General features: G+C 31.1%; 1 protein-coding gene across 4 annotated transcripts; it reads right to left on the bottom strand.

Annotated features, from left to right (window-relative positions):
* Positions 1–33,539: 33,539 nt before the first annotated feature.
* On the bottom strand, positions 33,540–62,424 carry LOC132734467 (uncharacterized). Of its 4 annotated transcripts, none has more exons than XM_060721209.1 (18): positions 62,245–62,424; positions 49,529–49,726; positions 47,465–47,614; positions 46,199–46,321; positions 44,822–45,214; positions 44,328–44,457; positions 42,591–43,743; positions 42,046–42,283; positions 41,701–41,811; positions 41,261–41,288; positions 40,740–40,804; positions 39,897–39,927; positions 39,084–39,148; positions 38,765–38,792; positions 37,422–38,283; positions 36,999–37,032; positions 36,686–36,741; positions 33,540–36,346 (listed from the first exon to the last, which is right to left on the bottom strand). In XM_060721209.1, the coding sequence occupies exons 1-15, from the start codon at positions 62,291–62,293 to the stop codon at positions 38,217–38,219; spliced, it is 2,829 nt and encodes a 942-aa protein (XP_060577192.1). In that variant the 5' UTR covers positions 62,294–62,424; the 3' UTR covers positions 33,540–36,346; positions 36,686–36,741; positions 36,999–37,032; positions 37,422–38,216. The 4 variants fall into 4 exon arrangements, with proteins under 4 accessions (XP_060577192.1, XP_060577191.1, XP_060577194.1 ...); XM_060721208.1 differs by lacking the exon at positions 62,245–62,424 and adding an exon at positions 55,645–55,868; XM_060721211.1 differs by lacking the exons at positions 47,465–47,614; positions 49,529–49,726; positions 62,245–62,424 and having other exon boundaries at positions 46,205–46,321.
* Between the last annotated feature and the right edge of the window lie 7,820 nt (positions 62,425–70,244).

Raw genomic sequence — 70,244 nt, 5'->3', positions numbered from 1 at the left:
GTTTTATAAGAAACAGAAAGGTTTTCTATAATTGAAACAATATGTCACATACCTGGTGTATCTTTGCCTTTAATTTTGTATTTATTCTTTGGAACGGTTTCCAAGTTCTCGTAAGATTCCCTGCAGAAGTATGAATATCAAAAAGAAGCATATGCATCATGGTTCGTTCATTAGGAGAAAAACACAAAGTTTTTTACATTTTTTTTCAATTAAGTTTTGAATATTAATAATAATGCATCTGTCATAAGATAAAGGTTTTGGCCCCTGATGAGTCTTAAATAAAGACTTTTCTGTTTTTTATTTTAAAACATATAAATAATATTTAAATAATGACGAAACTCTACTTACAAAATGTATCCGTTATTTTCGACCGATCCTGAAGTTTAAGAAACATATAATAACACACTGTTTGATATTCTGTGCTTTTTAATAATGACTGAATCGATAACGGAATGCTATAAATGTATATTTAATTCAAGTACTGTAGTCTGTGTCTGTTATGACAACCAGATAAATTTCAAGAAACTGCTTTTTAATAACTTAAAAGCTGAATTAAAATAACTACTTCATTTTGTATGCAAACGGAACATTTCGATACCTTGTTTATTCTTTCGCCTTCTTCGTCGTACCACTTGAATGACAAAAGTGATAATACTGGCCAGTAAAATGCTTGAAATGCCACATGATACACCAACAAAGATTAACACATCTGTAAAATGCATCATATTTATAAAATAGGAACATCTGATATAAATATAAGATGCTGAAAAAAGATGTTTTTAAAAGAAATTATGGTAGTTCTTATATATAGGCCATATCTCTAAAATTATATGTTATTAATATCATTTGGAAATACGGAAAATCCACAATTAAAAATTTACTAAACGTTTAGTATTCATAGAAAAGAGGTTAATTAACTTACAATTTGTTGTTTTGCATAACTCATCTAGACTGGTGAAATCAATAGCTACATCAATGTACCGAGTCTCTTCCAACAATGCGAAGTTAGTAGCGGTGATTGAAATGTAGAAGTTTTTATTTGAATGATCTTTCACTTTTTTGTCGCACAAATTTAATGCGTTTACTGGTAGGGTGTAGCTAAATCTTTCACATTGTTTACCATCGAAACAGTCGCACGTTGACGTACCAGTATGGCAAGACTGCATTAAAATAAAACATTGAAGTCTGTATGTATCAGAAAGAATTTTTCAAAGTAGGTGTGTAGAATATCAAAGGTATGCTTAAGATATTCTTAGATGTTAAGACTTCCTTAAAATAAAAACAAAGATTTCATTACTTATACTTAATTTGACTTATTATATTATGTTAATTGTACTCAGAAGATGAATAATAAAACAATAAATGAAATAAATAGGCATAAAATGGTTAAGATAAAACTTTTGTCGAGAAGAAAAACAACAACAACAACAACAAACAAACAAACAACTTACCTTTAAGTGAGTATCGGTATTAACCTTTATGTCACCTGTTGCTATGTTTATGCCTGAATTTTTGATTCCAAATACCCAAACAATACTGTGTATTCCACTATGACGATCTAGCGCTATGAATTTTATATTATGCGAAGACATTGGAAGTTCTATCGCTTCGATTATGCCAAGTTTTGATGATTTATTCATTAATTTAAGTTCCGGTTTAGACTGATCTATAAGGACAGTTGCGTTTTCTTCTTTAGTATTACCAGCAATATCAACAGCTTGTACCATGATTGTGAAAGTATCGCCATCGTTATTACTGATATTTTTACAAAACGACTGCTCTTGTATATTTGTAGCTTCAGTTTCTTCAGTTTGTTTACCGTTAACAAACACTGTCACTGAAAACTTGAGTATACCGTTCACATTTAAAGTACCATGAACCGATAGTAATCCAAACTTGTGCTCATATACACCCGTAAATAATCTATTTTGCTCTGGATGTATAGGGCCGAGTAAATTATCATTTGTATAGAATCTATTGATGAAATGATCTTTCCAAGTCAGACAAATGGCATCACGCGTTTGCCATATATAATTTGTAAGATAAGATGCTGATTCAACAATGATTGGTTTGTCGTCTCTTGTTTCAATAAATGATGTATCATCATATAGCATGAACCTTCTTGCTTGTTGAACGTTGCCCGCAAAATCTTTAACTTCAAGTTTCACTTCATACAATGTTGGTTTATCAGGTTTAAGATACAAAGATGTATCTGTGTGCGAAAAGTTTATTACTTTTATATACATAGTAGAATAGTCAAGTTGCAACCGTCCTTTCTTCGATATTACCTGATGAACACTAATTGTATAATCCTGTATTGTGGAGGCATGCTTTGTTGATCCATTTAAAGGAATTGGATCAGTCCATCCAGTAAATGACACGCGGTTACTCGGAGTCCGCGTTACAGGATGAAGGATATGTAAAGGCTCTGTATTGCAAGATCCAATAGATCTACAATGCCTAGGGGGTGTATGATCAAACGTGTAACATAATGAGCGTTTAATACTGACCTTTCGGTACTGGACATACGGATTCACCTTTTGGGTTATGAGATTTATACTCTCTAAATACCCTCCTCCGAAAGCTTCAAACTCAATACAAAGTCTACAAAATTAAACAAGCAACCATTACAACCCGATACCAGATGCTCAAGTAGATGATAGTATATTTTTTAAGAATTTATATTATTTATGAACTATAAAAAGGTAATAAAACAAGAAAAAAGAAATAGAAATGAAGAAGATGAAATTATACATGTTTGACACATTGTTATCAAAATTTGTCTGTGCAGCTATGTATGGTAAACAGCTGGATTGTAAGCTATGTTGCAAGATTACTTACGACTCGCCTTCCGCGACACTAGACAATGCCTGATCTATCTGAATGCTTCCATTGTCCTGCCTCACGTTATTTATAGTTTTGTTCAGTGTCGCATCTCCAAATTGTTGATGGCTTATTCTTGTTGTTAAACCTGGTTTATTATTAACATGGACTATTATGCTAGAAAGTTTTATAGTATCTTATGGAAGGCAATCTTTAAACAAAACTCATCTTATTTGAATTCTTTATCTATGATATCGAAAAATATCCACTTAAGTGTGGAAATCCAAATAAATCACTTTGAATTTATAGTCAAAGTCAGTATTTATAGCTTCTATGTTGCCAATGCCAATTTGTATGAATATCAATTCGATTAAGATATATTAAAATGTATTTAACGAACGTACTGAATACACAACATGTGTTTTAAATTCCAAGGATATTTTAAGGTATATGATGATTTTAGGTTTTAAATACAGAACTATGTCAAAACAGTAAGGCTTCTTTAAACTCACCATTTGCTGCATTTTTATTGACATTAATTGAAATGTCTGTCACCCCAAATTTATAGTTTCTGATGTAACTAGGCTGGTTATAGCCAGAAGTGAGAATCTTTAATTCTGTTGTCAATTCGTATTGAAGTAATGATAATTGAAAATTGCCATATGTATCTTCAAATGAACTACAATTTTGGATGCCATCTTTATTGGTCTTTGCTTGCTTGCTTTGACCATGAGTTCCAATGAATATTGTATTGCATAACAGGAAAGAAGGTAATTTAGTAGGATGGCATGTCGTCTCCGTAGATGTCTGAATTCTTTTAAAATCAGGTGCACATATACATCCACTTGTGAGATCGTTAGAGCAAGAACCGGGCCAACAGTAATGGCTGTTCCAAGCACACATTCCTTGAAACGAAAAACACCAATAACGTTTTGACAATAAATTGCTGGTTGCATAAAATATTAAAATGACACCGTTCATTTGAAATATATTGACAATGTTTCGTAACTATGGTTTTAGATATTTTCATTTCAAAAAATTACTGAAAATCTTTGTATTAAAGAAGAAAAGAGAAATAATAGATTAGACAGTCTGTTACTTGTTTAAAAGAGTACTAATAACAACATATTTTAGCAATGCAAATCAATTACTATCTCTTGCTATTTTCAAATTTGGATCGCTTTCAAAATCATTTGAACTGATTGCTAAATGATATATATAAAGCTTCATATTTATGAAAAAACAACAAAACACAAAACCAGTCCAGATCCAGATTTCTTAAAAAGACATTGTTTTTCTCTTTTAAGATCATCATTAAAAAAAAGAATTATTTTTTTTAAATCAAATGATTGTTTTTCAACTTTAGGCCGTAGCAAGAAAACGAACGTTTTTTTTTAAAAATGAAGTGTTTTGCTTTGCTGGCTCACAGTTTACCAATCACATGATATTTATTTACTTTTAAGTGCGCATACGTAAAATTAGCAATGAAAACAAAATTGTTTGTGACTTTATAGACTTACATCTAAAGATGACTTTACTAATAATACTAGTGTTTTTATCACATTGCAGCCCTAGATAAAGAATTGAACGATCACATCAATTAACTAAATGACCCATATTAATGTTACAATGGAGAATTTTATCTGAAACAATGATTTTTAATCAGATTTTATTTCTCACTTTGAAGGCCTACATTTAAAATAACAAGAATAAAGATCAACAAGGCAAAGGCGTTCACAGGACACTGCCCCCGGACACCCAATTAGGACACCCAGAAGGCACAAAACAAAACCTGTGGAAAACAGACGAATATATAAATGATAGCATTCATGCAAAGCTTTCTGTAAAGTTTGTGGGCAATATTTTCTCCCTGATGTCTTCCTTATAAATAAGTTTTTCCCAAATGAAGCAATAGAATTGAATCAGTTTGTATTAGTAAAACCATTCTCTGAATAATAACTTATGCTAAGGTATATCACTTTTGCTTTTTAAAAAAGCTCTGGTAGGAAACATGTCAAACTTACTGACTTGCATTATAAACTACTTACTTTCACATTTGGTATCCGAATGCGTTCTTTTGAATAATTTTAGATCGTCAATACATTGTCTACACCTTGTGTTAGAAGAGGAGGAACAAAATCTTTGTTTGCAGTTTTCAATTGTAGGACATGCTGGAAGTTAAATACACTTTTATTGAATCTAAAATGGATGGTCAAAATATCAAATATGTAGATAAGAATTAGTTTGAAATTTGTAATTTAAATGTTTGGATTTTGAGGTAAGATCATTTTGTAACAGTTTTCAATATGAAAATTATGTTATTTTCACAATTTTCTTGAAAGTACGTGATTCACATATATGCATGTTTTCTCGTCCAAATAGTTCACCGTATCGTAAATTGCAATGCTATTTAATCCATTAATATAATGCATACTCAACTCAACTCTCAACTCAACTATATTTAAGTAAATAAAGGCCTCCGGCCCAAAATACACAACAGTATAAATATGATAGTGTATACATGTATTGAATGTAGTTGCATAGCATATAAAATTAGAATAAAATAAGTCAAGAGCTGGTACTTTTCAACAAGTGAAATACAAACAGAGATAGTTCATAAATATTTTCTTCATTTTGTGTATTCATCAGCGAATAAAAATCGTTAATTGTAGTACCATTTGAATACCAATTATAGAGATAATTATTTTGGACGTCATTATACTTAGAACATTGAAAAAAGGCATGAAATTCACAATCAATAGCAGTTACATTATTTTGGTTAAAACAAAATAAACATATTCTTTCATGCAGTGGTATATTATTTTGTCTTCCCATTTCAATCGTTAATTTGTGACAGGAACATCGAAACCTTGCAAGAGCAAGCATATATTTTCTTGGAATATCACAGTAAAGATAACGTTCAGGATTTAATTGACTCTTAAAAAAATTATAATGGTAACAGCGGTACGCAATATTTATATCATTATGCCATTTTTGTTCAAAACAATCTTTCAGCCGTTGACGAAATGTTAAAATAAATATGTCTATATTTCCAATGTCTTGTGCAAGCCATACATATCCAAAACCATAAGTATAAAGTAGTGATTTTACTTTAGATGTCCAACAATTTCGACCGCTCTCATCTAGGGACTTCAACATTTTATAACATTGTCTGGGATATCTATGATCTGGCATAGTCAACAATTTATACCAGTATTTTATACAATTAACAAAATAAGTTATACACAATGGCAAACGTCCACATTCTCCTAAACTATACATGTATTTGTTGTTCATTTTTACACTTAAATGCTTTTTACAAAATTTATTTTGAACTGCCTCGATAGAATCAACAAATTCGTATCCCCATATCTGTGACCCATAGCATAAAATAGGTTTAACCATTCTATCAAACATAATGAAAAGTTCGTTTGTTGGAAAATAACCATATGGTTTCTTATTACTATAAATAGGAAGTATTGCACGTTGTGCTTGTGCACATAATTTATCCTGTGCTGCACTCCAATGATAACCCCGGTGTAAATAAAATATATTTGTAAACGGAAAAGTAACTTTAAGCAGTTTACCCCGAAAATGCAATTTCATATTGTCCTGAGCGGTCCCCCATTTCTAAATACCATAATTTCAGTTTTTTTAAATTTAACTTCCATCCCAGTATTTTTACAAAATTCATCGACAACATTTAATTGTTGGTGTAATCAACTGCCGACGCAAACTTGCAAACATCATCAGCAAACATGAGGCAAACAATACGTGAATTTCTTGGTAATAAAAATCCCAGAGTCCATCATTTATCACGATGCATATGCTGCTAATTCATCAATAAAGAGAGCAAAATTGTCGGAACTGATTTGTCCCCCTGTGGGTTCCTATGTTACATTTGAAAAAAATCAGTTATCAAGGCCTATTTCTAGAACTTTAGTTTTGTGTATCTAAATCACAACAGAAAGTATTTCGAACCTTTTACCACATGAATAGAGGGAATTATACATTTTCTTTAATAAAAACAAAAATCTTCCATTTATTCCTTTTCTTTGTAAGGCTTGAAAAAGTATCTTATAGTTAATCTTATCAAAGGCCTTACGGAAATCAATGTACAAGCAATAAAATCTACCCCCTTTTTGGAAAGATATTTTTGCACCATAGCTTGAAGACAGAAAACATTATCAATTGCCGAATACCCAGTTTGAAAACCTGCCTGAGATTCGTCAAACTTTTTCAGCAAATTCATACAAACGCTTATTAACGATGCTTGAAAATATTTTATATAGTGTATTAATAAGAGCAATTCCTCGATAATTACTCGGGTCACAGATTGATCCAGCTTTATGTATAGGACATATTATGCTAAGATCCCAAGATTGAGGGAATTCACCTGTTTCAAATATTCGATTAAAAATTAATACTAAATAAGGTGCAATACTGTTTAAACTATTCTTATAAAATTCAGATGGTATTCCATCTAAGCCGCAGCTTTTTTCCGTTTTGCAACTTCCGAATAGCTAACTCGACTTCTGTTAACATAAATGCATTCGTTTAAGTTGATATGTCATGTATATTATCATGTATATTATCAACGATGACGTCATCATTATCATTATTATATTCTAAAGGTAATATATCATTATCAAACAATAAACCCACGAAAATATGTATACCAATCATCGGCTCCGATACTTGAATCTATAAATTGCATAAAACGTATAGATTAGTATTCATTGACTTTACATTCAATTTAGAATTTTAGTTTCATATTTTGGAACATATACTTGCAAAATTTAAAGAAAATATCACTTTTCCTAATTGTATAGAGTCAATTCAAATATTAACTTGTAATAAAACGTGTCTCCAAAGGAGAGTCCGCTGTACCTTATTTTTACTCGTGTATAAATTCACACTTAGAAAGTCCATTACCCTCTGTAGTTATATGTTGGAGTTGCACATGACGGAAGACATAAAAATGGTAGTGTTTTCTTATTATGGGAATATTTGACTTGGAGAAATAATGAATTTCAAAGGGAACATTCAAAACGACAAACTTTAAAATGATGTAGGTTCTGTTCATGGACGATACTGGTAAATGCAAGTAAATTTGCATCATAAATATTGAGGAATGTACGTTTACATCTTTTGTTGGTTACTACTCTTACAAAGTTTTATGGCTCATATAGACACAAACCGTTCTTGGTATGGACAGCGGTTGAGAACTTGAGACGGATGAGGGCCATGTCTATATATATTCATCCTCCGTCGAGAATGGTGGCACGCACATTGAAAACATGAAAATACTTTACTATATTGTCAACAAATAAAAGATTTGAAAAAGTACTGAAAAAGAAATCAATAATTCATACTTATAGTATAGCATAACTATACACATGATGAACTGGCGTAGATCATAATATCCTGGTAGAACTAATAAAGCGCTTACATTAATGCGCAGTTATCGCGTCACTATGTTTATTACATGCTAGTGGTGTCCTGTATGTAAGCATCCACAATACTTTGAATATGCACGATTCCAAACAAGAATTGGAGAAAGTGAGAAAACAACTTTTTTTTGACGCCGACATTAACGCTAAAATAAAAATAAGTTGTTTAAAGCCGCTTTCACTTTTCTAAGAGGTTAAATAATGTTATTTCTTTAATAAATCGTTTCAAATAAATCACAAGAATTAAGGCTTAAAATGCAATATGTCGTTGATTAAATGCATAAATGATAAGGTAACCCCACGCTACCTCTTATCTGTCGGTCCGCTCTCTATATGTCAATTAGTAAAGCGGAGTAAAAGTTTGAAAAAGACAAAAGACGCTTATCATGTCGTTTTCTGTAATATCAACGCTTCATATACGTTTCACAATGATTTAAGATAAACTCAAGAAATTAATAGAGTTGATGTGGGCTGTTACTGTTTTTTTACATAAAATACCAGTTAATCAAAATGGATCAATATTTCTCTATTTTGTGTACTACATCATGTATATTGTACGAGGAACAAAATAAGAATGATAATATTGACAAAGCCTTTACACGTATTAAGGCCAGGCAATAGATATTCAGAAGAATATCTATCGGTTTGCACATACTGATGTTTGCATGTATGTCAGGGCGAGTCTTCACTGGTAAATAGACGAAATACAAAATTAAAATGAATACTTCTTCCTAAATTCTTTACTGTGTGACTGTGTGTTATTGTTAACACTCTTTCGGAATTTATAATTTTATGCTAATATCAACATAGTTATCATATGCAACTCTCTTTTTATACCTGTAAGTATTTTATTCGCTTAACGACAACGAGCTTGTAGCGCTTTATACATATAATAAATTTATTTTGTTACAGAATTCTTATACGTGCGAAATTAAAGGTTTATATACATGTTATTACATACCTATTGTGGGTACAATAATAGCATATTATAATATTAATAATTATTGCATGTAAATTTGAAACCATCCGCTCATGATTAGATTATTGTTTTCTCTGTCAGCAAACAATTCTTTTCTAAATGAAACTTTGTATAAGAAAAGAAATTCTAAATAACAGACCGCTACACTAAATGGTCGACTTCCTGCTTAGCTGTATGTAAGCTATAATTCAAAGAAAGAGAAAATTTTTGACGCAATTTTAGAATTCTTGTGAATGAAGTATGAATAGTATGGATGACTTTTATGCTCATATAAGCGAATTATAGGATTTATATATTCATCAAAGTGTTTAACTTTTAATTACATAGTGCTTCGAATAAACATTATATTTCCTCAATCATTTTTGTTTTCACAATAGTGCCAAGCATGCTTACCAATTAAATATTTTCATCTTAAAAAGCTTTATTCTCCAAATAGCAATTAAAATAAACTATACAGCTGTTGTTTAGAACGCCAGTGTTACGTCATTTTTTCTTTAAAGTACCTGAACAGCATTTTCCGCTTCTCCAGGGTGAGCATTGACATTTTCCATTGGTGTATGTTCCTTGATTATAGCAGTGAGTATTACATTGCCGTTGTATTCTTGATCCATATGGTGACCTACAGATTCTAGTCTGTGATCCACCGCCACACGTAACGCTGCAAGAACCCCAATGATTCCAGATAGAGCATGCATAGCATCCTTAAAGTCAAAATAACAATGACACGGATTAGATTTGATAGAAAAAAAAACGATTATGGTTATATAAATTGCTATTTAAGAGTACAGTTGTACTTGTTTATGATATAAATATAGTTTGCAAAAACTTCTTGTAAAGATAAAACGCAGTTTTGTATAGCATATCCCGAAACCTACAAATCTTTTGAAGGTTAACAAAACAAATATGGGAAGTGCGTGTGCACTTAAATGTTTTAACAAATATTTGTGAAATCGTATACTTCAGTAATTCAATCCGTCTTTAAAGATCAAAGATTGATTGATTTTAAAGCCTGATTTCTTTTACCATGTAAAGACATTACCGTTCTACCTAACATGTCTGTGTCATTATACCTTCAATTTCAAGTATATTAACTGTTTGAACGATTCCCATGCATGTTTATATGGTTATTTTCACAAGTTAAAAAACATGCTTGTTCATATATCGGCCGTCAGTCTATCTTACCGACTTTCCTGGATAACTAACCATAAAGTGACGGAGTTATTTCGCCTAAACCGGGAATTTTACAAGCAATCCCTTGATTACGAATAAGGTTATCCTCCTATTGAAATACACGGACATAATTTTACCAAAGTAAATTGACAGCGGGAAAGCAACATCAACGATTCCCTTAATTACACCGGTACAAAATTAAAGGTTAGCTTAGTAATCAAGTTTTCCGAATATGCCTTTTATTCTTTTAAGCATTGCCGTGTCCCGTTTTTATAAGTAAATGGACGAAAAATACATTTTTTTTCATATAGTTTTAAAGCATTATATTCATCTTGTTTCAAATCTTATTTGAATTTTTTTTCAATTTTTATAATTTGCAGATGAAGCGTTTCTCTGATAAAGATAAAATCGCTTATCCCACTGCGTACATAAGATTAAACTGATGAAACAGTAGAAGCAGATTAATATTACCAACAAACAAATGTTTGTATTTTTTCAAATTTTTCACAACGTTTGAAAATAAGATAACGATTTTAAATCAACAAATAAAAGTATATATTTTTTCTGTTTGTGTCATAACGTTAAGAAATTAATCATCGATATTGACTGCTCCCATTGAATTTTACTCTAGATCTAGCGTGGTGTTCTGGAAATTTCACTTTCAAAATAATAAGAGGTTCTGATGAACACACAAAATCACCATTGTTTCATAAATAAAAATTAGCTGACTACATGTGTATTTTAACATCTAACACTTAACGCCACTGAATGGTAAGGGAAAATGAAAATGAATCATTACCTTTAAGTAAACTTGTCACACCAAATAAAATGAAAAATATCAATTTCATTTCGTGTCCATGTATGAAATTAAAAATATTTTTACTGCAAAATGTGCAATGTCAACTTGTACGACTTAAACGATTATGCATTGTGAGTCTAAATAGAAATCGTAGTACTTCCTGGTGTAATACAACCGTCTGTTAGTAGAGACTTTAATGTAAAACGTCAATTAGGTATTATACAAATTCGGAAAGAATTTTATCGGATAGCATCTTTAATAATAATAATAATAATAATAATAACAAGTGCCGGTTGAAACGGGTGATGCTCCCCGAATAGGTTTTGAACACAGGTAGGTATACCTCTTATGTCACAGACAAAGTTCAAAGTGTAAAAACAACCCAAACGTTGCGCGCGACACGTTATATAACTATGGTGATCATTTCTGTGAAATAGTTGTAAACTCCGACTTCAAATAACAACAACAACAACAACAACAACATTTATTCAGCATAAAGCAATATCTAACATCACTTCTAGCCTACATATTAACATCTGTAAAAAAGTATGTTACACATGAAATATAAACACTACCATAAGACAAGAGAAAAGTTCACAAATAACAAGAACAGTAATTAAGAGAGAAACTGTTTTGTTTAGTCAGAATTGGAAATAAATTATTAAGTACAAAATGTAAAAAAGGAAAAATAAAATATATGAAATAAATTTTTTTTTCAAAAAAAACTAGATGAAAAGCTGATAATTAGTTATTCAAAAGTTCTTTTCGAAGTTTATTTGCAAAGTATAAGTATTTCGAGAGATTTGCTATTTCTTTTTTATTTTTTGTCATCATCAAATGATCAAATTTATTTAAAATGGCCATGTATAATAATTACGTCGCAGATATTTCTCTTTCTAAATATTGAGTATAATGGACAAGTTAATAGGAAGTGATATTCGTTTTCAACCACATTTAGATTACAAAATTGACATATTCTTTCACTTCTTATTTACATTATTATACCTTCCTCGTTCAATTTCTAGGGTTATGTGATGACAGACGAAACCTAGTTTAGTGCTATTTTTGATTTTTTTTTGTCTATCGAATAATTATCAAGATATGATTCAAGTTCAAATGAATGTTTAAATCTACTATAAGTTAGAAGTATCTGTGAGTTATTAATTTCACTGTACCAAAACTGGGTGTATTGATCAAAAAATTCTTTGTTTAAAATAGCATTTAATATATATTCCTGATTTCCTTGATTTCGCCATATACCCGATATCTGACATCCCTAAATTATCTAACATTGTTTTTTATTTGAAATGCCCAATTAGAACCGTTATATGTAATATTTCTATCTAAATCAATAACTATCTTGTTATATATGTGTTTAACAGCAGAATTGCCATTCAAGTTTTGTATTCTACACCAATACCTAATCATATTAACCTTTCTTACTATTTTCATTGGACATCTACCGAGTTCACCATATAGTCCGATTAAGTTTGTAGAATTATTTACGACAAGTATTTTTCGACAGAATTTTAGTGTGAATCAGCTCAATATCTTTACCTTTCGTTTCCACCCCATATTTCCGAGCAGTAGTTTAATATAGATGAAATCATTGTATCAAAATAATTTACATTTTTCAGAAACCTAAATTCGAATTGATTAAACACAGAAAATAAACGATATAAAGCTTTTGACGCATGTTTTCTGCAATACATTTTTGCGTTTCTATATCAATTACCGTTTTTAAAAAAATAACACCCAAGTATTTAAGGATGAAACAACCTCTAGTTTTTCGCCATAAAGATAGAAATCGTGATTTTTGTCGGTCTCCCTTTTTCAAAAAATCATGACTTTTCGTTTTACTTGTGTTTATTTTTAAACAAAATGTATTGCAATAATTTTCTACATCGTTTTTAATAAATACTGTAAAGATTCAGGTGTGGTAGTAAATAATACTTGGGTCATCAGCATATAATATTAAGAAAAATTTAAGTTCGTTAAATGAAAATATACCGTCAATGTCCGTATTTAGATGTTCCATTATGTCATTCACGAACATCATGAAACATAAGAGAAGAACTCGGGTCTCCTGTTTTTGACCCCTTGATGTGAGTTGAATGAAACTGGAATGGATTTTCCAATTATGTTTCAATGCAGAGCGAACAACAGAATACATAGATTTTATAGCATTAATATTTTTGTACTTATGTTTTGATTTATCAATTTTTGCCATAGTATAGAGCGGTTAATCTTATCGAAACATTTTTCGTAATCAATAAATATTGTATAAAGTTTTTTTACCGCTATTTAATACTTTTGATAATGATAGAATGTAAATAATATACAGTCTAACCGTACTTTTGCCTTTTTTGAAAACCAAATTGACAATTTGATAATTTTTTTCATACTTTTCACTTCCATGCGGTTAATCTATTTAGGAGTATTTGCGAGTAGATTTTTGACAAGATGTTATTTAGTGTAATACCTCGATAATTCTTCGCTTCCTTCTGATCCCCCTTTAAATATAGGCACAATATAACCTAACCCCCATGATTCAGGATATTCTGCTGTGTCAAATATTTTTATTGAAAAGAAAACCAGGTATTGTGAAATAATATCGTATGACGTTTTTAATAATTTCTGCTGAAATAATTATCCGGACCGGGTGATTTAAAACTATTTTGTTTAAATACAGCCTTTTTTTATCTCCGATTCAGTAATTGGTAAATTTAACTCTTCATCTTCGACATTGTCTGTATATAGATCTTCATCTATTATGTTTTGATAACGAAGGGCCGGACACGATTTTGCTGCAAGGTCAGTTGGCAGTAATTCTACCTATATAAATAACCTTAAAAAGAAAGGAAATGCATTAATACTATATGACATTTAAAGGAGGTTTCTTCAGTGTGCTGTGATGTCATTTGATCATCTAGTCGAAATTACGACAAATTGTGGCATAATTAATATAAGCGTTGCTAAGACTGTTTCCATCGCTTGCTCATTTTAATATGAACATTCAAATTATATCAGTTGCAGTTTCAACGTAAATGACAACAAAAAAGAAGTGTATTTTTATATATATGACAGCAATTTAGACTTCCTTATTTAAGATTTACAAAATGCTATCTTGTCGCATGATAAATATATCTAAAATTTGACGTCTGTCATTTTAATGTGCGTATCGCAGAATCGACGGTGTCAGGTTCAATTTCAATCACAAATGTGCGTTTATATCTGAATGTTTTAATTGTGTTGTTTTTAAATAGTCTGGGTAAGTTAAACTGCAGCGCGTTAAACTGTTAAAAAAAGAGAGATCATTTGTTTTGAGAAAATGATTAAACAAAATGTAAATGAGATACGAAATTTATATTTTTAGATTGTCTTGAACGTTTTTCAGGACAAGGAACCACAATTAAGCCATTATCAATAATATGGCAATATGTTTTTATTCTTGCATGATACAATGTATTTTATTTTACACATAAGTTAATGATATTGGTATTATTATTCTCATAATGAATTCTCTTCTAATTAATCCCATGTAGTATCCATCTTGCAAGTTAATGTAATGTATAAATAGCATATGTTTCTACAAGCATAAAAATACTTATAATTGAATAGAATATTAATATTCACACAAACACTATACCAATGCAGTTCTTCTTAACTAAGTTTTAATATTGAATTAGATGGTTATTTTGTATGTAACATAACATCATGCACATTAACGTTAGTACTTTTAATTATAATTTTTCATCAGAACTACATCGCATGTAATGTTAACAACAAATATTCCTCCTTGCAAACATGATAGAACAAAAATGATTAATTCCTTCAGTAAAGTTCAACGCTTCTGTTCCAAATTAAAAGCATAAATCACGAAGGACAACAGCGATGTTGATTATAACATTGTTATGGTCTAGCTTGCGATCCTATGTAATCAAATGGTATATACTCAGGGAAAATATATCTTAATAAATTATTTTTACATTTTACATAGCCAGCAAGGCGTACATGATAAAGTGATATGGAAAAGCATTCATGTTTTACATTTGAATGTTGAAATATCCTATTTTATTTGTAATGCTATTCCAATTTGTCATATAGGCTATGACTCATCAAACAATTTGCATAAAATTCACCAGTATTCTATCTATGTTTGACGTTCCTTTATATTATGCTGTTTATTCACATATAAGATTAGCCATTGATGATCCCGTTAACATTTTCGAGAGTTAAAAAGAAAAACCTTTCCAATATTTCTATCTGCAAATTATATTTACGTATTTCACCAACGGAAAATACCCTGAACATAGTGAACAAAAAACAAAACAACAACAAAAAAATCCAAAAGAACTAAATGTTCAATTTAAATGACAGCATTTTCTCAAATTAACTATCATTATTCGCTGTTATTCGGTGTTTTTAATCCTTCAGAAGCAAGTTGACATTGTCCTTATACATACCGATTCAAGGCAAACTTTAATCAAATTGGTGTGGTTTGATACTTCTTTTATATTATATAATTTATAAACTAATTTTATATATTGGTTTTGTGATATGATATAATACATACAGTACAATATGTTATTCTTTTAAAATTTTCTTTACCGTTACCACTTGACCATACAGCGATAAGTTTCTTACTCTATAGATTCACTCATCTCCGATGCTGTTTAATTTACAAATGAATCAAATAAATTTCATGTTCTATTTCATTGGCACTTGGATAAAAATAAAATATAGTTTTATTCGCAGCTTTGAAATTATTATTTTTTTTTAATTCTAAGTATGATGTAGCTCGACATTATTACAGAAATGATGAACCATATTGGTTGATTGATTATACCAATGTTGAAAATAGTTCAGTTTATATACTTTAAAAATTGGCCTTTCCTCTCACAAAAATTTGAGATTAAACTAAAAGTAAAAATACATTTCTATCATTATCTGATTTTTCATAAGATTTGGAAATTAAAACACAATTTCAAATCAACAAACAAATATTTATATTTGTTTTGGTTTGGAAAATTATTAACGATTTTAACAGCTCCCGTTTCTCAAGTTCAATCGTGATGTGCTGGAAATGTCTACACTTACAGAATAATAAGGGGTCAAACAGATCTACAGACAAATCATAAATGTTCAATTAACCAAAATAAGCTTATTCTGAATGTATACCTAGAAATTGTGTATTTTATTATTTCAACATTTACTGAAGTAGCTGGATGGTAAACAAAAAAGAAAATTAAACATTACCTTCAAGTAAATTTGTCACACCAAACAAAATAAAATATATCAACTTCATTCCGTGTCCGAATTTATGATTGAAAAAGTATATTTACTGCAAAACGTGCATTGCCAACTTGTATTTTGAAAAAAAAAACAAGACAAAACAAAAACATGTACGATTTAAAAAGCTAATTGCGTTGTATATCTTAATATAAAATGCAGTTCTTCCGGGTTTAAATCACTCCTAATACAGAGGAGATATTCATGTTAAACGTCAAACTTTAATAATGATGATAATAATATGAAACGATACGCCGAAGTCGCAATCTTTAATCGACTTGACTATGTCTGTTCACGTGTGAACACTTTAACTTTGAAAAACGCAAACTTTTTTACGATCGTTCTGATAGTTAAAGTAGTATCACTAGCAGATTTGCAAATTTTGTCGTTTTTTGATAACCATATTTCTTGAACCAGTGTCAAGGGTAGGAAAGTAACAACATCGGGATAAAGAATGGGGTAATTTAATTGAAAACAGCATGCTGAAAGAGTGATAAATATTTTGAAAACTTCATGCAATATATGGTAATAAATCTTGAAAACAAGAGCAAAACATTACAATCAACGTATTTTTTATATAGAATTATAATTCAAACGTGAAGAATGTTCATGTATATATATTTCCTATCATCCATTTATTAGATGCTTTAGACGACAACGTGTTTTACACGTATAAACCGATCTTTCTATTCAATTGAAAATTTTTAAACACTTCTGGGTAAGATTTAAAATACATGAATACACAATAGATAAAAGAATATCCATTAGAAAATGACTAAACCCATCTATTTATAACATATGCCTACATGCATATTGTAAATGATCTTTAAAAACATGAATTAAATGTAAAATCAAACGACACTAAAAAGCTTTAAATAACATGATTTTATAACCACTGAGACCCTTTCAAAATTCAATTTCGTTTAGTTCCGTCCATTGTTTTCTGTTTTAGGAAAAACAGCGTCTATTACTTGGGGACCATATGCCGCTTTTTATGGAATGGCACTACTGTGTCACATTGAAGGTTCCATGATAACCGCCGAATGAACACAACTGCGAATGTTTCTAAATTAAAAATTTTACCATTTCATATTTAAATGTTGCATTCTGCTTAAGCCGGTGCTAGGAGGCGTGGACGGTAGTTTGCACTTGACAGTACCATTCATCAACAGGCTCAATCAAACCGAGCCCTGCAACATGTTTAACTTTGCCAATTTGGGCTTTCTTTATGGATTCTTATTTACTCTTTTTTTATATTCATTTAAGACAAATTAGAAAAGAATCAGAAAAGAATCAAAATTTTCATACTTGGAAAAGGCAAACATGAAATTTATAATGTTTCCCTAATTGACTTAGAACTTGAGATATTCATCTAAAAAATAGCACTGAATTTGAGAAAATTGTGAAAAGGGTAGCAAAAGTGGTAATTGGTCTTATTTACAAAAAAAACTTAATCACTACTGTTGTACTAATTGCCAAATAAAGAGCCAGAAATGTCTCGGATATTTTACCCAATGAGTTATGTTTTTGAAACTGTAACGGGGCTCCACAAATATAAAGCTTTTGAACAAAAAGCATTTTGGAAGCTCAATCTGCCTTGAAAGATATTTATTAAAGATTTTTCATATAGTACATGGCACACATAAAGATTTGTGTGCTTGTAAACCCTATTCAGATTTATCTTTATAATAATTATATGTTCAATGTTTTAAAAATCTTTAACCATAAAAAATGCGCCAATTTGAAAACAAGATAGTTTGTAATGATCCTGCTATAGTCACCATTAACCCATTACACGTGGGAATTTGTGAGATAGAAGTATAAGCAAGTTTAAGTTTCAATATTATTTTCCAAGTCAATAAATATTTTTAATTTGATTTATGAAAATGTCAAACATGCCTCGTGCAATTACTTATGGTTATAAAAATTCTGTTATATTCTGATTCTAAGGCAAGTTCTAAAGTCCCCATACAAAATGACTAGGGCATGACTTAAACGTCGATATATCAAACTTTATTATATAGATATTCACTTTGTGACGATTCTTTTATTATAGTTAAATATCCATGTTGATACTTAGTCACACATTGATGATCTAATGTTTGGCATTATTTTGTGATCAAAGTACAAAGAAGTGTCTTTCCTGACTGTTTTACTTTCCATGGTAAGCATAAATTATAATCAATTTTATTGTATTTTCTTAAACCCTTTAGGCAAAACAAAAACAACGCCAAAGTTTTATGATTTGAAACAACAACAATATATATGTTTGATTACTTACATTATTTGATAGTGCGTGATTTTGCACTTTAATTTCTTACATTTATATAGCCAAGAATAGATTACATTATTCATAACTGATTTCATTGTTTAAAAAAACATAGATAGATTTATTTCGACAAAAGGTAAAAATGTTACATGATAAACAACACAATAATAAAATAATAATAAAGATTAAAACATATTATATTATTTAAATTATGACATGTTCCAAAAACCAAGGATGACACAAAAAAAGAAAGATCTTATATCCATAGTGGTCCTTGGCATGACAAAGAGCGGTATTTTATAAAAGAAAAAAATATCACTTAAGAAAAATTACATTAATAAAGTATATCAATTAAAATTATCACAATTTAAAATGTAATGTAATGTAGTTCATTTAAAAGTCAGTATCACATTAAGAAATAATCACGTGCATATTAAGAAAAGTTTACATTAAAAATATCACAATTGCGATTTATTATCACAGGGACAATGGTGTATTAAGAGTAACTAAAATATGATCATACAGTTATGAGTATGTAAGCAAGAAACATGCCATAGATTACACTATTCAAAAAAGTGAGAAAGTTTTTAAAGTCTTAATAAAAAAATTAAAACAAATTTCAAAAAGTGAAACAGTAAACCTGAGCCGAAAAAATAATTCAATAAAAAAATGAAAACATATAAAATTTTCTTACAAGAAATTTCAAGAAAAACACGTAAATGCTACTTACAAAGTGACTTTTGATGGCTACCTTAAAACGATTAAATTTGTTAATTTCAGTCACACAAGTTGGAAGACTGTTGCAGAGTTAAGCACCAATAAAACTAAAAGACTTTGATCCAGAACCTTTGACCTTAGGGAGACAATACCCTCCTTTTTTTCTCAGTCTGGTGCAATAAGAATGCATAGATTCATGAGAAACAAAACAATCACTTAAGTACTCTGGGGCCATTTCGTTTTTAACCTTAAAAATTTGACATAACATTATATGTTCAACTCTTTTACAAACTGGTAACCAATTAAGTGATTTAAAATGGGAAGGACCAAACTAAACTATGGAATCAGGGTTTAGAACAAATCTCATCATTTTATTTTATGATATCTGTATTTTTTTTAAATTTCAAGACCCGAGTTAAAGCATTATCCTAGACACACCAGGCATAGTGAAAGTGACACTGAATTAAATTTTTTTTCAAGCAGGTGTTCGGTATGCTGTGTATTACGGTAAAGGAACTTTAACCTGGCGTTAGTACGGAGCCCCTAAGGTGACATTCTCGACACTTTTCCCCCGGCATTTAATTCGTTTTTACGAAATATTAATTCGTAATTACGAAATATCAATTCGTTTTTACGAAATATTAATTCGTTTTTACGAAATATTATTTCGTAATTACGAAATATTAATTCGTAAAAACGAAATGTTATTTCGTAATTACGAAATATCAATTCGTTTTTACGAAATATTAATTCGTATTTACGAAATATTAATTCGTTTTTACGAAATGTTATTTCGTAATTACGAAATATTATTTCGTTATTACGAAATATTAATTCGTAAAAACGAAATGTTATTTCGTAATTACGAAATATTAATTCCTTTTTACGAAATCTTATTTAAGGTCATTTTGACCTAGATAAAGAACCTATTAATCTCACAAATGGGTCATTTACATGCCTTAATCAACTTTGCGATTATAAGCCGAATGGTTTTCAAGTTATTATATTTAAGTGATCAGGGTTTTTGAGTGAGAAGTAATTCTCTGTCCAAAATGGTCTTTTTTCCCCATTGTCAAATACATGTTCCTATCAGCAATGTTTTAATGTTTGAAGCAATCTTTTACGACATGTATCTTTAAAGCAGAAACATGCTATATTATTCCGATCTTTTATCATATACATTAGTAAAACTAATGGGACGAGGGGAGGGGGGGGGGTCCAGACTTTCACTAATCTAATCAATCTAAAATGAATATTTCCTCACAATTTATTATTAGAAATGTTCGTGTTTGGATTTGAAGCACAGGACCCCCATTTTAACTAAATTTTCCTAGCGCGTGTACTATCACGGCTGTGGCTCAACGCTAACATGCGATTATTTTAATTTATGAACAATAGTGTAAAGTTAAAAAACTTGGGAAGAACAAAAATCACTATTTATATTGCATGTACATGCCTTATATAAAGTCAGGAACTTAGTTTTGAGGCCTTATTAATAACTATTACCAAAACTCTTTGAAACGCTTAAAAAAATTTAATTCGTTTTTACGAAATATTATTTCGTATTTACGAATAATTATTTCGTAATTACGAAATAACATTTCGTTTTTACGAATTAATATTTCGTAATTACGAAATAATATTTCGTAATTACGAAATAATATTTCGTAAAAACGAATTAATATTTCGTAATTACGAATTAATATTTCGTAATTACGAAATAATATTTCGTAATTACGAAATAATATTTCGTAATTACGAATTAATATTTCGTAATAACGAAATAATATTTCGTAAATACGAAATAATATTTCGTAAAAACGAATTCATATTTCGTAATTACGAAATAATATTTCGTAATTACGAATAAATATTTCGTAAAAACGAATTAATATTTCGTAAAAACGAATTAATATTTCGTATTTACGAATTAATATTTCGTAAAAACGAATTATTATTTCGTAATTACGAATTATTATTTCGTAAAAACGAATTAAATTCCGGGGAAAAAAGTGTGGAAAATGTCACCTTAGGGGCTCCGTACGTTAGCCTTCTAGACCCAAATAAGAAGGACTATATAGAAGGCTAGTTAATGGCTTTAAGTGAACTGTTTGCTTAAAACTTATTTATAATTTTTTTTGTTTCAGGTAATGTTAGTAAATTTGATGTATTTAAAATAATTTTGAAAATATGAAGATTAAAATAACCATTATTTTTACGGCATATATCTTTTTTCTTGACGCGAAATATTAATATGTCACATTTATATTTTCATGTTGTCATGAGAAAGTGGCATTATTTCAAAAACAAAAAAAGAATGTTGACCTTAAACAAGAAGCTATACACAATGGATTAGCAAATATTGTAAAGCGTGTCTATCACAGGTAACTATCATTGAACAGTATTTAGATAAAACATATATCCTTAGATAAATTACATTTTTCTTGTTAAAGTGTTCTAATCATCCATTAAGAAATAGCATTACTGAGTGTACTAAAGGTGCTGATTTTGATACAGAATAATTACAAAATAGCATCTGCAACTCTTTTAATGTACATAGAAGACATTTAAGAGCTATTCCATTGTACAAATAACGGTGATTTCACAATAAAACAGTGGGAAACGTCAAATGTGATTTTCAACCGCGCCATGTAAGATCGTTGTTATATGATACCGTTCAACCGCTTCCTATTCTTTCCCCTAAGCCTGCTTCAGCAGAATTTAACATTCTTATGAGAATTTGCAACAATAGTGTTACATCTGAGGGTTCATGCTTCTATGTAATACCGTTATTATTCCATTTCTACGACATCATTTGCGTTATTTTCGATCTATTTTTTGTACACATAAAACGTCCAAATAGTATTACCAGTAGTAAGTATTCATTGTGCTTTTTCATTAAGCAACACTGATTACAACTATCAACGCGTAGAATGGATGTATTTCGCTAATTTCATGTCTGTAGACAATATTTAACTTTCATCTTAGTATTGTTTGCGCATGCGTTTATTTTACCTCGGTTTAATAGTCGGATTTGTATTATTATGCGGATTGTGTTACCGGCTCTTTTACACTGCGCATGTATACATGCAGCTCTGTTCCGGCTCCCTAAAATGTATTGTACATGTTTATCGGCCCATCTCCGGCTCCTTTACATGTACTGCTCATGGGCAAAGGTTCGGACAAAGTGTCTGCTCATGCGCACTAACGGTTCGGGCGCCAAAAATATGGCAAAATAGATCAACATGGAAAGGCGGCATTCAATGAACGCAACCCCCACACGACCCAGCAACAAGGACAGTACTGGGAAGTCGTCTTTTAGAATGTCCTTCTTTTCAAAGCACTTTCTTCTTTGTTTTTTTAGAAAATTATCTTAAATTATTAAAATTCTAAATTTGAGGTAAAGTTAAACAATTTATATCTCATTTAAATAGTTGAGACCTTTACGTAAATGTATATGTCCAGCTTTTTAGAACATTTATTCCAAAATATTAAACTTTTATCAATCATAGGACTTTGTTTCTATTTCGAGGCCTGACAGTCCGTGTTGTAGTCAATCTTAAAAGATATTGATACATTGTTGCATCTTTAATTTCTTAATCTATTTATTATCCAAATAAATTATGTTAACTGTTTATCGATAGTGTAATCATTTGTAGCCGATGACATTTTGTTTGTCACCTCGATTCATCAACGATAGTATGAATTTCATCTGTCAACAATCATCACTAAAGATCATAGAACAACACAGAGAACAACATAAAATATCAGCCTAAGCTCGAATACTACCGCTACCATATCTACAACTTTAGAGAGATTTACCCCGCCCACTTTGATAGGTCGTCGAGTCACGGCCGACGCGGGAACAACCAATATTCAGTCAACTATAATGAAAACGTTACACTTAACATCAACATCTCCAACACTTAACATCAACATCTCCACCTGACATTGTAAACCAAGGGAGACTACTCGTACTACGACCGTTGTATTTAATTGGCACAGTTACTTTTACTTGAGTGTTTTTGGTTGACTGGTGAAACCAGAAAACGCCAATAAATCAGTTATTGACAGAATAACTTTTAAATTTACATTATTGATTGAAAAATATAGACCTATTGTGCAAAATTCATCACAACATAGAGAGTTGTCATATATTCATCATTTCAATTTGATGGAGACCAGATATTGATTATGAAATTTTAGATAGATCTTATTGATTTTTTTGTTTGGTACAGTTAAACCAAGAACACACCAAAACAGAGTGAAACCTTTTGCAGATGACCTGAATACAGTACACTCAGAGAGATTCCACATATTTTATGGTTATATAAATAAAGATTTATATTTCTTTTGGATCAGCAGATACAGTAAGACCAAACGCATAGACCATACTTAAATAAAGTGCAACCTCAACAATAGATACCTTGTAGATTTTTAATATTTTGAGTATTTTCTTATTTCTTATTTGTCCTGAGCTTTGACAACTACTACAGATAACAAAATGAGTGAAGATCAATCTCCCACTACAATATTTAACTTAGCTACAGGTGAACCTTTCCAATATGACCATGTGCAATCCCAATCAACCCTCGTTAGAAAATTTAAACGCTTCTCAACTCTAGGGAAGGATATAGTTTTATTGACGAAATGTTTGCCACTCCATGTGGAGAAGTTACAATAAGACTGCAAAGACAACAGACTAACCCTGATATAAGAATCTATGTAGAACCGCCTTTATCTATGGCGGTATCAGTCCCTTGTAACATTAAGGAAAATGACAAACGTGTACGTGATAGGTACAGATGTTATGGGGATGAAGAAATTATTAGGTGCAGGGTTGAGGATGCGTTAGAGGACCCTGTTTTAGTAGAAAACCTGGGCAAGGTAATGATAAAAAGCCCAGATTGCAACAAATTCCTACCCACTAAATCATCTGGCCCTTGAAATGTCCCGACCACATTTTTGTTACAATCAAGCAAGTCTTGAAAGTCAGGGATGGTCGCATGAGTTTTACACACGTCCTGACTGGCAGGTTTTTGCGAACCAGATATAGGTGAAAATGACACCTAGGGTACGGCAGCACAGACAACACAAGCACAGACCATGGGGATAAAGGACAAGATTATATTACTGGTATTTAGATAGCCAAGAATGGATTACATTTTTCCATAACTGGTTTCATGGTTTACAAAGACCCGAATAAAAAAGGACTATAATTTATAGTTAATGATAATTAGTGATTGATTTGCTTCAAACGTATTCAGATTAGACTAAGATTTTAAGGTAATTTCATGTTATGTCACGTGTACATTTTTATGTAGTCAAGAGAAAGTGGCATATCACAGGCTACTTTCACCGAACAGCATTTAGAGTAGTTTAATTTTAACATATTTTCTTTCAAACATGGTACACATTTAACATACAATAATAAATAACAAAATATGTACAATGCTGAAAAAAGGATCAAATCTGAAAATAAATGTGCCTTTTCGTAACATAGGATTTATAACTTTTAAATGAGTCGATAAGATGTATATAAAATAGACAATATATCCTATGATACACTACAATGCTCATGTTAGAGTTCCAATCATCCATTGAGCAAGTGTAATACTGAGTGTACTGAAGGTACCAGAATGTTAGCGCTGATTTAAGTACAGAATGATCATGATATAACATCTCTGTTTGAATGTACATAAAGACATTTAACAATCATGTCGTTGTACAAAATAATATTGATGTTACAATAAAACATGAAACCGTTTCTTACCTTTCTCCAGAAGCCTGCTTAAGCAGAATTCAACATTTGTTGGAGATATTATTATAATATTTACAAGTTATTAAACATTCTCATACAAATTCATATAATAGTATTCACGGAAAGTCCAATACGATGCGATATTTTAGCGATTCCAAAGAATAAAAACTACTGTTCTTTTCTCGTTGCATTTAAATTTGGTGTCATACCAATATATCTTTTAAATACCTGCCATAGTAGAAAAACTTATTGCTCTATATAATGTTATACTAACGCCGTTTAATGCAGCACGCCTCCAGATTCAAGCTAATTTTCATGAACATTTTAAAAATGTGTTTAAAAGTCTTATTTAGTAAAATAACCAAAAGGAAGCAATTTACACAGTATCAATGGCACTTACAACCCACGTAAATTACTACAAATGGGACAAAATATGCAAACTAGCCCCTACTGAGTTAGTAACGCAGTAGAAATATAGTTATAAATACAAAAAAATCAGTCATTAATTGCACATAACATTTAAATTATTACTTGAATCTTGAATAACTTTACTTTTCCTAGAATCTTAGTACATTTTTCTCAAGTTTAATGTTATTGAAATATTATCGCTCATCTGGAGGCATGCAACTTTAAACAGAAGTCAATAATTATTATTAGCTTTATTTCCTCCATAGCTAAAGAGCATTAACATAATATTAAACATAAATATGCATTTTAAGTTCATGGTACAAAGAGTCATCTATGCGATATACAAGTACAAAATGTTAAAACAAATAAGACCTACATTTATAATAAAAATTACAAAGAAAACTCATATTCATAATATGTACAACACTTCAAACATTTATTCACAACAAAAGAAAACGATACTATAGCAAATATTCTTAGGTATCTGGTTCATTTCTGTTCTTTGACCAAAAAAAGGTTTTAAAGGTACCAGGGCTTGTTTACCTTCTATAATGGGGGCCTATAAAAGGCCCCTTCACAATCCAAAATTTCTCTAATTTTTACAAAACAGAGGGAAAAAATTCACAATTCCTTGCAGATTTCGCAAATTATCATACTTTGATTTTAGATACTAGATTGTTTTTGTTTTACTTTATAAATCCAATAGGATATGGATAAATGTGTAGAAACTCAGTTTTGACCAGATTTGAATCAGTGAGTTAAAATATTTAAAGCATTCTTCCCTTTAATTTGTTCAAAAATTACTTTTTCACAATTTCCCTGTTTACCGTGCTATTTTTTTCACAAAATGACCAGGCCCAGGCCCGTTCACAACTTTGGTAAGAAAAGCCCTGGGTACATATTAAAATGAATAAATATCACGTTTACAGTAAACTTAAGATACTTATCAGATACATTTACGAATCTACATACAAATTGCCTCTTAAGGTCGATGTTTTGGTTGTATTTAATATTTATAATCAAACCTCTATGCAATGAAGTGTTCGGTAAAATTAACCAGAAAATACTTTAAGCATTACTATTTTCCAGTACTAAAATACAAATCTCTAAAGCACCAATACTTCTCTCATGTCTAATAACAGAAAAACTTTTTTTATTAAGGTGTGTTGACATGTTTAAGCAATCTTTCGAGATATGACAATAAAAGTCAAAGTACCCACAATTTGTTTCATTTTGTGGTTATAGTGTAGTTTATATCTAGGTCAGAGCTGATAAACGTTCTATCATATATTATTCAAGTTGACATTGTACTCGCTGAGTATAATATTTTCTGCAGAAGAAGAAATCTTTAAAGTCACGATACAAAGCTGTTTAAATGTACGTATAAACATATTTGCAAAAATTATAACATTAATTGTATAGTTATAACAGTGTATTTACATAAAATGAATTATTTACAGCAAGCTGACAAATGATAACGTAAAATGTTTGTAGTAAATATACATTATGTAGTTTGAATGCCAAGAATGCCAAAATTCTCATGAAGAGAAGGAGTGATAACAACAGAGCATTATATTGTCATTTCTTCAGAAATTACTCTTAATATTCTGTTTTATCATCAAGAAACATTTTTTCTTAAATAAACAACACGAAAAACTAAACAAAAAACAACAACAACAAAACAAAAACATCCAACTACAAACCTTACTGGCTAGTCATAATGTTTGAAATATGTATAAAAATGTTACCCTACCAAACCTGTTTTAAATACTTGTGTGACTATTATCTGCTTAGTGTGCTTAGATAATCTAGTAATGTTTTTCAAGTTTGCCAAATGTTTCTTAAACGTATATTGTTTTACATTGTGGGATACGGTCTAGGTACTTTGAAATGTTTTAAAATCAATTTTAGTCAATTTTGCCAATATAAATAAATTAATTTTAGTCAAATTTGGCCAATATAATTAAAATAAGACACTTGGTCTTTCTAAAAAGAGATATGATATAACATATTATTTAAAGAAAAAAAAAGACTATTTTAAATATCCTTCAAAGTGGGGGAAAAATAAATATAGGCAAATTGATAAAATGCCCTTTTTGAATAACTGAACAGGTAGAGGACTTCGCCAATCATTATTAAGTATGAATATCAAGGTTCTTTATTTTTTGAGAAATGCCAAATAAAAGGTTTTCTGCATGTTCGCATGTATAATTGAGTCTGGTATGAAATGACATTGAATTGTAAGTATGTCTGCATTTGGTTTAAACTTTTGTCTGAAAATGTCAACGCGCAACTTATTTTTGTCACTTTATTTTCTTTCCTGTATAAAATGAAAACAAACTGTTCTAGAATTTTGAAATCTTCTTCTTGAATATCAACACCCTCGCACATTCTCTTGAAAACTTGGCATTGGTATACATTCAGGATATTTAAAAAATGTTTACGGCTACATTTTTTCTCTCCTCATAAAAAAGGGTTCGAGGTATCACATCCGGTGAAACTATGTAGCCCAATCAATGCTTTGCAAAGATCGTCTCCTAGTCTATCAATGATTTCATTTACTTTTAAAAGTCTCCTATAATTAGCCACACCAGTGTCAAATAGTATTTATCTGTTGATAGACTGTGCTTACATTAGAGGTAATACCATAACATTACTATCAGGAGATTGTACAATGTATGCTTTGTCATCATTTTCAGCCGCATGTTGTATATGTAGCATAATTCTGGTATCGGCTTCCTCCTGAGACGTATGTAGACCTGTAATCGGTATTCCTTCTACTTTTCCATCTTTACTTTGGGGGCATACACATGTCTCTTTACAAGAACAAGATTCTCCTTCTGTCCAATTTCCCTGCATATTTATCTTTAGACAATTCCTCTAATATCAATCTTATCAATTGTTTCTTATTTTTATTATTATTACAAGTCTTTCCAGTCTTGCAGAACTTTGGTTTTGTTGCCTTTCATCAGGTATGTATCACTCATTTCTCTTCGTGACATTTCTGCAAATTTGATAAATTCTGCTTTGTACATATCTGTCACAAAGTCTGCACACTCGCATTTTGATAATCTCAAAATCTTTTTCAGCGCGTCTTAAAGGATTGAAAAGAGACAAGAAAGTTCTTGAAGATATATGCATGTATATTATGTTTTTGTTACATGACCTCTGTTCATTGTATAATCGCCTTCGAGATCATACATTAGTTTTGTCTCGTCAGTCTTTGTTGGTAAGCCATCCACTGTAGCTAGAGACCAAGGGATTGGTCCAAGCGGGTACGTTAGTGTCAAGTCTCAAGGATAATGTCATTTTCTTCTTATAATATGATAAGCTGACCGAAGACATTGCCAGCGGCCTTAACTTCGGCAAGGTTGTTCTGAGTTTATGTCACTTTCTTAAATTTCTTTGTATCGGCAAAGGTTTTTTAAGTTATGCTTCTTCAGTGGAGCATAAAAACTAACGGTTTTATCAACCAGACGTTCTTGGGCGAGCTTTTTGTGTGCTTCAAATCCATTTCGGTAGGCATCAAACAGACTCTTTTCGATCTCCTCTGGTGCAGAAACCCCTGAACTTAAATAGAACAACACATCCCTATAATCTGTTGGAAATGGATTCATAAAGTTGAATATAGATTTTTTGAGTTTCGTGACATTATTTTTCAAATGCAGCTATATATGTGCTGGTTGTGTATCAATGTGTGTAGGAGAATCCGCCGATGATATGCCAGCCAGGCCGAATATAGCTGGCTCTCGAGGGTCGTGTTTGACTCCATCTGTAGTAGGCAGCACAGTTTCTGCTGAATCATATTATGCCTCTACGAAACTTTGCATGTATTTTTATTATTTACACAATAGTTATATTAATAGCATTACTGGAGCCAGGCACATTGGATCTGCTTTCACTGAATCCGTTATTCTTAAGAAGCCTTCTTGATCCTGGGTGTGTTGAATCAATTTATCAACATAAGAACATATACAGATAGATATTTTACATAGTTTTGATGATCATATGCAAAGAATAATTGAAGTATATTTTATAATGTTGATATGTATAGGTCAAGATCATTTTCCTTCATGGCTCTCATAAAACGAAGAACCAGCCAAATCTTTACAATAAATACATTCAAAACTGTGCCGTCTTATCTATGTATCTATGTGATATTGATGCCTCTTGTAAAATTCAATGACAGAATCATTTGCTAACACATTTTCAAGGTGTTCACGTCTTTGATTCTCAGCTAGCACATTTAACACTTGGTTGATATCTTCCAATGCGCTAGGATTGTGGATTTGGATAACTGCTGCTACAAACTCTCCAAAAAGCAGTCTTCTTTCGAGAGTTTCAGCTGTTTACACATTAACACATTCACTCAACTCTATCAGGAAAGGTATGAACCTAGCAAACGATGTATGATAGTATCACTGTACTTAGTCGGATTTTCCATACTATAGAATATGCCTTTTAGCAGCAGCCAAATCAAAGGTATTGTTGGTTAACAGGTCTTGAAACACTTGAAATTTCTAGGATTTTCTGAACAGTGGCTTTTTTTTATACTTTGGGCATAAACAGGAGGCATGCACTCTTCTGTAGAGGATGTTTGATCTTGCAACTCAGGGGTTAGAGAGATCCAGCCAGCCCAACTTGGAACAATCTGTTTGTCATGTTCTAGCAGTCGCCGACACATGAACCAGAGAAAGTCAGATGAAACAGCAAAACCCGAAACATTTCCTATGTCGAAACTTATAAGTATTGATAAACGGATCTTATTTCCCAGTTTTTAAGTATTCAGCAATTCTTCAGGATTGTTTAAATTTTTCCCCAAAAAAATTTTTTTTTTTTTATCAAATTCTTTGCAAAAAAATTGGGAAAGGGGGGTTTTTTAAGGGGGAAAAACAAAATTTTTCCAGGGGGGCAAGAGTAAAATTGTTACATATCTCCAATCCAAAAAATTTAGAGATGAGTGAAATGTACAAAAAATGTCTTATGCTGTCATATTGCCGTGTTTTCATTTTTTAAAAACGATTTTATCAACAAAATCACTCTAACACAATTGATTTTAAAGGAAAAGCATACTTATTATGTTGTCTGCCTTTTTCTAATGGCGCAATACGGGAAGTAACTTTATAATGTTTTTTAAAGGGGAGTAACAATGATAATGAAATGTAATACATTAATTTCAATTATTTTTTCTAATAATAATGAAAAACTACCAACTTAAGGCTTAAGTCATTTTAAATAAAATAAGGGTAAGAACAGTTTCCTTTGGTGGAACTCAACGAGCAGCCTTTCTGTCAAATAGACATTGTGGTACTTGTAAGCTATACTATTCAATATAGATATATGGATATAAAGAAGCAGGAACGGAACGGAGAAGTCAACTACCAACTTTTTAAAATTGTTTCTCATATAAGTGAGAGTATATTAGTTTCTAGAGAGACAAAAAGTCAGTATTCGCATGAAATTCAATTAAAAATATCTTATCGAACTCTTAAGGCAACTCAGACTTTAAAGCGACCCCAGACAATTATGGTTCATATCTCTATAAAATTGAAATAATATTCAAGAGTTGACTTTTTAGAATTCTACCTAGCATAGAGTTAGTTTCAGTAAGCATATCTTATATAATTAATGATTACATCAAACTATTTATAAATGGGTATAAACACATTGAATATTGTTGTGAAGTGTTTATCTTTATAATAATTTGCGGCCATTTTAAAATGGCGGACACCATTAATTATGTTATTTTTTATGTTAAAACTTAAAACTTTTTGTATAAATCATAAAACATATATTTACAACTCTAAACAATATTTAGATAAAAAAACTTACGCCGTCATAGAGAAGATACCTGAAGAAATCTTATAAAACTTATATAGAAAAAATATTATTCAAGGGCAGATAATCAACTTGTTCTATTGGATTCATGGTAAACTTTTCAGGTAAACAACAAGTGCCAATCGATAGCATATACCCTAAGCTTCAATACTATATAGGTGTACAAAATACACAGGGGGCGGGGTTAGGGTGGGTATGCTAGCCTTGCGTCTACAATTTTTGACTGTGAAATGCCAATAAAAGCTTAATAGAAGCAAATATATAACCGGAAGACAATTTTGATTATCTTATATGAATGACAACTCATTTAATACGCTGTGTTCACATTTATTTATAAAATTTTAAAATATAAAAAGGAATAGTAATACATATCATATGACTAAAGTTAACGATCTAATCGCTAAATATATTAATGTTGCATTAGAAAATTTTGAAAGCTGTATAGCTGTTTTCTGTCTCAAATAACAAGGTACATGATTTTATAGATACCATATGATAACGTCTTTAAAATATTTGTGGAAATATAATTATAGCAATATTGTCAAAATTGACAAAACTGGGAAGTAATGACTTAATGATTAAATCATAATTTAAAATGGCTTGCATAAGTATTTGTTGTCATGTGACTCAAAGATTTGTTACTATGATCGGAGCTACGACACATGCTTAAATGACTAATGTTAAAATCAGCGAACCAACGTTGCTCAGACTGTTTCTCCACACTAAAGTTCAAATTCCTGCCGTCAATGTCCTACACCGATACGTACGTCGATATTTATACAATAAAAAGAAATGAACCAATGTACTTAGAGAGATCAGTTGTTACCATCCAGAATAACCACTATACACAAGTTATCCTCCCTGGTTATATGAAACAGTCGTTTCAATTAGTTTGGTGGGATATTTTAAGGAGAACGATTACATTGTTTGAAAGAAATATTCAACAAAGTGCCAAACAGTTTAAAAAAAACATGGCTCAATGTGACTTTAACACAATATTTATATATAAGGCACAAAAACAACAAAGTATATTTCTGTTAGACACTAAAATGTGCTATGTATTTTAGACCTTTCAGGCAGTAGACTAGAAATGTTGCACAATTCAGATTTAATGAATTTGTATAACCTATATAAACTAATATCGTTTTCTGTATATTAAAGGTTACAGCCAGCAGAGGAAATGTCGTTTCCACGTTATTTACCTGAGATATTGCATTTCAATGCTTGTTTCTAACCTGTTAAATATTTCAAACAGATCGTGAAAAATACTTATATTGTAATTAACTTGAAAAAAAAACGTACTAAGTTTTTTTCACGGATTTATTCTGATAGAATGTTGAGACATTGACAATATAATATTGCCTGTAATGTTAGGTTGAACATTTAAATGGGGTTTATTATATAAGTACTTTTATAAAGTAATGTAAACACTATTCTGTATCATGAAATGCATGTTTTAAAACCGAGAAGAAAATGATTAAATCTATTTATATCAGGCTCAACTTAATGAATCTTTAATGGTCGATGATGTTGTCCACGTTGAAAGTCACATGGAGATTGGCAGTTTAATTTTCAATTTCTTACTTAAACACATGCATCACAAACTGTTCATGTCTTCTACTGTATGATGTGTACTTTAATCAATCTAGTATATGTATTTAATTTAAGATAATTTGAACAAACAATATCTCTTCTATGCCGTTCTCTATTTTACTCGCTCAGAAGTTAACTACTAGTAACAAAGGAGCCACCTTGAACCATAATGATATAAATATATACTTATATAGTTGTACTTGTAAAACCTGTCAAACAACTATGAAGCAACATTTCGTAGCTTGTTTGTTTACTGTATGAATAATTTTATTTCGTAACATACTATTTTAACAGCTTATTAAGCAGCCAAACTTGCATATTACATTCATACGAATAAACAGTTATTTTATTGAAAAAATGATTTCTGTGATATTTTATTCCTTAGTCATTCACAATTAATTGGGACATCAAAAAAACAAAACAAACAATGACAAATGAGGGGATACTGAGAGCTTTATTAACTAAAACTATCTATAGCTCCAACTACGAAATGCGCAGCAGGTAAGATTACGTAATTTATGACATATTATAATGCGCAATCAGAAATATTAAGCTAACAATATTCAGTTGAAACAAAGCATGAATAAGTATGACAAATGATCATTAAGCAAGAAATGTTACATAACAGTTTTATAAGACAACAAAAAATGTGCAACATATAAAATTCATGTGACCCTCCGTCTATAATAATATACATGTTCATGTGAACATCAATACAGATTTAGTTATCGTCGTCTACTTCTGGTTAAAAAGCATGAAATAAAAAAAAATATTAAAGAAAAAAAGGGAGGGTAAGGGTGGTAAATTGCTGAGCATATTTATTATATGTATAGCGCTAGAAAGCAAGCTTAAAACTGACCAGCGATTCATGGTAACTCCCAGAATCCCATTGGGCACGTCACGTGGCATTAAACGGGGCACTGCAAAGGGGCGCTGCTGTTTGTAAAATCTAAATGAAATTAAAAAGATTTAATTCTATTTAATCAAAAAGCAATGACAAATAAGGGATACTGAGATCTTTATTAACTAAAACTATCTATAGCTATCAACTACGAAATGTGCAGCAGGTAAGATTACGTAATTTATGACAAATTATAATGTGCGATCAGAAATATTAAGCTAACAATATTCATTTGAAACAAAGCATGAATAAGTATGACAAATGATCATTAAGCAAGAAATGTTACATAAAAACAGTTTAATAAGACAACAAAAAATATGGAACATATAAAATTCACGTGACCCTCCGTTAATGATAATATACATGTACATGTGAACATCAATACAAATTTAATTATCGTCTAAAACATTAAAAGCAAAATCTCAAAAAGCGGTCCATATTACACAATTCCTGACAAAAAATGTAAGAGAAGACGGCAAAATAGTCGGAAGGAATTTATCCTAAAAAACAGGCACAGTCGATGCGGAGATGCTGGTCTTGCGAACTGAGGAGGATGACCCATATTTGAAGAATGGGGAGCCGCTAATATGCGACTGCTTAACCATCTATTGTCGACAGGGGAATGCAGCGCACCACTATTGAATATTATCTAGCGTACACAATCAAAGTCTACGAATTCGCCGAAATATACGAATGGAATAATGTGCTTAATTTTGACCACTCGTATAGAGAACTTCAGACAGAACATCAATTCCAATGGGGATCATTTTCACCCCACATATATTACAAATTCTCATCCCGAAGCGTGTCCGACAGAATATGACATCAGGTACAACTTCCAATCAGCCACGTGAAGATTGTCGTATTTTCAAAGCGGAGAGATCCTGCCCGTTTGGTACAAATTGTCGATATCGGCACACTTAATTACACAACAAACAGACAACTTCCTCATAAAATGTGCAACAGGCAACACCTCCATCTTCCTCTATGTGACATACAACTACGTCACTCAATTATGACCCATGGGAGCGCAACCTTCCAAATATATGTGAACGTGAATTTCTCTTAACAGGAATTAAATAGGGCTTTCATATAGTCGACCCAGAAGCTATTAAAAAACCCGTAAATATGGACAATTATAAATCTGCCACGTCGGGAATATGCGCGCGCGATCTGAATCTCAGATCAAAAATGAACTAGCTAATGGACATTATAAAATTGTGCATGAACAACCTTTCATTGTGTCTGCACTAGGAACTATTCCTAAAAAAGATTCAAACAAAGTTAGGTTGATCCACGATTGCAGCCGCCCAACGGGTTCATCTTTAAATTATTTTGCGTCTACTAATCACTTTTAAAATCAATCAATACAGGATGCCGTGGACTAAGTGATACCTAAGTGTTATTTTGCAAAAATAGATTTAGCGTCCGCGTTCAGATCAGTGAAAATTCATCCATCCAATTACAAAGCAACAGGACTAAAATGGCAATTTCAAGGAGACGACCACTACACTTATATGACAGATCAACACCTGCCCTTCGGTGTTTCTCGTAGCCTCTCAACACATTCATAGAACATGCCAGGAATAGTAGTCCCGACCAGACCAGAAGCCCCATTCAAATAAGAAAAATGCCTTTATGTATTGTACACATTCTGCAAATGGGAAGCAATGAAAGGGACAAAAAATGAAAATAACAGGTTTTGACCTTTTCTTGAGATATAACAAAATGTTTAACATTTCTCACAACCTGGACCTATATTTTTTCTTGACAAAATATGGAATTTAATGAACTAAACAAACGTCACTTCAGTGTATTATTCAAATACATAAATGAATATTCTGTTAGAAACTTGAATTCTTTCATTGTGATATAAAACTTATACTATCAAATTCCCGTAAATGTTCGTTTCATGTGCACAGGCTTTGCGATCATTTGATTGTTTCACTGCGCATCTTGGAGAGATCGGTGGTGTTCTTTTAACGTCGTTTACTGGTGGTGGTCCTTTTACGTCATTTTCTGGAGGTGGTATTTTTACGTCGATTTCTGGAGGTGGTAATTTTATGTCGTTTTCTGGAGATGGTATTTTTACGTCGTTTTCTGGAGGTGGTATTTTTACGTCATTTTCTAGATGTGGTATTTTTATGTCGTTTTCTGGAGGTGGTATTTTTACGTCGTTTTCTGGAGGTGGTATTTTTACGTCATTTTCTAGATGTGGTCTTTTTATGTCGTTTTCTGGATGTGGTATTTTAACTTCGTTTTCTGAAGGTGGTATTTTTACGTCAGTTTCTGGAGGTGGTCGTTTTATGTCGTTTTCTGGAGCTGGTCGTTTCAGGTTGTTTTCTGCATATGATAAAAAGATGTTCTTATAAAGGAGGCTTCTTAAAATGTAACTGATAATTATCTCAAACTCATGTTCATTGTTGTCGCGGACAAATACATGTTATAGTACTGAATACTGAAGCTTTTCATATGAAGACTTAAGTATACTTTCCAACTGTTTGACCAATTACGTCCTCATACAGAATGTAAAAAGTTTAAATTATTTTAACAAGATTATATTGACCTTTAAGATATCTTCCTTTAGGTTAAAGCTTCTATTGGATATTTCGCGTGTCTGTATCATAAGGAAAAAATATGAATCAAATTAGTGTGAGATATTACGAAGACTGAATTTCTTACGGGCAATGTCCTCATAAATATGACTTTCTCCTCGCTTTGGACTTTGATCTGTACTTCTGAAAAGTAAATCTCAGTTGACATACCAGTACACAACATGAGAATAATGCTGTACGATATATTTGAAGTTTAATTATGGGGCAAAGGGACTGTCTAATGTAATAATTAACATTTTTGTCACAAATGTTGTACTGCATTTTATCTGTAAAACGTTAAAGTGACATTATGTCTATCTAAGTGTATAAAGGTCAGTGAGCAGGTAGAAATAAAAATAATCTGAAAGAAATAGCCCCAAGTCCAAAATCAGAATAGTTACCTTTCAGTATTGTCGCTTTCTTCAGGCACTTGTGCTGAAATATCAATGTTAAAATCATATATCTAAAAATAAAGATGATAATGAAATAAAAAAAATGATGGTGAAATTACATTAATATTTTACATAAATGTATTATAACGTAAATGTATCACCGTTCCAAGATTGAATAATATTCATTTGAATACCTGAAATAACACTTGTATACATGGAAGTAGAAAATCAGGCTCGTTTCATTGAACGTTGCCTTTTCTTGTTGATCTTGTCTATCATATATTATTTGCCTTATTTATTTGTAATTATAGAATCAGAATTTATGATATAGCATGACCTTTGAAAATGATTTTTTTTGTACTGCATGTTATAGCTTATTATGACCTAAATATTATTACATGTAATGCTAAATATGTTATTTAAACAACTAACTAGCTATCTTATCATATGACTCTTCAGTACATATCTCTTTGACATTCAGATCTTGGTAACTTTCTCTACAAAAGAGGAGAATAAACATGTTTGACAATGAATGTGAATGGCTGATTAAATGATGTACCATTTAAAGTATAGGCTTACACTTATTAAACAGTAAAGATAGCTAGAGAAAATTTGGAAATAAATGTTTTGTATTTATATGTCTAAATGTATGACAATGAAGAAAACCAAGTTTCTTCACATTAACAAGAAAACACTGTACATACCAACACAAATGATATTATGGTATTTTATTCAATAAGACTTGGAGAAGGGTAAAACAATTTACAAATGTGCTGGTTTAGTGACTTTCGATGCTGAAAGGTAAAGTTCATTACATGCAGATGCAAGAATTATATGACTTACGTTATTCAATTTTATTTTTAACCGTTGTATTTTCCCTAGTACTTATGGTGTTAATGCAATTGTACATGGGTTATTGCAACCCAATTTTATTCCTTATACACATCCAGATAGCATCACATATCTGTACCCCGATATCATTTTATATCCAAATCCTAATATAATTTTAGCAATATGAATGTTATCAATTTCGACGCGGTTATAGGTTGTACAATACTGAAATATCCTCTTAAGTTCTTGTAAAATTCGTAGCAGTCTTAATTATATTTTGATTAAAATTGGACATTTAAAGTAGTCGTTAAGTTTCTGGACCTGTTTGTCTGTTTTTAGAGTAATTTGTTCTATGCAATAATGAATATTTATGTTAACGGAATCATATAAACTTATTCATTTCTTACGAGCAATGTCCTCATAAACATTATTTTCTGTTCGCTGTGGTTTTTGGTCTGTGTTACTGACAATATAAAATATCAACTGTAAGGGTAAATTCTTAGAAAACAAGTTGACATGATATAATGATGATTTTACAATTTCATTAAAACTACAATGTATTGCAATAATGAACGAATCTCCCCCAAAAAGACGTGTAATTCAATGCCCATGGTGTATATATTGTCCCTCATTTGCGGTGCTGTTTAATGCACTTTGTGCACTTAAGTAACTCTTAATAAATGATATCAATCTTTATTTGTGTATACGTCAAATACTACTGAAAACCATGTGACCTAATCTATTCATTACTATCTATTCACGTAAATTATTATTGCAATTGAATACTGTGGTTTTTGCAAAGAACGAATACTTCATTACGGCAATCACATAATGATATTACAAACAATAGATATTGATAGTTAGCATGTGCTTTTGGTGCCATGACCATGTCTTTTTAGAACAATTGGTAAAATATTATAATAGGTAACACTTAGAATGATTACCTTCTGGTTTTTCCTTCTTCTGGGTGCACTAAAATATCAATACAGCAAATACTATATTAGATTTATATCAAGATATATTAAAAGTAAAACATATGATGAAGATGTATACGTGAAATGTATGTTTATTTTTTTGTACATGTTGTACGTCATGTAGAATTTTCATTTACTATCGAAAAGTGTACATTAAAAGAAGATTATTTTTTAACATCATAAACATAGAAACAGCCGTTCGACTTATCAAAATATTAAATTCTGCCTAGCACGTAAAGTCCTTATTTCATTTACAAACAAAAGTGAAAACATTATTAAGATAACTTACTGGCTATATTATCATATGATTCTTCAGCACATACATCTTTGTGATCAAGGTTTTGATAATTCTCTCTACAATGCGGTAACAATTCAAATACATTAAAACAGTTACATGAACACGCAAACGGCCCCTTTCTAAATACACTTAAAGCCACAAACAGACAAATAGAAAAAGAATGACAATAAGTGATGCTAAATGAAAGTTACGGAATAGTTTTCCTTTACATTAAAATAGAAAACTACAATGTACGAGATTAGGTCAATATGAAATGTAATATGGTCAATAAATATAATTGAAGATAGAATATTTTACAATTTTCTATTTCAACCCTTCGAAATATTCTCCCTCTAATATATAAAGTTTCAAACATAAAAAAATCAAAATTTAAATGTTTCAACATAGTCCTTCTTTCGGTATATCTTTCAATACCTGAAACATGGCTGACACAAGTTTATGACTACTCTTATAGCGATGACATGCAAAATGTTTTATTTTCAGTCTATGAAAGATGAAAAAATCACAGGGTGTCAAGTCTGAAGTTAACGGTGGATGTTAATCGACAGTCACTCGTTTTTATCTCTTGAAAAAAATATTACAGGTCGTTTGTGAGCAGGAAAAACAAGAATTTGATACCAGTTAAAGAAAAAAACTATTATAGTGTCTAAACGACATCTCTATGAAACTTAAATGTGACAAACAACCTCTTGAAACAGAAATATCTATAAATTGACCCAGACATAAACATGTATATTATGAGTCTAACATCATTCAAAGGAATTATGAAATATCATTCAGTCGAGGAGTAAGATAAAAACTTACAGGTTTGCTTTCTTAGTGACCTTTGTTCCTGAAAAGAAAATATTAAATAGTTGAGTGTATTTCATTTACGCTCTATACCGTTTTTGTAACTTTGCATATTTTTCCTTCAATTTTTATTGAATATGAACAATTATTAAGTGACTGCATGCCATCACAATAATTTAAGAAGCCTAAAGACAAATGTGAAGCCGTTCTCGAAAATAAAGCTATAGATATAGAGATTTTTTGTTTGTTGGTGTTATTTTATTTCATGAAATGTACACAAAAATTGTATTTTCACGAGTGACATAGTCAAACTGTTATATCTTCTCCTTAAAATAGCTACATATCTGCACCTTTACGCCAAAATTCACCTGTAACTCTATACCCATGCGCATCTTTATCTCCCTTACATCACAATTTGTTTACATGGGAATAACACAACATGTAAAATATTAGATCTGTAGACCAATATTAACACAAAGAAAGTTTTAGGTATTGATATCATTGTTGAAATTCATAAAGTAAGTCAATGTTGGAATATATTTGTTGATGTATTCAAACTTATAAGAACTAATTGAATACAAAATCAAACGATTAAAAATGTGTCTGTTTATGATATACGATGAATAAAGTAAATGTCTAAACTGCTCAAGAATGGTAAATAACAAATTAGAACCAATGATATGAAGTTTTGGACGACCTTTTATAAAATCATTCTATTGTGAATCAAAACATATATTGACAAAGGTTCCTTTGGTATCCAACATTTAAATTATATTCTTTTTGGTATTTGATTCACTAAAAAAAACTATGTTTTAAATGAAGCAGAAAAGGTTTCTATTAATGAAACAACATACCTGCCTTTATATTTGCTTTTAATTTTGGATTTATTCATTGGAACGTTTTCCAAGTTCTCGTAGGATTCCCTGCAGAAGTATAAATAACAAAAAGAAGCATATTCATCATGATATGTACATCAGGGGAGAAAAACGAATGTTCTTTACATTTTTTTTGGAAAAAGGGTGATCCCTCGGAAGAATTTATCACAACAAAAATACATGAAAATTGCAGACTCGATTTGAGTGAATTTGTACTTGAGGGATAATTAAAAAGTGCAACATCCCTCATGTCCCCTAGCACTTGCTTGAGCGATATTCAATTCTAAACACTTAACAGCGTTGACAACAAAGATCCCGAAGGACCAGAAAAATATAACAACATTGAATTGAAGGTTTGCACTTAAAACATTTATAAGAATGCATCTGTCTGCAAATGTAGGTTAAAGCTTTTGTCTTGTGTAAAGAACGCTTTTCTGTTTTTCATTTTCTTATTTATTTTAAAATATATAAATAACATTAAAATTACGATGAAACTCTACTTACAGAATGTTTCCGTTATTTTCAGCCGATCCTGAAGTTTAAGAATTGCATCAATGCATGACTACTTAATGACTAGAAAACTTATGCTGAACATATATTTTCTCATGTAACCAATGCAATATGATTTTTCTTTAAAGTAAAGCTATTCCGTGAATATTACCATGTCCATGCAAGGACCGCTGTGAATGACAGCCATTGAAATGTACGTTGGGTAAAAATCATGAAACATATAATTACACGCTTTTGGATATTCTGTGCGAAACGTTACTAAACAATGCCTTGACCGCTAATGGAATGCTATACATGTTTATGTAATTTAAATACTATAGGCTTTGTCTGTTATGACAAACGGATGCATTACAAGAAATTGCCTTTTTTTAATATTTATACAGCTGAATGTAAATAACTACTGCAATTTGTATGCTAACAGAACATTTCAATACCTTGTTTACTTTTTCGCCTTCTACGTCGTACCCCTAGAATGACAAAAGTCATAATACTGGCCAGTAAAACGACTAAAATGCCGCTTGATACACCAACAAAAATTGTCACATCTGTAAAATGCAACATATTTATAAAGTAGGAACATATAATATAAAAATTAAAATGCTGATATAAAATGTTTCATCAAAGAAATTATGGCAGTTCTTCTTCGATATAGGGGCCATTTCTCTATAAGGTTTTTATATCTGAATATCATTTGGAAATACGGAAAATCCACAGTTAAAATGTAACTAAAAGATTGATAGTCATGGATTATTTGAAAGAAAAGAGGTTAATTAACTTACAATTTGTTGTTTTGCATAACTCATCTAGACTGGTAAAATCAATGGAAACATCAATGTACCGAGTCTCTTCCAACAATGCGAAGTTAGTAGCGGTGATTGAAATGTAGAAGTTTTTATTTGAATGATCTTTCACTTTTTTGTCGCACAAATTTAATGCGTTTACTGGTAGGGTGTAGCTAAATGATTCACATTGTTTGCCATCGAAACAGTCGCACGTTGACGTACCATTATGACAAGACTGCATTAAAAGCAAAATAATAGTCTGTATATAAAAGAAAGACATTTTCCTAGTAGGTATGTAGAATATCAAGGAAAGGAAAGGAAGGAAATGTATAATTACAGTATGCCATTCTTTTCTTTTTATCAATAGAACAAATATCTTATCTTAAATGCAAGTTTACTTATCATATTATGATATTTTACACATCAGATGTATAACAATTGAAATATCAAAATAAATAAAAAACAAGAAATGAAATAAATAGGAATGAAATAGCAAAGATGAGAATTACGTTATAAAAAAGAAAAAGAAGCATACAGCTTACCTGTAAGTTATTAAAGGTATGAACATTAATATCACCTGTTGCTATGTTTAAGCTTGAATTTGTTATTCCAAATACCCAAAATATACTTCGTATTCCACTATGACGATCTAATGCTTTGAATTTTATACTATGCGAAGACGTAGGCACTTCTACCGCTGGAAGTTTGCCAATATTGTTAGATACATTCATTAATTCAAGTTCCGGTTTAGATTTGTCTATAGAGACAGTTACGTTTTCTTGTTTGGTATTACCAGCAATATCAATAGCTTGTACCGTGATTGTGAAAGTATCGCCATCATTATTACTGATATTTTTACAAAATGACTGCTCTTGTATATTTGCAGCTTCAGTTTCTACAGTTTGTTTACCATTAATAAATACTGTCGCTAAAAACTTTATTATACCGTTCACATTTAAAGTACCATGGACCGATAGTAATCCGAACTTGTGCTCATATACACCCGTAAATAATCTGTTTTGCTCTGGCTGTATAGGGCCGAGTAAATTATCATTTGTATAGAATCTGTTAATAAAATGATCTTTCCATGTCAGACAAATGGTATCACGTGTTTGCCATGTATGGTTTGTAAGATAAGATGCTGATTCAACAATGATTGGTTTGTCGCCTCTTGTTTCAATAAATGATGTATCATCATATAGCATAAATCTTCTTGCTTCTTGTACGTTGCCGGCAAAATCTTTAACCTCTAGTTTCACTTCATACAATGTTGGTTTATCAGGTTTAAGATACAAAGAAGTATCTGTGTTCGAAGCGTTCATTACTTTCATATACATTGTAGAATAGTCAAGTTGCAACTGTCCTTTCTTCGAAATTACCTCATGAACACTTATTGTATAATCCTGTATTGTGGAGGCATACTTTGCTGATCCATTTAAAGGAATTGGATCAATCCATCCAGCAAATGACACCCGGTTAATCGGAGACCGTGTTACAGGATGAAGGATATGTAAAGGCTCTGTATTGCAAGATCCAGTATCTCTACAATGTCTAGGGGGTGTCTGATCGAACGTGTAACATAAAGTGCGTTTAATACTGACTTTTTGGTACTGGACATACGGATTCACCTTTAGAGTTATGAGATTTTTACTCTCTAAATACCCTCCTCCGAATGCCTCAAACTCAATACAAAGTCTACAAAATTAAATGAACAGCCTTATCAAAAATCTGGAAACAATGTGATCCCTCGAAAGCATTAATCACAACAAAATTACATGAAAATTGCAGACTCGTTTTGATTGAGTATGTTCATGAGGGATAATGAATAAATGCAACATCCCATACGTTCCCTAGCACCGGCTTGAGCGGTACTCAATACTCAACACTTAAGAGTGCATTAATGATCCCGATGGACCAGAAAAATATAACAACACTGAAGTAAAGTTCGGGGCAACTTTTAACTGCTGCCACAAAGCACTTGACACCTGCTGTTGTGCAGTACAAAAATCTGGAGACAAAGGTGATCCCTCGGAAGCATTAATCACAAAAAATTACATGAAAATGGCAAACTCAGTTTGATTAAGTCTGTACATGAGGGATAATGAATAAGTGCTAATGAATAAGTGTACTAGCCGATATCAGATTTTAAATAGGTGACAGTATATCTTTTTAGAACAATTAAAAGTTAAGAAATTTTAAAGATGAATTTATACATGTTTGCATCAAAATTTAGTACCTTAGTACAGCTGGATTGTGAGCTATGTTGCAAGATTACTTACGAGTCGCCTTCCCTGACACTAGACAATGCCTGATCTATCTGAATGGTTCCATTGTCCTGCCTCACATAATTTATAGTTTTGTTCAGTGACGCATCTCCAAATTGTTGATGGCTAATTCTTGTCGTTAAACCTGGTTTATTATTAACTCAGACTATTACGCTAGAAAGGTTTTTAGTATCTTATGGTAGGTCATCTTTAAACAAAACTGTTTTATCTTATTTGAATTCTTTATCAATGATATCGAAAAATATCCATTTAAGTGTGGAAACAAAATAGAAATCACTTTGAATTTATAATCAAAGTCAGTATTTATAGCTTCTATGTTGCCAAGGATCAATAATCGTTTTTGTATGAATATCAATTTGATATTTAACGGACGAACTGAATACTAAACATGTGTCTAAAATTCCAAGCATATCTTAAGGTATATGATGAATTTAGCTTATAAACACAGAACTATTTCAAAACAGAAAGTAAAACTTCTTTAAACTCACCATTTGCTGCAATTTTATTGACATTAATTGAAATGTCTGTCACCCCAAATTTATAGTTTCTGATGTAACCAGGCTGGTTATAGCCAGAAATGTGAATCTTTAATTCTGTTTTCAATTCGTATTGAAGTAATGATAGTTGGAAATTTCCATATGTATCTTTAATTGAACTGCAATTTTGGATGCCATCTTTATTGGTCTTTGCTCGCTTGCTTTGACCATGAGTTCCAATGAATATTGTATTGCATAACAGGAAAGAAGGTAATTTTGTAGGATGACATGTCGTCTCCGAAGATGTCTGAATTCTTTTAAAACCAGGTGCACATATACAGCCACTTGTAAGATCGTTCGAGCAAGAACCGGGCCAACAGTAATGGTTGTTCCAAGCACACATTCCTTGAAACGAAAAACACCAATGATGTATGTACAATAAATTGCTGGTTGCACAAAACATAAAAATGGCACCGTTCAGTTGAAATATTTTGACAATGTTTTATATTATTGTTTTAGATATTTCCATTCAAAAATTCTGAAAATCTTTGTATTTAAGACTAGCGAAGTAATAGATTAGATTTTATACTTTAAACAGTATGTATATATGCAATGCAAATCAATTACTATATCTTACTGTTTTCAATTTTCAATCATTTTTATAATGCTAGAGGACTACAATAAATTATGTGAACTGATTGCTTCATGATATATATTTAGCATCATATTCATATGGTAAAAATTACAGAACCCCAAATCAGTAAATATCCAGATTTCTTAAAAATAAATTGTATTCACTTTTAGACCGTCATTAACAAAATGAGACTTTAAATAAAAGTATTGGTTTACAACTTGAAGGCCATATTAAGAAAATGAACGTTTTTCTCGATGTTTCTCGCTTTGCAGGCTCACAGTTTAACAATAAAATGATATTTGTTTATATTGGCAATTACTACAAACTGTTTGTGACTTTGTAGACTTAACTTTAAAGAAGAACAATTTTTTTAATTACACTATTGTTTATATCACATTGCAGCCTTAGATAAAGAATGGAACGATCTCATAAATTAATTTATTAATTTTACAATAGACAATTTTATGAAAAGCAATGATTTTTGACTTTGAAAGCATACATTTAAAAACAGACAAATATATAAATGATAGCTTTCATTCAAAGCTTTCTGTGAAGTATATTGACAATATTATCATGCTGATTTTTTTCTTTATAAATAAGAATTTTTTAAGTAAAGCAAAGGAATTGAATCAGTTTATTTCAGTAAAATCATTCGCTGAAGAAAAACCAGTGCTAATGTATAGCACTTTTGCTTTTTAATAAAGCTCTGATAGAAAACATAACAAACTGTCTGACTTCCATTACGAACAACTTACTCTCACATTTGGTATTCGACTGCGTTCTTTTGAATAATGTTTGATCGTCAATACATTCTCTACACCTTGTGTTGGAAGAAGAAGAACAATATCTTTGTTTGCAATTTGCAATTGTTGGACATGCTGAAAGTTAAATGCACTTTTATAAAAACTAAATTAGATGAAAGTACTATCAAAGTTGCATATAACTAATAAGTTAAAGAAAGAAATAGTTTTGATATTTGTAATTTAAATGTTTGGATTATGAGGAAAGATCAGTTTGTTACATATTGCAATATGATAACAACGTTATAGTACGTGATATAGAGGATATTTGTTTAGTTCAGTGTAAGATCGGAATATATTTCACCGAGTGAGCACCAAAAGGTATATTTCACGAGTGGCGCAGCCACGAGTGAAATATGAACTTTTGGTGTTCACAAGGTGAAATATATTTCGATCTTACACTACACTAAACAAATTTTCTTTTTATTACATGCAAAGAAAGGTTTTAAAAAGACATTAATCCCAATAATTAATGAAAAGCGCGCCAAATAATCATACAACGTGACGTCATTTACGACGTCACGTCATTAAGTTGGTCCCCAGTACTGTGCACGCTGGTATTTCACTGAAACAACGTAAGGGGCTTAAATTTAAAACAGTGAAATTATCAAAGTGGTAATTTCACTGTTTCAAACAGTGAAATTACCAATTTTATATCACTGATATATTTCTATAAACCACCGAAAAGCATGTAATAAACACGTGTATATGCATGTATACTCGTCTAAATATATCACCGTATCGTAAATTTCAATGTTTCTTAATCCATTAATATAATGCATATACATCTACATTCAATTTAGAACTTTAATTTCATATTTTGGAAAATATACTTGTAATTAAAGAATATGATTATACTAATTGTATATTGAGTCGATTCAATTAAAATAAAGTAAAACGTGTCTCCAAAGGACATCTCGCTGTATCGTCACAAAGTATCCTGACTATTGCAAGGGTATTCATTTACTTTTAGAAAGTTCCATGACACTAGCAGTAATATTTTAAGAGTTGCACACGACGGAAGTCAAAAAATGGTATTTTTTGCTTATTTTGGGAATATCAGACGTGGAGACACAAACCGGTCTACATATGGACAGCGGTAGAGACGGACATTGTCAAGGAAATTGACAAATCTATATCCCCTCCGCAAAGTGGCGCACGCATGAAAACGCTATTTATATTCTACACAAAAAAGCGTCGGGAAAAGTACTCATTAATTACCTGTACATGCATAACTATATCTGGATGAATGGGTAATGAGACCTGTAGAATAATAAGCGTCATTGCATTCCGTGCATTTTATACCATCTGGTGTTCCTCCACAACTTTGATAGCCAGACACACATTGGGGAAGTGAAACATGCCGGCAACCTTTAATAAATCAAGTTTGTTTAAAGCGGCTTCAGCTTTTATAGAGGTTATTTTTTTAGATAAATCGTTTCAAATAATTCAAAAGAATTAAGGCATAAAATGCAATTTGTCGTTGATAATATACATAAATAATAAGGTAACTCCTCGTTACCTCTAACAAGGTGAACAAATTTTCTTTTTATTACATGCAAAGAAAGGTTTTAAAAAGACATTAATCCCAATAATTAATGAAAAGCGCGCCAAATAATCATACAACGTGACGTCATTTACGACGTCACGTCATTAAGTTGGTCCCCAGTACTGTGCAACGCTGGTATTTCACTGAAACAACGTAAGGGGCTTAAATTTAAAACAGTGAAATTATCGTGGTAATTTCACTGTGTGAAATTACCAATTTTATATCACTGATATATTTCTATAAACCACCGAAAAGCATGTAATAAACACGTCTCGTCTAAATATATCACCGTATCGTAAAATTGCAATGTTTCTTAATCCATTAATATAATGCATATACATCTACATTCAATTTAGAACTTTAATTTCATATTTTGGAAAATATACTTGTAATTAAAGAATATCATTATACTAATTGTATATTGAGTCGATTCAATTTAAATAAAGTAAAACGTGTCTCCAAAGGACATCTCGCTGTATCGTCACAAAGAATCCTGACTATTGCAAGGGTATTCATTTACATTTAGAAAGTTCCATGACACTAGCAGTAATATTTTAAGAGTTGCACACGACGGAAGTCAAAAAATTGTATTTTTTGCTTATTTTGGGAATATCAGACGTGGAGACACAAACCGGTCTACATATGGACAGCCGCTAGAAGACGGATAGAAGGACATTGACAAATCTATATTCCCTCCGCAAAGTGGTGCACGAATGAAAATACTATTTTTACAATGCACAAAAAGCGTTTAGAAAAAAATTAATAATTACCTTTACATGCATAACTATATCTGGATGACTGGGTAATATATCCTGTAGAATAATAAGCGTCATTGCATTTCGTGCATTTTATACCATCTGGTGTCCCTCCACAACTTTGATAGCCGGACACACATTGGGGAAGTGAAACATGCCGACAACCTATAATAAAATAAGTTTGTTTAAAGCGGCTTCAGCTTTTATAGAGGTTATTTTTTTAGATAAATCGTTTCAAATAATTCAAAAGAATTAAGGCATAAAATGCAATTTGTCGTTGATAATATACATAAATAATAAGGTAACTCCTCGTTACCTCTAACCTATCGGTTCTGTTCTCTATATGTCAATTAGTAAAGCGGAGTAAAAGTTTGAAAAAGACAAATATATACTTTTCATGTCGTAATCCGTTCATAAAAAACGTTATGGACATAACATTTACATTTAATAATGATTTAAGATAAACTCAAGAAAGTTATAGAGTTTATGTGGGCTGTTAATGTATTTTACATAAAATACCAGTTTATCAAAATGGATCAATATTTCTATATTTTGTGTACTCATCATTTATATGTACGGGGAAAAAATGAGAATGACAATATTGACAAAACTTTTACACGTATTCAGGATTCAAAAAAAAAAAAAAATAAAGACCGCTACACTAAATGGTCGACTACCTGCTTAGTTTTGTATGTAAGTTATTTTTAAAGAAAGAGAAAATATTTGATAGTATGGATGACTTTTATGCTCCTACCAGCGACATATATGATTTATATATTCATCAAAGAGTTTAACTATCAATGTCATGGCGCTTTGTATAGACAATATATTTCCTGAACCTTTTTTTCACAATAGTGCCAAGCTTGCTTAACAATTGAATCCTTTTATCTTAAAAAAGCTATATTCTCCAAATAGCAATTAACATATACTTTACAGTTATTGTTTAGAACGCCAGTGTTACGTATTTTTTCTTTAAAGTACCTAAACAGCATGTTCCGGTTCTCCAGGGGGTGCATTGACACCTTCCATTGGTGTATGTTCCTTGGTTATAGCAATAAGTATTACATTCCCGTGATGTTCTAGAACTAATTGGTGACTGACAGTATCTAGTCTGTGATCCACCGCCACACGTAACGCTGCAAGCACTCCATGTACTCCAGATAGAGCATGCATAGCATCCTTAAAGTCAAAATTACAATAACACGGATTAGATTTGATTAAAAAACCGATTATGTTTATATAAACTTAATAGTATAGTTGTACTTTCTTATGATATAAATATAATTTGCAAACACTTTTTGTAAAGATAGAACGCATTTTTGTATAGCATAATTCTGAAACCAACAAAACTTTTGAAGGTTAGAAAAACAAATATGGGAAGTTCGTGCGAAATTAAACATTTTGTCAAATATCTGTGGAATTTTGTACTTCATAATTCAATCTGTCTTTAAAGATTAACGATTGGTTGACTTTTAAGCGTGATTTTATTTCCATATAATGACATTAATGTACTACGTAGCATGTCTGTGTAATTCTATCTTCAGTTGCAAGTGTATTAACCGCTTGCATGATGCCCATGCATGTTTGTATGTTTTTTGCCAGTTTTATCACATTTGGGTCACATATTGGCGCGGCGGTAAGTCTATCTTACCGACTTTCATGAATAACTAACCAAAGAGTGGCGGAGTAATTCTGCCTTACCCGAGGGTCTAACGAGCAATCTCTGGATTACGAATCGCATTATCTCCCTATTGATTTTTATTTTTGCAACAACATAGATCATGTTTGCATAAAGGATATACATCTATAAAATAACAGTTTAACAAATCAAATATGAAATTTGATAACGTTTTTAAAAATCACAGTTCAGATAATGACAACAACAAGTCAGAGACTTAAAAACTAGCACATAATATTGTTTAGTGACATGATATGTATAGTCGATCCAGTTAACCATAGATTCTAAGATATAATATGGGGAGATAAAATTTACCAGCGTTAATACAGGTATAGTATACACTATAACAATATAAACAAAATAAATAAATAAATAAATGAAAATAAAAGTAAAATAAAAATAAAATAAAAATTAACCAAAAACGATGGAAACAAGATAAAACCAGATAGACATTCTATTAGGTTTCAATTATCACCATTGTTGATAGATTTGTTGAAGTTGAAATACATATACAAGCAACAAACAATGTAACTATGTGCAATGTAAATCATGAAAAATTAATTTTATATTTTAAGTAACTGTAACCTTGACCGTAGGGGGCCAAAAAGCCATCCCAAGTGAGGTCTTTATAAAACTTGCTTTACAAAAATTTCATAAAAATATCTTATTCCAAACTCTAGTTATTGACCGGAAACCTATTTTCTATTTTAGTAACAGTGTCCTGACTGGAAACATATTTTCTGTTTTTAGCAACAATGACCTTGACATTGACTCCACAGGACCCAAAAGCAGGCAGATGAGCTGGCAGGCTTCCAACAATCAAGATAGTTTCTGTTTTATAACTAAATAAAGTTTGCTTAAATGTTGTAGTTCTGATTAAAAGAATATATTACACTAATAATTACATTTTATGGAAAAAAGGCAATTCATTATTAGGCAAAAACTTATCCAATCATGAAACACCGACAATATGCATCAGGGCACTTAAAGACAAAGATTCTGTGGAAGTTTGAACAAAATCCCTTGAGAAATGTTAGAGTAGTTGCGCACAGAAGGAATTGTTCACTATATATTATATAATTATAAGAAAACAAAACAAAGGGCCATAATTAAGTCAAAAATTATCCAGTCACAAAACCCTTACAATATGCATCAGGGCATTTAATGGAAAAGCTTCTGTGAAAGTTTGACTAAAATCCCTTGAGAAATTGCCCGCCCGCTGACATACCTCACTCTAATTACCAGTTTTTTTTTCCGGAAAACCTGGTAAAAAATACTCACTAGATTTCAGTAATCTGACAATGCTATATAATCACAGTGGTTTTGTATTATCACACAAAAAAGACACAGGAAAACCATAAGATGACTAGGAATATAATATATTTAGGCGTACATTTGTTGCCACTCAGTAAAAGAAAAAAATCACTTTGGTGCTGTGCAGCCCAAATTGAAACAAGATTGCTTTAAACAGCAGTATATATTAAAACTGCAAATTTTTACTAAGTTAATATATATATGTTGGTTTGGTTGATAGGGTTTGACGTCACACCGACGACACAGTATAGGTCAATGGTTTTACTGTTGGAGGAAGACCTCAGGTGCCATTTCGTGTATTATTTCCGGCGCACGAACGGGCACCTGAGTAGAACCTTCGACGTTCCAAAAGCTAGCTGGCTAGCTTTCTCACATGAAAGAATCCAAAGTCCCGGTCGGGATTCGAACCCACAGCGGTGAGGGGCAAGTAGTTTGAAGTCATTGACCTTAACCACTCGGCCACGGACGCCACATATAAAGTTGTATTTGATATACATTTTACATTATCTTGCAAACTATTCCAATCTTTAATACCATCATAGAAAATAGTACAAGTTCACGTCTTATTACAATGCGGAATTGAAAAACTTTGATTATTTGATCTTGTGTTGTATGTGTGTACATCAGAAATTCGAACAAAGTTTGACACTTGTTATAATAAATCTTATGCATATGATTAAGTCTTAATTGTTTCTATTTTCAATATTTAACATTTTAACATCTTTAAAATCAGAAGGAGTTAAACTTTTTCTTGAATGGTAATCTTTTATAAATATTATGACTTTGTTTTGAGCTACTCGCAGTTTCTTTTTCAGACTTTTATTTAAACTTTCGTACCAAGAGGAACAAGAATAATGAAAATGACATTTGATTAATGCAGAGCAAAGCAGTTTTTTCTACAGTTGAAAGACAGACATCTACTATTTCTGTACAAACATTTAAGCTTAGAGATTCCATCCAGACCTGTACTTTTACAAACATTTAAAACTACAAAATTCTTTAACAATAAAATTTTCAGACACAGAGTTTAAAAAGAATGTTTCACTTTGTGAGTTGTAATTGGAGTAAAACTGTTTTAATAATAGTGGAATCAAGAGTAAATGAATTCTTGCAAGTCGGCTGTCTTTCTACAATTTTGTCTGCAACAGTTGTAAAGGATTCGTTAAAATGATTTGTAATAGAGACTGACTCGTGTGAATTTTCACCGTTAATATTTCAACACAATGCTTGTATCAGATTTCTGTTGATTTTATAATCAAACAGTTTTTAAATTCTGTCAAAGCTTTTTGGGATAAAATTTGTTTTCTTCAACTTTATTAGAATTTTTTTTAGATTTAGCTTTCTTATAAATCTTTGTACTGATTTCACTAAAAGTTTTAAATCTTCCTTGCAGCCATTTTTCTTAAATCTATATAGGTATGAATGTTTTTGTTTAGTCTGCTCAAAAATTTAGAAGACATCCAAGGTTCAGAAGATTGTTTAAGTTTGATTTCTTTAAAAGGAAAGACGTGGTTTAAATTTCCATAAAAATCTCTTTAAAGGCCATTCAAACTGTGTTCACATCATTTGCACATCATAACAAGCATCTAAGTTAGTACTGGTAAGTTTATACACAAACATATCTTTGCTATAATTCTTTAAATATCTAAGTATAACAATATTATGTTTGTTTGAAGGTATTTTCAAATACTTCATTGTACAAAAAGTAAGTAAGGAAATAAACGGACATAATATTACAAAAGAAAATTGACAGCACGAAAGCAACATCAATGTTTCCAAATTTACACCGGTACAAAAAATAAATGGTAGCTAAGTTATCAAGTAACAGTGTTTCGAAATATGTCTTTTATTCTTTAAAGCATAGTTGTTCACATTTTTAATAAGTTATATGCCCGAATACAAACATGATTTCATATACTTTAAAGGGTTATGTTTATCTTGTTAAAATCTTATTTCAGCACTTTTTTATTTTTTATATTTTGTAGATGAGCCGTTTTTCTCATAAATATATAATTGCTTATCCCAAATGCTTACTTGAGATTTAACAAATAAACAAATGAAAAAGTAGAAGCATATTGATAACAACAAACAAATATTTGTATTTTTCAATATTTCAAAAGATTTGGAACTTTAGATAACTATTTTAAACCAACAGATAAATGTTTATATTTTTTTCTATATGTGTCATATGGTTCAGAAATTAATCAACGATATTAACAGCTCCCATTGAATATCACTCTAGATCAAGCGTGGTATTCTCGAAAATTCACTGACAAAAATAATATGGGTTTCAACAGATGGACACACAAAACCACACATGATGTTTGATTAATCAAATTAGCTGACAAAATCCAACACTTAACGCAGCTGAATGGTAAGAGAAAATGAAATTGAATCATTACCTTCAAGTACACTTGTCACAGCAAATAAATGAAAAATATCAACTTCATTTTGTGTCTACGTATGAAATTGAAAACAATATATATATTGCAAAACGTGCAATGTCAACTTGTACGACTTAAAAGATTATGCATTGTAAATTTAAATAAACATAGTAGTTCTTCCGGGTGTAAAACAACCCTACTAAAGAGAAGATTTAAATGTTTAACGTCAACTAAGTACACAAAATTGTAACGAATATCATTGGATAACAACTTTGATAATAATAACAATAATAATAATAATAATAATAATGATAATAATAATAATAATAATAATAATTATTATTATTATTATTATTTTATAAACAATGCGTTGAGGTCGCAATCATGACATGAATGTGTTTGTTACGAAAGACCGGTGGAGACATTTCAGCTCCTTGAATTAACGGGTTCATCTTCACGAATCATTACGATGTCAACTTAATGAATGTGATTTTAACTTGATGAATTCACGATTTCAATTGATAATTGATCTCCACGAAATTGAAGTGCACGATTTCGACTACGTGAATTCATGAAACTTTGTGAAATCTTGAATGCCTGAAGTTGAAATCATGAATTCGTGAAGTTGAAATCGTGAATTCGTGAATATTTTTATACGTCACGTATTTTTTTCTTGAAGGAAAGTTTTTTTATATGCCACGTGTAAATTTTCATGTTGTAAAGAGAGAGTGGTCCAAAATAGAAAAAAATATTACCCTTAAACAAGAAACTAATTACAACGGATAAGACATATCCATTGAACAATGGTAATTCTGAGTGTACATGAGGTACCAAAATATTAGCGCTGATTTAAGTACAGAATAATTATGATTTAACAACTCTTTTTGAATGTCCATATAGACAATTAATGGCCATCTTACTGTACAAATAACGTTATTGCTACAATGAAACAGTGAGAATGTGAGTCTCAAAAGACATCAAATTTGATTTTCAACTGGTTCAAGTAAGATGGTTAATGTACGATACCGCTTCCTATCCTTCCGATCAGAAGAATGCTACATTTTTTATGAGAAATTATTTTGATAGTTACAAGATATTACACATTCTCATACAAATGTTGCTGAGTTGCTACGGCGTCCTTACTGCTCCTATAGAATACCCCGTTTACATGTTACACTATAGGATAGTTACAAATCTAGATGCAACTGTTTTCAAGTACTAAAAAAGGAAGAAAATCACAAAAACACCATGACCTTTCTTACATCTAAAACACTTTGTTTATTTTATGGTTATTCTGTAAATTATCTTATTACTGTGTATAACACTTTTGCCTAAAAGAAACATTTGAAGTCACGATACAAAGCTATTTATATGTACCTATACATACATGTTCACAAGTTATAACATTTGTTCTAAAATAATTACAGTGTGTTATATATAATGGACTATTTTCAGCAAGATGACAGTAAAGGGTTTGTAGTAAATATAGCTTTAGGTTACAGCAACACTGTCAACATTTATATAAAGAGAAGGAGAGATAACAACAAAGTTTTATATGGTCAGTTTTTCAGAATTTACTTTTAATATTCTGTATAATAATCATCGAGAAACAATTTTTCTTAAAGACAAAAATAACATACAGCTTACAAACCTTACAGTCTAAGGGGATTGTTTCTGGTCATAATATTTGAAATATGTATAAAAATGTTACCCTAACGAACCCATTTTAAACACTTGTGTGACCATTTCACCGTCGTTGTCAGTTATTCTTCCTTTATAAATAATCTTCAAAGTGGAGGACATCCGCACAATTTTAACGTAAACGACAACACAAAAAGTGGATTTTATTCATGTTCCTTATTTAAGATTTACAAAAACACTATTTAGTCGCATAATAATTTATTTTCAAAAATGGACGTCTGTCAATTTAAAGTGCGCACTGCTTGAAAAGCATAATAGACGGTGTCAGGTGCAATTTCTAAAAATTAAGCGTGTTAGTTAATATCTGAATGATTTAATTTTGTAGTTTATAAATAGTATAAGGAAGTACTACTGCATTGCATTTATACTGTGAAAAAAGTCGGAATTAAAGTGATTTCATTGGTTGTCATAGAATAACTTGACATTTCTCTGCTTAACCGGTTAAAGATCCTGTATGTTTTGTAATTGATATTGTTACTGTGTGTGTACCACAGTTTCAGGAAATAATATAAGTATACAAGTATGCAAATAAAATAATCTTCAAACATCGAAGAATATATCAGATATGTACTGCAAATATTTGTGCACATTATATGTAATCAATAAATTATAAGTATTCATTTCTTACTGGAAAATTTGACTTAGAATTTAGAGAAAATAAATTTCTAATTACCTCCATTTATTAACATGAAATGTTAAATTCGCTAATATCTTTATAAATAATGCTTTGATCATCATATTTATGAAATAAAACCATAAAAAAATTGTGTAACAGGATCTTTAATATTATAAGAAAATCATAAACATAATGTTATGTTCAGGACAAGGAACCACAAGTAAGCCATTATCATTAATATGACAATATGTTTTTGTTCTGGCTTGTTATTCCATTTTACAAACAAGTTAATGCAAAATTTTAAGCTCTCCTAATGTACAATTGTAATGAATCGTGTGTAGAATCAGTCATGTTAATATAACATAACAATTGTATAACAATCTACAAGCATATATATAAATATTCATTAATGAAAAAATATCAACATATACACATACACCATATAAAACAAACAAATACTTCTTGACTATAGTTTTAATAATCAATTAATTGTTCTTTTTAACAAAAATGAAAAAAAAACAAAAAAAAAACAAGTCTCATTATTACGATTTTTCCTAAAAGTTCCTTAAACTAAGATGGTATGTAGTTAGTAAACAATTGAAAGTCAAAATAAGTTTGTTTACATTTTGCCATAACTACTTTTAGTTTTATAGTTAACTTTGCATTACGACACATTACTCACATAGCTCAAGGAAATTTCTGTAAACAACAATGAGAATTCATCTTTAACGTTTTATTTAAAAAAAACGGGGCAGGCTTTTTCTATTTTAGACAGATTTATATTTTATTCTAAACATTTTCCAATACCACAGTTTGGTCAACCACAACTGTATTCGCCAATCTTTAGAAATATATAGTCAATTTAGCACAACTTGACAATGAAAAAATTAACATAATGTCACTTTAAAGTGTCGCCTTTTATTAAAGAAAACAAAGCATTTCATGAAGACATACCGAAATGAAAACATACTTGCACGAAACATATATTACACTAACAGGGTAATAACAAAACTAACAGATCAAGACAATTAAATAAGACTTGAACTGTACAGTTTTGCGTTTTACAAAGTGTATTATATATTTAAACACGCAATTGTTGAATTATCATCACATTATTTATAGGTACCGGTACCGTTGGCCTAGTGGTTAAGGCGTCCGCCTTCGGATTCGGAGGTCGAAGGTTCGAGCCCCACGGGGAGCGTTAATTGAAGGATGAATGTTTCTCGTGGGACACTTTCCGAAATGGCCGCTTCGTGAGCCGCGAGGTTGTTAAAATGAATGGTAATCGATTTCTATCCGCCTGGCATAGTGGTAGAAGTTAAGAGGTACATGGCATGCAAACAAAAGGTGTCTCATAAGACAGAAATGGCTGGCCCTTTCAGTAGGGGTGACACTATAATAAACAAGACCTTTTTATAGGGTAAATTAGCAGCTTTCATTATGTACACTATGTGATAGTAGATGAACAACTTTGTTTTTATTTACAATGTGTGCAATATATTTATATACAATTGTTCTTAAAAATTTAAATATTGAAATCATTTACTGACAGATTGTCATAAACATTGTTTTAAAAATATCATAACATTTTCGTGTTGTTTCGAGCTCGATGTCAAAGTACGCTTTAAGTTGTATTCAGTGTGTTACAAAATAGGTTCACCAGGCAGTATTTCTGCAAGTGACATGCCAATTACAAGAAACACCCATTTGTGTCAATTGTAGGGATCGCTCGTTAAGTATTCCAAAACATCTAATTACATCCATTTCTTCGCTTTTAGGAAGTTTTTGAAATTTCTTTCCCAGCCATAAATACATTTGTGAAAGCATTCAATTCATTTAACAAGAAATGCCCTTTTTAAATGAAATAATATACAACTGTTAAGAAAAAATGGACAAAAACCTAGAAAAGAAATAAAAACATGCGGAATTACTTGAAAATCTGAGCACTTATTAGCTATAGGCAAATAGATAAAATGTCCTTCTTGAATAACTGAAAACTGTCGAGGCTTTCGCGAGTCAACATAAAGTGTGAATATCAAGATTCTTGATTATTTGAGAAATGTCAAATAAAAAGTATTCCGCATAATTGAGTTTTTTATACAAGCATGTTAAACAGTTGACCTCTATAAATACCTAATATACCATTTTGTTTAAAAAAAGGCCACTTTTCGTTATTTTTTCAGAACACGTAAATAATCGTGCTAGATACTTTAAATACCCATAACACGGCATTATCGATAATATTCAAGGGTTGAAATCACTGACTTTGCTCATTTACGACAGTTGGGAATGCCTGCTACCGTCTCATTCCTTCTGTAGCATCGGCTTAAACGAAACTGAAGAGCCAAAGAAAAATAACGTAAGCCATTTAGTACTGGTTTATCATTTCAATCCTTCTCGCAAAGTTAATTTGCCGATCTGGTCTGTCATACGCATTACAGGGAGTGCCTTTTTTTAAAACATTTGTTTTCAACAGATCTATATCGTATTTAATGTTAACAACAAATATTTCTCCTTGTAAAAATATGAGAGATCAAATTAGAAACATAGATCGTTAAAGTGTATAAAGCTATACCCTCGGTATGTTATGACTGCAAAAGTTTTGTCTATATTATGATCGGAATAGATACAAAATACCTAGAAAAGAAAGAAAATTACCTTCATTTTTATTTACTTTGAGAGAAACTTGCCCCAAATAATAAATAAATCAAGTGAAAATGGAAGGGGAATATTTTGTCCCGGAACATTTTATTCTAATTTACGTACAATAATCATATGTGAATAATAAACGCAGTCATTCTATGTTACAACTTTTTCGAAAAAACTCCATACGGTTATTAAAAGAAAGTAATTTTGCTGTTTGTTAATACTTACAAAATCTATCATCAGATTGAGCATTATACACTTCAAGGACATCCGCGATGTTGATTTATAGCTTTGTTATGGTCTTCCTTTCAACCTTATTTAATCAAATGGTATACACTCAGGGCCGAAAATAAATCTTTATTCGGCTTCAAAGCAACCGAGTCATTTACGAGTTTGAAAATGTCGCATGATTTACTGCGGAATGACACGATTAATTCCTAAAGTATTAAACATTATTGCAAAATAAATAGAAATATTCACATGCATATGCTAAACATTTTGATACCCACTTTCTTTTTTCAATTTATTGCAAAAACTTTGGTTATTTACATTTTTTTCCGTTCGTCAAAACATATTTCTTATCTCTGTAAACAAAGATTAGACTGCTTATCGGGTTGATTTCCTATAACGAGGTAGCTTTTTCAGACTTCATAATAAGGAACCAGTCTTAAGAGCACAGAAAAAGATGACGTACCGAATGCAGCTTAAAACACGTTGTCCATCTTTTTTAAGGTGTTCTGTTTTGCAATGGACAAAAGGGCATCAGCATATAGTTCGTTAAATGGTTATAGTATATTAAAGATCGTTGTAATTTCAATTGCTTTACTATTTACCCTCGCTATTACAAGCACAGACGTATTTTCGAATTTATACTCGCGTTAAAAAAGATACAAGCGAACAAAGATATTAAGGACGAAACTATTGCTCTGAATACTAGTGCGACGTTACTGAATTAAGCTACATGTGAGAATGCTTCACCTTTAACACTGTTCTAAAATATATTTTTACCCAATCCCACTGCGTCATATGTGCTGACGTTAGACAAGCAATTATACTTTTGTTCAATATTTTAAGAAATTTAAGTATATATAATTGCAACAGCAACACAATAACCCAAACATAATTAGTTATTAAAGAAATAACTACACCACAATTTGCCTATGAATTTAGGGGTCTAGTATATTCATGGTAATTTTGTATTTAAACGGAAGTAAAAAAAAACTACTATTACATTTTGCTACTTTTAATACAAATCATTTCACATTCATCACAACTTCCTTCAGGTAATATTTGACTTATTCCTTTCCATTCAACCAATTCCTTCGCAGCCATTTTTTTGCTTGCGTAAAACCTCACTTGTGTTCTACAAGGCGTAAATGATTAAGTGATTTAAATATATTGAACATCTAATTCATCAATCCCAGTCATATTTTACATTTGAATGTTGAACTATCCTATTTTATTAGTAAATGTTATTCCCTTTATTTATACAAGCTATATCTCATCAATCAATATGCATAAAATGCGACAGTAGTCTCGTCCCTTCACATAAAATTTTGTTTATTCAAATATAAGCCTAGGCATTAATAATCCCTTTAACACTTTTGGGAATAAATACGAAAATCCTTTACATTATTTCTATCAGAAAATTATATTGATGCATGTCATCAACTTTCAGAAAAGAACCCCACCCTTCAACAATGAGAGAGAGAGAGGGATTTTTAATCCGTAAGACTCAAACGTCATAGAGATGTTTTGATATAAACAAGTCATATATAATTTTGCGTAAATATTAAATAATACGACAGCCGCCGTAAAACGTCTTCTTTTTTCATGGCGAGTTTTAAGCATATTGGTATGGAATTATAGCTCTAGTATATTATATAATAAAGTTGACGCTATTTTATATACTATTTTTACGATATGATTAAACACATACAGTCCAGTATGTTTATTTTATGTAGTTTTTCTTTACGTCACTTGACGTACAAAGAAAAATTCTCACTGTAAAGATTCATCTCTGATGCTGTTTAATTTACAAATAAATCAAATAAAATTCTTTTGCCATTTCACTGGCATTTGAATACAAATTAAAATATAGCTTTGTTCTCAGGTTTGAAAATTTAATTTCATATTATTTTTCCATGTTTCATTCACAGTATGCAGTGGCTTGGCATTCTTACACAAATGATGACTCATATTGGTTGATTGATTATATTAATATTCAAACTCGTTCACAAGAAGACAAATATAATGTGTTCAAATTTTAATTTCTATATTTTGTAAATGAGCCTTTTCTCTCTCACAAAATAGAAGATATCATTTATTATTAGAGATTAAACATAAAGACGAAGTATATTAGTATCAGCAAGAAACAAATGTTTATATTATCTACGGATTTTTCAAACGATTTGGAAATTAAGTTACGTTTTCAAATCATCAAATAAATTTTTGCATAGTTTTAGTCTTAGTTTTTGAAATTGAATAACAATTTTAAACATCCCGTTACTCTAATTTTGGGCATTTCTATCATTTAGCAAATTATGTGGTCAAATTGATCTACCAACTGATTAACCAAAATAAGCTTATTCCCTGCGGTCTGGAGACCGCAGGGTATTGGTACGCGTTTTACTTTTGAGGCGTGGAGGAGCACGTGACCTGTTTTCGGTACATGGAGGAGCATGTGATCTGTAAACCGTACATGATTGGTTAATTGACCTTTTCGAAAACCTGGCTAAATACCGTTTGCCGGTACGTTACGGATTTACCTCTAGTGACACCTAATTAAGAACAAAAAACTATTACGTGATATTTCTAATTTTCTATAATTATTTTACCGTTTAAGGTGGAAAAACTTGAATGATGTGTTTGAAAATTATCAATGTTTCTTTAATATGTATCTCAAATTTTACAAACAATAAATTGTTTATACTGAAAATCTACAAAATTAAAATATTCGTAGTGGCATCTGCCAGAATAAATAGAGATATTTTCTGCGTAAACTTGTGTATTTACTTTTTTTTGCTCGGAATTATTCATAAAATGGTAGGCCTATTTAATCATTTTCTTAAAAAGAAATAATTGATTTATGTTCGACCTTCTCCGGTCATCAACGGTCACCAGTTTCCAAAGACCTTCTTCTATATTGATCGATTATTGTCAACTATATTCCTGATAAAACCGCGCGTTTATTTATTCCCCCCAAACAAAGTTGAAAATAGTTAAATGTAATATCTTTATATCATTAAAAATGTTCCCCGCAGGAAACCATTTTACTTGTTCTAAAATGTTTACTCTATTATTTTATCACTTACTGACGCAGCCAGATGCCTAACAAAAATAAAAAATGAAATATTACCTTGAAGTAAACTTGTCACACCGAACAAAATGAAAAACAAAAACTTCATTCCGTGTCAACGTATACGATTGAAAAATTGTTAAACGTGTAATATCAACTTGTCCATTAAAACCAAAACATGTACGATCTCAAAAGTTTACTGCACCACTTGTAAATTTAAAAAGAAAATGCAGTTCTTCCGGGTTTAAAACATCCTTAATAAAGAGACGATTTTAATTTAAAACGTCAATAAATTAAAAAAAGATCTGTAGGACAATAAATACGTCGATATTGAACCAGGGTAAGAAAGAAACAACATGGGGGTAAAGAACGGGGTAATTTATTCAATTGGCAAACCACTTGTTGAAGTGTTAATATTTTGAAAAAAACATTTGAATGGTGTGATCTTTCGAGATAACTGAAAGAAACTGAAGAAATCGTGCAATATATGGTAATACGAGGTTTTGTATAGAGTTATGATAATATTTAAAATGTTCACGTATTGCCATTTATTCAAATTCTGTAGACGAGTACTTTTTTACACTTATAAACTGGTCTTTCTATTCAATTATTTTTTTTAGATTTCCTTTGTAAGATCTCTTAATAAAACATTTATATCTTATTCAAATTGCTGAAGATCTGCAGTGAGATTGCATTTTACACAATAGATAAGACAACACGGTGCATATCCATATCGGTACCCTCATTGCCAAATCTGCTGAAACGGTACCCTATTTGCACATGCAAATATAAAAACAAACCAGCGATGGATTACAATCCTGTAAAATTTCATTGTAATAAGGAAAGGAGGTATGACACTTAGAAAACATGTATACCACGGAACACTAGAATGTTTTATTTATGTGCTGATTTGTCATGTGCCCGTTTTTCATGTACTGCCACTTCACAATAAGTTACAAAAATCGACAAATCCTGCCTCGTCCATCACCTCGACATACTTTTCGGGCTGCAATGAACCTGTGGCTTGATTATATATGCATCATACATATTTAATATGTTCATTTACATATCATCTTCGGACAAATGGCAGTATATTGTCAACAATAAATGTAAAATTCATAAAAACACCATATTTTCGGTTTTGCAGCGGCACGGGCTACCTCTCTTCATTTGAATTTTTATATCACAGGTACCCTCTCATTTTTTAACACATAGGTTCCCTCAAAGCACGACATATGCTTTTATTTGCGTTAATGGTTAAAGTTACATTAAATAAATATGTAAAAATATTTTGCCGTCGGCCTAAAAATCAAACATTCTACATTTTCGTTAACCTGTTTAACAGTATTGTTGTACATCTCATCGAATATTGTTCATAAATAAGGATTTTAAAGGGAACACCCCACGGTAACACTAATGTTCGTATACGAATTAAGATTATAATCAGCTTGTGTATGCGCTACGTCACAGTGTTATAGCTGTTTTCCGGAACACAACAAATATGAGATTTTCTTGTGCAAACACATTTTAACCGTTTAACTACACGGTGCACTAGGCCTGAGGTTCAGTAAAAAGTAATCATCTCATAAAAAGAGATTAAATTTGTATGAAAACATCCGTTACAATGCAGAAATATACCGTTAAATTAGGACTGCTACTTATAGTCATGTTTGTTGCTTTAATGATGTACGGATGATCTGAAGGCGGAGTTTCTCATGCAAACAGATATTGTACTTCCGATTTCGCCACAGTGAGGTTGTCCATTTTTTCTGCTTATGAAACTCATTTTGGTTGTGTGGACACCAAAATAAGATCTGGAGTCGATATGAAACCCAATTTATTAATGAAATGTCGCTATTTCTGTTTTCATGAAATTTATTAAATGTAACTTTTAGTGTGTAATATTTACATAAAAGTAAGAAATATTACATACTTAACGAAAGAGGACCAGATCTGAAAGCATAAAATGCTTATAAAGGCCTTACATAAGATTTATAACTAAATATTAGTCGGGAAGATGTATTTAGAGTAGACAATAAATCGTAAGATACATGACAAATAATACAAATAATCATGATATACAATCAAGATTGAGTGTACATAAAGACGTTTAAGGGCCATCTCATTGTACAAAATAACTTTGATGTTACAAAAAAATAGTGGAAATCGGTCTCAATTTTATTTTTAACCAGGTCATGTAAGATTATTAATATATGATACTGTTCAACCGCTTCGTACCTTTCTCTAAAAGCCTACTCAAGCAAAATACAACATTTGTCAGAGAAATAGTTATAATATTTACACGTTGTTAAATATTTTCATATAATACAAACTCATATAATAGTATTCAAGGAACGTCTAATACAATGCGATATTTTGGGCCGTTCCAAAGAATAGCAATAACTACTGTTTTTGTTCATTGCATTTGATTTTGATGCCATGACAACTGATATTAATAATATGTACACAGATTCAAATATTTATCCAGAACGAAAGAAAACAATCGTAATTAAGATATCTGGTAGATTTCTATTCTTGAATTTTAAAGGTACATACCAAAATGTATAAATATCTCGTTTACAGTTAAATCAAGATACTTTTCAGATATATTTACGAATTAAGAATAAAATTGCTTTTAAAGTGTCGACAATCTGGTTGTTATTAATATTTAGTGTCAAACCTCAAATCAATGAAGTTTTCGTTAAATTAACCAGAAAATACTTAAAGCAGCACTATTTTTAAGTACTAAAATAAACATCTCTAATGCACAAAGATTTTTCTCATGTCTAATATACATGTAAGTGAAACTTTAATTATTAAGGTGTGTTGACATTTATTGGCAATATTTTGAGATATGAAAATGAAAATCATAGACCACCCACAATTTGTGATTTTTGACAAAAAAGTGAGGAGTTGAGCACAGAACGTGTTGAACACGGGACGAGTTGACCGGATTGCTAATTTATTTCATTCTATGTTTATACTGTAGTTTATATTTAGTTCAGAGCTGTTTTGCATTTCAATTATTTCCATTATACCCTTTATTATATCATAACTGGCATTAAGTGACAACCTAATCGCTGAGTATAATCTTTTGTACCATATGAAGAAACCATTGGAGTTACGATACAAAGCCGGTAAAATATACTAGACATCCATTTCCACAAGATACAGCATCTATTGTAAAATAATTGTTACATAACATAAATTATTTACAGCAAGTTGACAAACGATAACTTAAAATGTTTGTTGCAAATATAGTTCTAAGTTACAGCAACGTTGTCAAAATCTATATGAAGAGAAGGAGTGATAACAACAAAGCACTACTGTATATGGTCACTTTTTCAGAAATAACTCTTAATATTCAATATTATCATCAACAAGAAATACTTTTTCTCAATGAAAAAAAAGCAAAAACATTATATTAACAAACCTTGCTAGCTAAGGGATTGTTTGTGGTCGTAATGATTGAAATACGCATAAAAATGTTACCCGACCGAAACCATTTTAAACTCTTCTGTGACCATTGTCTGCTTAGAGTGCTTAAATAAAGATATATTTAAAATCTACGAAATTATAGTTTTGCCAAATGTTTCTTAAACGTATATTGGTTAACATTTTGAGATACGATATCATTTTAATGTTAAGGTAGTTTGAAAATTTTTAATATCAAAGTTTGTCAAATTTAGTCAATATAGTTGAGCCGCGTCACGACAAAACCAACATGATGGGTTTGCGACCAGCATGGATCCAGACCAGCCTGCGCATCCGCGCAGTCTGATCAGGATCCATGCTGTTCGCTTACAAACCCTATAACAAGTAGAGAAGCTGATAGCGAACAGCATGGATCCTGATTAGACTGCGCGGATGCGCAGGCTGGTCTGGATCCATGCTGGTCGCAAACGCATTATGTTGGTTGTGTCATGAGCGAACAGCATGGATCCTGATCAGACTGCGCGGATGCGCAGGCTGGTCTGGATCCATGCTGGTCGCAAACGCATTATGTTGGTTTTGTCATGACACGGCTCAAATAAATTTTAACGCTCGGTCTTTTTTTAAAAAGAAATGAGATTATATATTATTTTATAAAAAAAGAAGAAAAAGCTTTAAGACCATTTCAATGTTCTTCTAAATTCTACCTATTTAAATATTCTTCAAAGAGGGGGAAATGCATACAATTTCAATGTAAATGACAAAAAATATTTTTTTATTTGTTTATGTGACACCAATGTAGATTTTCTCATTTAATGTTTACAAACACTGTCTAGTAGCATGAATAGCACACCAAAAAAAACAAAACAATAACAGCAGCAACAACAACAAAATAAAATGCATTGTAACATTTGCATATAATAAATGGTATAGCTTTCTGCAAGCATATGTACAAAATAAACTAGAACTGCCACTATCTTGGCGTGAATACCCCCGCATACCACTTTGTCAGAATCAACAGTGGCCATTTAGAGCGCAAGGACAACCTCCCTGCCAAATCTGAGGTTACTAAGCCAGTGCATTGCTAAGTTATGTATTCTACATGCTTCAAATGTGAAAATGTCAAAATCAATACATTGCAGACAGGACATTCTTTAGCAATTGAGAAGAAAAGCTTTTTTTTGTCAAGGTCCCTGTGACCTTGAACTTTGACCCAGTGACCTCAAAATCAATAGGGGTCACCGTATAGTCATGATCAACATCCATGCCAAATATGAAGACAGTGGGTCAAATGAATCTTAAGTTAATGGGTGGACAAACTTTTTAAAGTCAAAGTCCCTATGACCTTGACCTTTGATCCAGTGACCTCAAACTCAAAAGGGGTCATCTACTAATCATGACTAACCTCAATGCCAAATATGAAGACTGTGGGTCAAAGGAATCTTAAGTTATAGGGAGGACAAGCTTTTTGAAGTCAAGGTCCCTGTGACCTTGACCTTTGACCTGATGACCTCAAAGTCATAAGGGGTCATCTACTAATCATGACTAACCTCCATGCCAAATATGAAGACTGTGGGTCAAAGGAATCTTAAGTTATTGGGCAGACAAACTTTTTGAAGTCCCTGTAACCTTGACCTTTGACCTGGTGACCTCAAAATCAATAGGGGTCATCTACTAATCATGACTAACCTCCATGCCAAATATGACGACTGTAGGTCAAAGGAATCTTAAGTTATTGGGCGGACAAGCTTTTTGAAGTCAAGGCCCCTGTGACCTTGACCTTTGACCTAGTGACCTCAAAATCAATAGGGGTCATTTACTAATCATGACTAACCTCCATGCCAAATATGACGACTGTAGGTCAAAGGAATCTTAAGTTATTGGGCGGACAAGCTTTTTTGAAGTCAAGGCCCTGTGACCTAGACCTTTTGACCTAGTGACCTCAAAATCAATAGGGGTCATCTACTAATCATGACTAACCTCTTTGCCAAATATGACGACTGTAGGTCAAAGGAATCTTAAGTTATTGGGCGGACAAGCTTTTTTGAAGTCAAGGCCCCTGTGACCTTGACCTTTGACGTAGTGACCTCAAAATCAATAGGGGTCATCTACTAATCATGACTAACCTCCATGCCAAATATGAAGACTAAGGGTCAAAGGAATCTTAAGTTATTGGGCGGACAAGAAAAAACCGACGGACGGCCGGACGGACGGACGGACAAGCTGATTCCAGTATACCCCCCTTACAACTTTGTTGTGCGGGGGTATAATAAAATTTTATAAAGTTTTAATATTGAACATGTATATAGTATACTATTTACTTAATTGTTCGTGTCAGAAAAAACTAAAAACCCTTTTCATTATCACATTCTACCTAAAATTTCAATATATTGTCGCCTAGTGTTAATCAAAACAATGTTCCACACATGTGCACGTGTCGTATATATTAATATAATAATGAAAAGAAATTTATACGAAACACATATTACACTGACAAAGTAACAAATGACGATATCTTGTAGATCAGGACATTTGAATTACACATGAACTGTACAGGTTGTTTTTTTTACAAAGTGGACTATTTATCTTAACACGCAATCGTTGTATGACCTTTATATCATTATAGGATAAATTGCATATAAAGTAGCAGCCAGCTTAATGTACACTTTGATACAGATGAACAGCTATTTTATACTTACATTGTCAACACATAAAGTCGCAAAAATATATATGCAATTGTTTTTAAATGTTAAAATTTGAAATCATTTATTGCACTAAACAAAAGGTTATACAAATTGTCATAAACATTTTACATAAGTTTCTTAATACATGTAGTTCCGTATTTCGATCTCGACAAAGAACGCTTTAAAGTCATATACAGTATATTATTAAATAGTTTCACCAGACAGTAAACAACAACAAAAAAATAATACCGTATTTCTGCAAATGACATGCCAATAACAGGAAACAGTCAGAGGTGACAATTGAAGGGATCGCTTGTTAACAACTGAATGTATTCAAGATTTCGCTTTTAAGAGTTTGAAAAAAAATCTCGTTTTGACAATACTATGTCTATCAATACATACATGGCTAAAGGAATTCATTTAACAAGAACTGCTCATTTGAAAGGAAATAATATGCAAGAATTGTAAAGCAAATGAACAAAAAACATAGAAAAGAGAAAAAAGAATATTTTGATATATATAAAAGCGTGCGTATTTACTTGAAATACAGAACACCTAGAAGAATCGGCTAATAAATAAAAAATGCCCCTTTTGAATAACTAAAAGTGTAGAGGCCTTCTACAATCAACAGAAAATATGAATATCAAGAGTTATTATTTTTTGAGAAATGTCAAATAAACCGTTTCCGCATGTTCGCAAGGACAATTGAGTCTGTTATCAAACAATATTGACACAAATAACTAGCATGTTGAACTGTTAACATCTACGAATACCATTATATATCATTTGTTTATAACCAAGGTCACTAATCGATCTTTTTCAGAGAGCGTAAAATAACCATGCTGGATATTTTGGATGCCTATAACACGGCGAAATCTAAATTATTCAAGATTTGGTATCACTGACTTGCTCATTTACGGCAGTGGGGGTAAAGCCTGCTACCGTGTTATTCCTTCACAGCCGTGTTTGTATTGCAATAATAAAGGAATTTATAAATAAATATGATATTACGTTGCTAATTAATGTTAAGTTTATGAATCCCAAAGAAAAATAACAGTACAATGCAGTACAAGTTGATCATTTTAATCATTATTGGAAAGTTGATTTGCCGATCGAATCAGTTATACACATTACAATGAGTGTTGTTTTAATCATTTTCTTTCATCAAAACTACATAATATGCAATGTTAACACAATATATTTCTTCTTGCAAATATAAGAGAACATAAATGATATATTCATTCTGTTCAGTTCAACTGGAGTGAACACGATTCGCTTCTGTTACAAATTAAAAGCATAAATGGTAAGGACAACAGCGAGGTTGATTTATAACTTTGTTATGGTATAGCGTGCGATCCTAAGTAAACAAATGGTATATTACAGGGAAAATAAATCTTAATGTTCTATTTTTACATTTTACATAGCCAGCAAGGCGTATATGATAAATTGATTTGAAGATATGGGAAATCCAATGATCATATTTTACAATTGAATTTTGAAATATCCTATTTTATTTGTAATGTCATTCCCCTTTTCATCTAAGTTATGCCTCATCAATCAATTTGCGTACAAAGCGCCAGTAGTCTATCCGTTTTTTTCCATTTTTTAGGGATTTTCTTTTATATAATTCCGGTTATTCACATATAAGATTATGCATTATTTCCCTTTAGAAGCAAGGTGATATAACTCATATAACATTAAATTCATGTAAGGACATTCTAAAATATAAATGGAATTGCAGAACATTGTTTCTCTTCCAAATAATATAATATTGCCAAAAAATCGGTAGATTAAAGAAAAAGCAAGTTGATTTTTAGAATATATTATTTTTGCACGCTATTTCGCTTTTATTACAAACCTAGTATAATATGAATGAGCCGCGTCATGACAAAACCAACATAATGGGTTTGCGACCAGCATGGTTCAAGACCAGCCTGCGCATCC

The sequence above is a fragment of the Ruditapes philippinarum genome, unplaced genomic scaffold (assembly GCF_026571515.1).
Source record: "Ruditapes philippinarum isolate M1 unplaced genomic scaffold, ASM2657151v2 ctg1454_1_1_1_1, whole genome shotgun sequence".
NCBI lineage: Eukaryota > Metazoa > Mollusca > Bivalvia > Venerida > Veneridae > Ruditapes > Ruditapes philippinarum.
The sequence above is the reverse complement of the archived record's forward strand: the minus strand, read 5'-3'. Positions and strand labels throughout refer to the sequence as shown.

Coding starts and splice junctions, on each gene's coding strand:
- LOC132734467 (XM_060721208.1), bottom strand. CDS start 55,726: ATGTCCTCCACTTTGAAGATTATTTATAAAGGAAGAATAACTGACAAC. Junction 43,744..44,327: donor AGTGTCAGGGAAGGCGACTC/GTAAGTAATCTT, acceptor TTAATTTTGTAG/ACTTTGTATTGAGTTTGAGG. Junction 38,793..39,083: donor ATCATATGATAATATAGCCA/GTAAGTTATCTT, acceptor TTGATATTTTAG/TGCACCCAGAAGAAGGAAAA.